Genomic DNA, 72089 nt, shown 5'->3' with positions numbered 1-72089 from the left:
AGATCCTGCTATCTGGCTAAGTTACCAAACTAAGCCTAAAAAACTGGACGAAGTGTCCAAAATATTCGGCTCAAGAGGGCAGGGTCTGGAATGAGCACCACACTAAACCAGTCAGCAGTACCTCTAACGCGAGCTCGGGGCCTGCATGCCAATCCCGTAAGCCTTTCAGGCCAGGGCCCAGAGCAGACCCCATGGAAAATGCGCCACCCCCCAACAAACAACATCCATACAGCCAAGGAACCACAAACCGAAGAAACAACAGTGAAGACAGATAAGTATGGTTCCTACCATCACATAAAGGTGAAGAATTTGTACTAACAGAGGGGAGGGAATCACACCTGGTTGGGAAGCTATCACTCTTGGTGGTTATATTCCAAATAGAATTAATATCTTGCCACCAGTACAGCATGGGGTCTACCCTCCCTCTAATAAACATGAGGGTCTAGCTTCTGGGGAAATATACCAGGGGTCATAAGAAGTCCCATATAGCCTTGGGTACCCTAATAACCACAGATGGTGAATGTCGCACCATCATTGATTAAAACCACATGAAATATTCATCAGGTATACCCACTTATGGAATCTGTAACTGCTACCATGGATTCCTAGGATACTTTATGGTAAACATCGACTTTAAAGATGCATACTATTCAGTACCCCTTCATAAGGCTTTCGGGTATACCACAATTTACCTGGATGGGGTAACCATGGCAAGCATTGCCATTTTTCATTCACTGCACATCTCGCATATGTATGTGACTAGACTTGGCTAATATGAGCTGAAGCTATCCAGAATCAAAACAGCCCTGACACTTTAAGGAACATTACGTCATGGCATGTCTATATATTCACGACAGACTATCCTTGGATGTAGCTATCAGCAGCATTAGCTACTAACTTATTTAGCCTGGGCTCTGTCATATATCCAGATATCTACGTTGACCCCATCCACAACATTGTCTATCTGGAATTCATTAATACTATCAGTTATGGCACATCAACCACCTATCGTCTACGTGATAGAGTATTGGGATCAGTAGCAGCTTTACTAGCTACTGAACATTGTACCTTCCAGTGAGCTAGATACTAGTGTTCAACTATATTCCATACCTAGAATATGGTGGCAAATGGGCTAATGTGGAGTTATCATCACTTAGACACTGGGCATTAACCTAGTTAGTAATTTTGAGTATGTTCTATTGAGTATATTCATCGAACTGGCTGTAAGGCCACAAATGGACCTGACCTCTGGGTTTTTCATAGGAAGAGAACTTAACATTTCTGATGCCTTCCCCACAGTGGAGATTGATTCTGCTGTGGGGGGACGTATGTGTCAAACTCTATACATGTGTTATGTCCATTTTTTCTTGTTTGTTAACCTTTTTCTATGGTATGCAAACATCCAAAGTTGTTTTAAGTGGCCAGTGTCATTATGGAATTCATTTGTAAATGCAATTGTGTAGCAGCCTCAAGCTCTACAGAGAAGGAGGATTGTATTTGTATGCTTTCCACCTTTTTTTCTTGAGTAACATTCTTGTGTGTCCTGATATAGATACTGAGCTTTGCTAGCACTTGGTGCCAATGCGAGTTGACTTTAAACGTGCTATATAATAAAATTACTTACCATTAGTGAAGCATATTGCTCAGTAGTGCACCGTTTTGCATGTTTGTTTATAAATTAACAACATCACAGTGGTGACATATACCAAACCACTTGGGCGGAATAAAATCGATATTATGTGACAATTTATTTAACAATTGGTAACCGTATGTCGTCAAACATGTTTGACCATCAGTAACTTACCTATCAGGTGAGCTAAATACTGTAAACGAACATTTAAACCAAAATATTTGCTGAGATTACAAAGCAATATGGTCACCAGATATCGACTTCCTTACATTCCAATTAAAGCGCCACGTACCAATGTTTGTCGCATGAAACCAAACTCAAGGCAGCGGCTATGGATACATTCCCACGTATTGAGGGGGGGGGGGGGAAATCTAATCTCTATGTTCTCCCCTTCTTCTACCTCATCAATAGGTACTTGGGCCTCTTCAGTCGGGTACTACGCAAAATACAGTGGACTAAACCCACAGTCATGGTTACCAGTGGTCCTCGACATGGCCATTAAAAGACCACTGCTTGGCCTGGATTGCAGAATTGGGAAGACCACTGCTGGGCCTGGATCAGACAGCACTATCAACATGATGACAGCATTCCGTCGCATGTCCACTAGGGAACATACCTGACGAACATCAAGAAGTGGGAAGAAACTGCTCAAACACAGGAACTACACATTCAACTACAACAAAAACCTGTACTGGAGTTCTGGCAGGACTTCACCACAATAAAGGATTCAGCCAGAAGTGCTCTGTCAGCTTACTTAACTCAGGCACCAGGACCACAGGCCATAGGGTACCTCCCGCTGGTGATCAAATTCAGGAGAGGTTAATCCCCCAGACCCAGGTACACCCAAATCTGTGATGTCAGTGTGGACCTGACGTACTTCAGGGGATGGTCACCAGCCAGGTCCCTCAACCTGGAACAGCCCACCCTGAAGGGACATGCTGATGGCCTTGTCTCAGCACAAAGAGTCCAGTTCCTCCATCCACTACGATTGGACAATATGGTCCACTACACCACGTTACATTACTATTAGGGACTGGGCAAACAGAGCAGACCAGGAACATCAGGTCTAGTCATGGAATTCCGGGCATACCCACCTGAACCACGGTTATGTGTCATGACCCACTTATTGAACTACATCGACACAATAAGTAATCCTCGAGGGAGAGAAAAAGCCTTATGGGTCAGCCACAAGAAACATTATGGTCAGGTGATGAGCCAAACTATCTCAAGTGGCTCAAGCAGGTACTGGGAGTCGCTGGATTACATATTAACTTGTATAAATCTTACTCCACCAGGACAGCATCCACATCAGTGACTAAGAGGATGGACGTGCCAATGGACCACATCCTGGCTACAGCGGGGTTGTCTAGGGAGTATACGTTCCAAACTTTTATAACAAACCACTGACAGAACCTGTATCGTTTGCAGAAAAAGAATCTGCAAAAAATATATAATTTAAGCCCGGGGGAGCATTTGGTCTTGTTGTTGTTAATAACACCATTATTGTTTTTACAAACAGATTCATGGTTGATTACGATAACATACTTCCTCCCTCGAAAGACTTCGGCAGCGAGTGAAGTATGAACTGTTACACGGTTTGAAATCACAGAGCTTTAAAATCTTCACGTAGTCACTCACGTGACTCCGAAGTAAAATAGTAAGATTAAACGAGAACTTACCAGTTTGAAGTTTGATCTGTATTTTATGAGGAGTTACGATGAGGGATTACGTGCCCTCCGCTCCCTCCCAATATGGGTCAAACTGATAACTAAGGTCTCCTTTTGTTTACTATGTTTATTTCAATAACTGTGTCTGTCTGTGATTCCACACCGCTGCTTTGAAGTATGTCGCGCATGCGTGCTGAGCGGGCTCTTCACGTAATCCCTCATCGTAACTCCTCATAAAATACAGATCAAACTTCAAACTGGTAAGTTCTCGTTTAATCTTACTATTTGTTGCTGTCATTTTGAAAAATGTGCCAGTCACATTTCATCAGAAGCGCCTTTAAAAGCTGCTTGGTGTATATAAGGCCTTTCCACCACAATATAGCAATGAATTTAAACAAGAATTATACATACATTATAAAAATTAGTAGGGTTAGCTACAAATGCATGATCCCATCAGCACTCAAGCACTGCTGCTTAATGAGCTATACGTTAAGCAACATATTGTTTACAATAAACAACGGAAATCTAGGAAATAATAAAATAACGGATGTCATCTGCTTGCATTCATAAAATAATTCAATTGGTTGATCATGGCTTAATTTGCACAAACCTGAAGTTGCAGGTTAAAGTAAAAATAACCGGCAATGCTTTAACTGTGTAAAATGAACAAAAAAGGAACCTAAACAGCCATGTCAACATTTGCAATTGTCAAAATCAATTGAAAATAGGTTGTGGAAAGGAGACAACCAGACTGAAGAGCAGCTGTGAATGGTCTCTGATCAGTTCATGGCTGCAGACAGACTACGATCAGCTTAACAATCAATATTGTTTTACAAATATCATACCTGCTCTCTTTATATCATCAGTCAGAAAGGCTCAGGAAATGGTCTAAAATTAGATAAATCAACGGGTTGTTCCAGAATTTTTGATGCACCTTTTGAAAGGAAACTGTGGATGGACTGACCGACCATTGCAAAACAAGGCCACATCTGATCAGTTGTCCACGAGTTTCTCAGTATATATTATGGTGTGTAACATAAATCCTATTTGAATAAAAGTGAGCTCAATAAAATAGTGTATCTGTTCTTGCTGATTTCATTGTGGTCTTGTCTTCAATCTCTCCATTTGACACGCCATACCTTGAGCAAGTGGGCCAGATCATGAACAATGACAAGATGGAGTAAAGGAAGGAGACAGAGAGCTTTGTAACATGGTTGTCAGGACAACAAACTTTCCAGCAATGTCAGCAAAACAAAGAAGCTAGTTATCGACTTCAGGAAACATAGCGGAGTACTAGCCCCATTAGCATCGATGGTTCCAAATTGGAAAAGGTTGGGAGCCTCAGATTCCTTGGCTCAAGTATCACTAAAAGTCATTTGGAGCCAAACCACATTGAATCTACAGTCAAAATGAACACACCAACGCCTCTACTTCCTCAGCAGATGTTCATTATGTCTCCAACAACTCTTACCAACCTCCCCAGATGCACCATAAAAAGCATACTGAATTGAATTGAATTGAATTGAATTGAATTGAATCCTTTATTTGTCATTCAGACCTTTCGGCCTGAACGAGATGTCGTTGCCTGCAGCCATACATGTAATAATAAACAACACACAATAAACACAAATTAACATCCACCACAGTGAGTTCACCAAGCACCTCCTCACTGTGATGGTGGCAAAAGTCTTAGGGTTGCTGTCTCTTCCCTCCTCTTCTCCCTCTGCGCTGAGGCGATACCCCACCGGGCGATGGTAAGTCAGTCCCGCGGTTCAAGCTCCGCGGCCCGGGGGTGGGCGAAGCTGCCGCCCTCCAGTCCAGCAGACGCAGTTGTTGCCACGGCAGCTCCGGAAAACAGGCCTCAACCTGTGACCCGCGAGCTCCCGACGATGTCATCCACTGGCCCGCGGCCGAGCCCCGGATTCAGGTCGCCGCCGCCAGAACGCCGCATCAGCCACCGGAACACCGTCTCCACCCCGCACCGGGCCGCCCACATGGGAGCGTCTCCGCCCCGCACCGTGCCGCCCACATGGGAGCGTCTCAGCCCCGCACCGGGCCACCCTCACGGGAGCGTCTCAGCCCCGCACCGGGCCGCCCCCCACGGGAGCGCCTTCCAGCCGGGAGCCGGGCCGTCCTCACGGGAGTACCTTCCAGCCGGGAGCTGGGCTGCCCACACGGGAGCGCCTTCCAGCCGGGAACCGGGCCGCCCACACGGGAACGCCTTCCAGCCCCGCACTCGGGCCGCCCTCACGGGAGCGTGTCAGCCCCGCACCGGGCCGCCCCCACAGGAGCGCCTTCCAGCCCCGCACCGGGCCGCCCCCACGGGAGCGCCTTCCATCCGGGAGCCGGGCCGCCCTCACAGGAGTGTCTCAGCCCTGCGCCGTCCACCCTCACCAGAGCACCGAGTCGTGCCGCTGCCCGAACGCCTCCGCAGCTCGAAACCTCGCGTTGGTAAGTCCTGGCTGGCTCTACCTCCGGATCCTCGAGGTCGGTCGCAGGTTGGAGGCCGCCAGCTCCGCCATTAGGCCTCAGCTCAGACGGGGGAAGAGAAGGGGGATACGACAAGAAAGTCGCATTCCCCCGAAGGGAGAGACAGAAAGCCCTGTTTCACCCCCCCCCCCCCACCCCCCCACACACATAACTCAACCTAATAACCAAAAGTTTAACTGAACAAGACAAAAAAAACAACACAAAAAAGTAAAAACAGACAGACTGCAGGCGAGCCACAGCCGTTTCACAGCGCCGCCACTTCCGGAACTGCCGGCTTGCATCACAGCTTGCTTGGGATACTGTTCGACCCAAGATCTCAAGAAATTGCAGATCTTGATCTGCACTTCATGCTGCTTCGGGAAAGCAGCCAACATAATCGGTCTTTATCATCCCAATCTTTCCCTCTTCTCCCTTATCCCATGGAGTAAAAGATGCAGAATCTTGAAAGTGCACACCGCCAGACTCAGGAACAGCTTTTCCCCCTCTGATATCAGATATCCGAATGGTCTTTTTGTAAGCTAAGGTACAGTTTCGATTCACCAACCAACCTCATTTTCCAGCTCCCTGCCCTCCCAAGTCTCCAACCTTATCGTTCCCCAACCCCACACGGCCCTATTTTATTTTCTCCCCAAAATTCACAAACCTGACTGTCCTGACATTGACCTCCAATTTCAGATAGTTCTTGCTTTCTCCCTCCTTCCCCTCCCCTTCCCAGCTCTCCCACAAGCCTATTTTTTCTGTCTCTTCCTTTCTTTTTACTCTCTGCCACAGAAGGTAGTTGAGGCCAGTTCATTGGCTATATTTAAGAGGGAGTTAGATGTGGCCCTTGTGGCTAAAGGGATCAGATGGAGAGAAAGCAGGTACGGGATACTGAGTTGGATGATCAGCCATGACCATATTGAATGGCGGTGCAGGCTCGAAGGTCGAATGGCCTACTCCTGCACCTATTTTCTCCTGTTTCTATGTCCCTCCCCCCCCCCCCCCTCCAACATCAGTCTGAAGAAGGGTCTCGACTCAAAACATCACCTATTCCTTCTCTCCATAGATGCTGCCTTACCCGCTGAGTTTGTCCAGCATTTTTGTCTAACCTCGTAGATATTGGACTTTGTCTCTGGAACTATTATGCTACCACGCTGTGAACAATATTCTGCACTCATTATCTTTCTCTTTGCTCTACCTATTGTACTTGAATTTGGCTTGATGTATAGTATCTTATTTTGTTGGAATAATGTGCAAAGCAAAGCTTTTCACTGTACATGTGATTATACATGTAATTGGAATAATAGTACTAATAATTATTGTTAATGTTACTACTACTACTACTGCTACTACTCTACTACTGCTACTACTACTACTACTACTAATACTACTAATACTAATCATCATCATCATCATCATCATCATCATCATCATCATCATCATCATCATCATCATCATCATCATCATCATCATCATAATAATAATAATAATAAACTGAAACCTAAACATCAACCTAAAGTGAGAGTTGCAACTTATTTGTCCAAGCTAGTCCACCAGTGCATCAGATCATGGAGAGTTGGAAAGATTCAGTTTGGCTCCACTTTTGTATTAAGATTTATTGAAATTAAACTGCATGCTGCATGAAATAGACATTAGTGGACAGGTTCGCATGGTTGCATTCAAAAGATATGGTGGAGGTGGGGCAACAGAAGCTCTGGTCTCTGGTTGAAAAGGAAGAGGTAGGTGGATGTGACTAATGATGGGGTGGAGAATTGAAGAAGCAGCACCCAGTCCCATTTTGGTTGAAGTTATCATTATAAACTGGGCCATAATTCCAGAGAACCACAGTGTACTGATGGGAGCATATGCCCATGCTCTGATCTAGCAGGAGAAGGCTGAAGATTTGTTTATTTAACCTGGGTAGGCACACATTCTCTTTGCCCCAAAGGAGTTGCAGACAAGACTGGCTCACAACCCTTAGCCATGCTGGTTAGCAGCTCCGACCTCAGATCTAAACGTGCACTTGGATTTGGCTCATTAGCTTCAATTAAGCTTCAATTTCATCCACAATCATTGATTATTTCTGCCTTGATCCCTGTTTAATTTTCTCCGGATATCTAGTAAATATTTGTAATATTCACCATATGTTACATAATTCCAACTTGCTTTTAAAATACATTGCCATATATTATTCAATTATGCTCAGACTATGTGAAAGTTTACCATTCTGTACATAAATTGCAGAATTATATTGTGAGAACTTCTAAAGTATTTTGTCTATTCAACCTTTCACTTTCATGCCAGATTGTAGATTTGATAGTCTTGGCAGACATGGTCATAAGACTTGGAAGTCTTCTGGCTGTTCCTGCGCTCATACAGCATGTTAATTTGTTTTGGTGGCTGCTGTAAGCTTAATGCATTTCCATAGATGGCTTGGCATGCTGGATAGCAAATTAGCCCTGATACCTATTCAATTACTTTTGTGGGACAAGATTCAAAGATACTTTGAATACTATTCATCCTTTGTACATTGAACATTTGAAATTATTATAAGAAACTATTATTATCTGTGAAATTTGTCTTCATTTAGAAACAGTGTGATTCCAGGATATGGGTTCTGCTATTTTATTATGATGGGTTATATCATAAGAGCTAATTTGCAATATTATAGGAAGTGATTCATCAAGACCTCAGAATGTTGCTGGCTTCGTGTACTTTTGATGTAATGAAAGCCTTTTGACCTTGTGATAGATAGTTAATGTGATAAAACATAGTTGTACCCACATTACTTGTACTAAGCCTTTTGCTTAATAGCTGGGTTTTCATGATGCTCTACACGAATAATCCATTGATGTTTGTAGTCTCATTACATTCTTCTTTACATTGTTTTGTTAATAAATTAACCAACAAAGATAAAACTTTGAGACAAACACTCTTTCCAGATGACCAACAATTATTTTAATTCATTTTCTAGGGTGTGGGCAATTGAATTGAATTTACCTGTCATTCAAAAAGAAAATTTGAACGAAATGTCGTTACCATACAGTCGTAACAATAAAAAGCAACCTAAACACACAAATACATAATTTTAACATAAACATCCATCATAGTGACTCTCCTCCAGGCACCTCCTCACTGTGATGGAAGGTAAAAAATGTCTTATCTCTTCCTTGCTTCTTCTCCCGCGGTCAGGCAGTCAAACTGCTACGTCGAGGCGATTGAGGCTCCCGATATTGAACCCCTGGCCGGCCGATGGAAGATCCCGTGGTCGAGCTGTGCTGGGCGATGAAAGGTCCTACGAATGGGCCGAATCAAGCTAACCGCGGCATGGCCAGTGTTTACGCCCGTCCCTAATTTCCCTAGAAACATGCAGGGGAGTCACCAGTCCTTCTAGTGAAAGCACTAACTCAGTGCTGCTGCGTAGTTGATCGAGTGGCAGTGGTACAGCTGATAGAGCCAGAGAACCAGGTTCAATCCCGACCTTGAAGATGAAGGGAAAAAGATTTAATAGGAATCTGAGCGGTAACATTTTCACACAAAGGGTGGTGGGTGTATGGAACAAGCTGCCAGAGGAGATAGTTGAGGCTGGGATTATCCCAACTTTTAAGAAGCATTTAGACAGGTACATGGTTTAGACAGGACAGGTTTGGAGGGATATAGACCAAATGCTGGCAGGTGGGACTAGAGTAGCTGGGACCTGTTGGCCGATGTGGGCAAGTTGGGCCAAAGGGGCTGTTTCCACTGTATCTATGACTCTATGACTCTACGACTCTATGACTCGGGTGCTGTTTGTATGAAGTTTGCACATTCTACTTGTGATCATGTGGCATTTTTTGGGTGCTCTGGTTTCTTCCAACATTGCAAAGACATGCAGGCCTGTTGGTTAATTGGCCTCTGTAAATTTCCCCTTTGGTGTAGAGAGTTGATGAGAAACTGGAATAACATAGAACTAGTATGAACAGATGATCAATAGATGGCGTGGACTTGATGGTTCAAAGAGCCTGTTTCCATATTTTATCTCCAAACTAATGTGAAATATAGGAACTGTTATTTATTCTAGGTTAGGAGGGTATGTATTTAAGATAGTGAGGTTTGCACATGTGATTGTTGCCTGATCTTACTTGATGGTGGAGATCGTGGGTTTGAGAAGTTTCCACCCAAGACAAACATTTACCCCAGGGGAGAAATGTCAAACATATTTTTATGGTCAGAAATGAAAGGTTTAAAGAAGTTGTGTGCAACACATTTTTTACACAGAGAGTGGTGGCTTCCTTGAATGTGTTGTTAGAAATGGTGGTGGAAGTAAATACAATAGTGACATTTAAGAGGCTTTTAGATAGGCACAGGGATATGCAGGGAGTGGAAAGGAATGCGTTACACGCAGGCAGGGGAGATTACTTTAACTTGACATCATATTTGGTACAGACATTGTGGACTGAAGGGCCTGCACCTGTGCTGTATCATTTTATGTTGTCAGAATAGCCAAGGTGTGTAATACCAGGATGTTTTAGAAATAATAATTGGAATGGTACATCAGGTGCCTATCAGTCAAGCTGATTTGTTCAATGTGACATGGTGTGATTGATGCTTATTGGAACTGCATGCATCCAGGGAGATCCATGGGACTTTCATCCCATCTCTGCAACTCAGGTCTTTAGTCCATCTGTTGAGTAAGAATGTGATGAGGTGTGGAGACAAGTGGCCTGGCAAAATAAAATTAGTCTTAAGTAAATATGTTATAGGAAATAGTGTTTCCACCACGTTACAAGCACATTGCATCATTTTGCAGATCATTTGGAGTGGCCCAATTAGGAAACAATTAACCTGGTGCTTTTGTGATCAGGGCACCTGATTAATTTCCCATATTGTTAGGACATGCAAGTGTTGCATCTGTACCGTACTGGAGCAGCGATCTGGAGCTAAGTACTACAGCTGAGATATTGTCTCAATTCTATTTTATGTTTGAATGAATCACATGGAGACTGAAAAAGTACCTGCAAGAAATATAAAAATAGTGCATGACTTTGTTACATTCATAGTGTTGTCAATTCTATACATTAGTAGTATCAGCAAATTAAAACATTCTATGTACAAACCAAGTTAATACACTTTATATACAAACCAGTGTTACCTGTGACATCTTGGGCCAGAAGACCCTTCAAGTGTTTGTGGAACTGTTGTCCAGAACCCAGCCCCTCAATGTCTTGCAATAGCAGGACATTAGATTGCTATCCTTCCCCATAACTGTGACAATCTCTCAGTAGAAACCCTCTGAATTCAGATTACATTGAGGTTTTACACTCTTAAGTACAAAATAGTAAGATTAAACGAGAACTTACCAGTTCGAAGTTTGATCGTTATTTTATGAGAAGTACGTTGAGGGAATACGTGAAGAACCCCACCAGGATGCATGCGTGTCATTCTTCAAAGCAGCGGTGTGAAATCACAGATAACTGTAATGACTAAACATAGTAAGATTAGAGAAAAAATACCAGTTGAGTATATGATCATGGGTGGGAGCGGAGGGCACGTATTCCCTCAATGTACTCCTTATAAAATAACGATCAAACTTCGAACTGGTAAGTTCTCGTTTAATCTTACTATTTTACTTCGGAGTCACGTGAGTGACTACGTGAAGATTTCAAAGCTCTGTGATTTCATGCCGTGGAAACGAGTCCATGCATCACACCTGCCTTAATGACTGTAGGAGGAATTGTGTCAACATATTTTAGACATGAATCCGACATTGAAATCAATGAATTGATTAACACAAAATTATAGCCCCTATTTATGGGGTAAATTAAATTACAGAACTTAAAATTGTTTCTGCAAATGTTCCAGGTTTAATGACTGGTTTATGATAAAATAGTTGGAATGTTTTTCCCCTGACCATCCTGCTGCCTTGAGGATTTGGTCCATTGGTACATCCAACTGCATAGCTGCCGATGTAGCTGCAGCCCTGGTGGAATGAGATTTAAAAATATTAGTATCCATCCCAGCCTGTATTAGAACCTGTTTCAGCCATCTTGAGATGGTCTGGATCATCACTCTTTTGTGTGGTTGCTTATGGCTGACTAAAAGTGCCTTCTCATTGCCTCTGATGATTTTCGTGTTCTTTATGTATAACGACAAATGTCTTACTATACAGAGACGATCATCTGTTGGGCAAGACCTAAATTCTATATTGAGGCCTGCTGATCTCTGTCTGTTTTGCTTTACTAATTCATAAATATGAAACGTAATATTTTCAGATGAAAAAGTCATGTTGTCCAGTCTTAATTTATGTAATGACTGTACCCTTTGTGCCGTGACCAATGTCATTAGCATGACTGTTTTTAATGTCAGTCTATGTATGGACAGAGCTGTTGCTGGAGACCAATTCCTGAGCATCTTCAGGGCAATACTCACATCCCATATATGGGAGTACCTGGTTCTTGGGGGATTGGTATTAAAAATTCCCCTCATAAGTTTTGTTACCAGTGGGTGAGTCCCAACAGAGTGATGCTCTGTTCCTTGCCATAGATAAGTTGATAGGGCACTTCTGGCGCAGTTGATGGCACTATAACTGAGCCCCTCATCATAATGGAGGCCTGCCAGGTATTCTAGAACAGACGGGATGTTCATATCTCTGTAGGTGATGCTATTTTTGTGACAATACACCTCCCACTTCCTGATATAGACCAGATACTGTTTATTGGTGGACTGTCTGTGGCCCACCGAAATCATGTTCACTGTTCGGTCCGTCAGTCCCAGCTGTAGTAGTGGTATTTTTAAACTCTACAAATTAATAAATTCAAATAGTTATGGCATGGGTGGCTATCCCTTGTTACGGGATGAAACAATATGTCTGGTCTATTCGGGATGGTGATACATGGTTCTAATACCATGTTCAGTATCACTGGGAACCATGGTTGAGTAGGCCAATCAGGTACTACCAAAATACCAGACGCAAAGTCATGCTGTATTTTCCTTAATACCCGACTGATGAGGCAGAAAGGAGGGAATGCATAAATAAACAATTCCCCCCCCCCCCCCCCCCCCCCCCTCAAATGCAGCGAAAATGCATCTGTCGCCGCTGCCCCAGGGTTTGGTTCCCACGAAACATAGTTTGATAACTGGTGATTAAGCCTGGATGCGAATAGATCGATATCTGGTGTTCCATATCGTGCTGTAATATCAGCAAATACTTTTTATTCAACATCCATTTGGTGTTTTCATTAAATTTGCGTGACCTGGTGTCTGCCACTAAATTTAGTTTACCTGGTAGGTAAGTAGCTGATATCCAAATATCTCTCTGGATACACCACTGCCAAATTGTATTAGCCAGATTGTCACATGATGCCGATTTGGTTCCACCCATGTGGTTGACATATGCTACCACGGTGGTAGTGTCAATCTGTAGTCTAACATGCTGGTGATATGACCCAGTACAATATGACTTTAGGCCATAGAATGCACCCAACATTTCCAGGTAGTTTATGCCCAGTGTTACAGCTGGAGATGGAATTGGTGGCACCCCAGCCAAGTGCACTGGCATCAGTTTGTAGCACCATAGAAGGGTTGCTGATAATGATTGGATTGAAAACAAAGCCAAATGTTATCTATCCACCATTTTAGTTCCATTATAGCTTTGATTGGTAGCTTCATTGGTCTGTCAAAATGACCAGCATTGATTTTGAGTGCTTGTATTTTTGCTCTCTGTAAATGTTGGTAATGTAAAGGTCCAAATTGTGTGGCTGGAAAAGCAGCCACCATTTTGCCAATTACTTTTGCTACCAATCTGATGGATGGTTACTGATGTCAATGAGGTTATTGCAAGCCTCTATTAAGTCTATAGCCTTTCCCTTTGGCAAAGTCACCGACATGTGAACTGAGTCAATGGTGAACCCCAAATAGTCAATAGTAGTGGAAGGCGTTAATTTAGATTTAACTGGATGGATAATAAACCCCAGTTTTTCAAATAACTGTTTTGTGGCTGTTACAGTTTGTTTGGCCAATTCCAAAGATTTGCCACAATAAGTATGTCATCTAGATATGCCATGACCATGTTTTTTCGTTTCCGTAGAAACGCTAGGGCTGGTTTCAAAATTTTAGTGAACAGCCTGGTGGCTGATGTTAACCCATTTGGCAGCGCTCTATACTGCCATGGCTGTCCCATCCAGTTGAATTTTAAGTAACATCTGTGGTCACCTCGTATAGGCACTGAATAGTAAGCATTTTTTAATCGTGGCTAGCCATGAAGTAACCTTTGGAAATCAATTGTTTAGCAGTAACAAAGGTTTCCATTTTAAAATGAATATATTGTACAAATGTATTCAATTTGGTCAGATCTATGATGATGCGACAACCACCGTCTTTTTTGTTTTTGGTAAAGATATTGGACACGAATTCTAGCGGTTCGTGTTGGGATTTTTCAATTACCCCTTTTGCGTAAAGCCGCTCCAGTTCAGCATGCGCATCTGATTTTTCTTTACCGGAAAGTACGAACATTCGGTTCGGTATATGTTGAACTGGAGGGCTGTACTTGTGTATAAATTCTATTGTATATCCCTGGATACTGCTTAAAATATAAGTATCGGTAGTTAACATACTCCATGCATCCAGAAAGGAGAGTAATCTCCCCCCAACCTCCATGCTCCCTGCAATGTGTAGGGAACCAGACCCACCTACCTCCATAGTTACCAGTGGCAGGTTTACTTCTTTTTGTAAATCCTTCGTTGATGTTGAGGCGTCGGTGTCTGGGTTTGTGGTTTGGTTGATGTTGGAGGTTTGCGTATCTTCCAAGAAGGCCGGTCTGGGCCATGGCCTAAGAAAGACTCATGTTTGGTGTACCGGACCTTCGAGCTTTCACCAGTCGGTCTTGTTCTACTGGTGGGTGCGTAAGGGTGCTATCTATGGCCGTGTGTTGCAAAGCAGTGCCAGTGCATCCTGTTGGTCCTGCGACATGTCCTTCTCATCCACTGTGCGGGTGAAAGCTGTTATCCCCGCTGTTAGGAGTTTCCATATACAATTATTTACTACAGGAACATTCAGGGATATACAGTTACCCGGTGTCAGGTGTCCTCCAGGTTTTGGCCAGTCTGGTCTAGCTGTATGAAGTTGGACACCATGTCCAGTAGATTTTCACGTTCCTGCACCCCCTGCACAATTGATTTCTGTTCTGCAAACCCCTCTTCAGGATCAGCCCAGTATTGACCCCCAGTACTCCCCTCCGACGAGGGAGAAGCACTGTGCAGCCCTACAAGAGGTGCTGCTGTGGGTTTTACATAGAGCCCACAGTGACTCAACTCCATCTCCCGGAGCCTGTCACATTGGAGCAAATGCTCCACACACCGCTCCATCCGGCTCCAGCGCTCACGGTCGCTGGCCGCCCGCGGCTGCTCAAAGTCGGACTCATCTGAGTCCACGACTTTGATGGTTTTTTGTTTTGCCTTACCGCCCGGCCGCTGAGTGGATCTGGCCGGTGCGGAGGCGACATCAGGCACAGCTGATCCCATTATATGTGATTCTAGTGCCGCTGGCCGCTGCTAGCCCACCAGCTTTGTCGCAGCCCTCGTTGGTTTCTTCGACTTTTCCATGCTCCCCACCTGTAATCAGCATGGAAAAACACAAAAAGATCGCAGAGTACTCTTACCTGCAGGTTCTGGTTTAAATTGTCGCTACGGGGGAACGTCGTTCCACCCCGCCTCCTGCCATTTTCGACTTGTCAAAGTCGACGGCCCCATTCTGAATAGTGTCCCGACCAGCCGTGGTGTTCTGACCGGCGCGGGGCCAAAAGTCGGCACAGCTGATCCCACTTACGGGGCTTGTGCCTTCAGCTGCTGCTGGCTCCCGCAACTTCGCAGTCCACCCCAGCCAGCTTTACTCGCAGCACTTGTGGACACTATTTTGTCCAGCTCCCCCCCCCCTGTGTAAAAACAGCGCGGGGACAAAAACTACCGCAGAGTAAATCACTTACCTGCAGGTCGCGGTTTCAAACTTACCGCTGCGGGGGAACGTTCAACCCCGCCTGTCGTTTCGCAAGCGTGAAAGCGATATGACACGCATGCGTCCTGGCGGGGTTCTTCACGTAGTCACTCACGTGACTCCGAAGTAAAATCAATAGTAACTGAGTAATGGAGTTTTGAAAGTTACAACAAAATAAATTACTTTAATATTTTGAGTGTAGACAAATGTTTGTGTTGAATTACATAATTACAATGAGAGAGCTTTGTGGGGAAGGATAGCAATCTAATGTCCTGCTATTGCAAGACATTGAGGGCTGGGTTCTGGACAACAGTTCCACAAACTCTTGAAGGGTCTTCTGGCCCAAGATGTCACAGGTAACACTGGTTTGTACATAACATGTATTAACTCAACTATCTCAACTATCAAGACAACTCAGAATATTTACATGTCTTTCATGAGATAATATAATTGTAAAAGGTGGGATGTGAGTGGAAATGAACCGGGAGGAAGGAAAAGAGGGGAAAAGGAAATGAAGGATGGGGGAGGAGCATATGGTGGGGGATAAAAGAGCAGGATCACAGTCATCCTGCTCCTTTTTCCCAACATGTGTTTCTCTCCCACCTTCTAGTCCTATATTTCCTTTTATTCCTTCCTTCCCCTCCTCCCTGTCTCCTTCCATCGATATCCCTCCCTTTTGGCTTTACATTTCACTCCACCTCTTCTTTCCCCATCTTACACCCATTTGTCTCCATTTCACCTCTAGCCTTTGTCACAACTCCAACCATCTGTCAGTCATCCCACCCCCCTCACCTGTATATATACATCACTTGTGTAGGAAGGAAATGCAGATGCTGGTTTAAACCAAAGTTAGACACAAAAAGCTGGAGTAACTCAGCGGGACAGGCAGAGTTTCTGGAGAGAAGGAATGGCTGACATTTCGGGTCAAGACCCTTCTTCAGACATGGAGTCTGAAGTCTGAGGAAGGGTCTCGACCCAAAACATCAGTCATTCCTTCTCTCCAGAGATGCTATCTTACATCTATCACATGACAGGTTTTGCCTCATCCCGACTCTCTTTTCCAGCTTTCTCTTCCCTACTCCATCAGTCTGAAGGATGGTCCTGACCCGAAATGTTTGCTGTCTATTTCCTCACCTGCTGAGTTCCTCCAGCACTTGATGTTATAACTGAGCTGTACATGCCTGATGCTTGGTTTGATGTAAGCCATTTAACATAACTCCATTGATTACATTTTGCCTGTGTGCACAAGAATTCCTCATGGTAAGTTTATAATCTCTTGTTCTTGAGCAGCCTCCTGCTGCAGGACAGTAGCCAGCTCTCTTCAGACAGTGGTACTTAGTCATGCTGCTGCGTTTTTAATTCCAAGACTAATTACCGCATGATTTGTTTACATTCTCCCTAACAGTCACGTTGCCATTGACATAAGCTGTGCCCTCAGCCATTTCTTGACGTCACTTATAATGAATTAGTAAATTGAACTGAATGAAGACTGGCTTCAATGGTTCAATGGCCCTTAATTGCCACGTGTACCGAGGTACAGTGAAATTTGATTTACCATGCAGTCATACCAAAAAAGCAACAAGATACAAAACTACATAAAGATTAAACATAAACAGCCACCACAGCGGCATGTGAGAATCCCTAGGGCACACAGCATAAGCGGAGACCCACAGCTATCAGTTCAATATCCGGGCCACACACATGCTCTTTCACCATGATGTGACCAGAGTTGTACAACCTGCTGTCACTCTCTCTGCAGTCTCTGTCCGCCCAAACAGTCAGAAAGCTGTCCACACTCACACCAGATTCCAGGGTGTTCTCATGGCATGATGTCCCGGCAAACACCGAGATCGCTGCACTCACGACAATCCCTCCGAGTCCTCACCAGCGCAAGCAGCACATCCATCTTGTTTTTCAATGATCTCACACTCGCCACTGTGATGGAAGGCGAATAACTTTTATCTTCCTTTTCTCCCGCGGTCGGGACGATCGAATCATCCGCAGTCGGGGTGATCAAAGCCAAAGACGACCAGAGTACTTATGTGATTTAGGTTTGAAGAAGATTGCTTCTATATTAACATTTCAAAGGGCTTTCGACCTTCCTGAATCCAGAGATGTGCCTTGAACAAAACAGTTTCACATTTGTCACTTTTCTTTCCATGCTTGTAGTATTCTCCTAAAGGGCCTGTCCCACTGTACGAGCTTATTCAAGAGTTCTCCCGAGTTTCCCCTGATTCGAACTCGGAGAATTACAGTAATAGCCGCTCGTAGGTACTCGGGGCTCTCGTGGACATTTTTCAACATGTTGAAAAATCTTCACAAGTTTTCACGAGCTTACCGCGTTTCCCGAGTACCTGCCGTTAGCGTTACGAGCCGCTAAGAGATGTCCCGAGCTCCGACGTACCCGCTACGTACATTCTATGTGCTTACCACGAGTTTGATTTTATTTTTAACTCGGGAGAGCTCTTGAATTACCTTGTACAGTGGGACAGGCACTCAAGTGTCAGATACAAACAAAATGATCTTGCTTGAGTTCTTTTGTTTGCAAAAGCACACACCTAATGATACTTTGGTGCCTGATCTATAAAATAAACTGTGAATGTTGCACCTTCTGACCATTATCTTTAATTTGATGTAATATTTGCTCACTAGTTCTTCTGTTACCTGGTTCAATAATGTTGATGTTGCAAAGATCTCTGAAGGTGTAGGATTAAAACGTCCCATCAAAATTCACACACGCATCCTCATTGGAGACTTCATCTATGGTATTATTGATCGTTAATGTTTTGTATGCCTCCAAGCTGACCAGTAGGAGTAATATTGCTTTCCACTTTATACATATCACCCCCATGGCTCTGTTCCCTGTCCTCTCACAAGACTTCAATGTTTGATCTCAGAAAGCTCTCCATTCATTCAATGTGCAGACTCAATCATTGCAAACTCTCAAACTTTTCCCGTTCATCAACATATCCATTCCAGCCACCATTTGGTATCTACGCTGTTCTTTGGAGAAAAGAACAGAATTAGAATTGCTTGACTGCTTCCTCAGTAATAATATCCCAAATTCACCAACAATGTAACATCCATGGATTCTTCTCGATATAGGCAAAAAAAAAGAGATTTAAAGCAACTGTCATTTATTGAAGGCAATCAATACACAACAACAAAAGTCAATACAGTCATGTATTGAACAGGCACATGCACAAGCCTGGATAGAGTGGATGTGGAGAGAATGTTTCCACCAGTGCGAAGTCTGGGACCAGAGGTCATAGCCTCATAATTAAAAGGTTTCTTCGGGTAGGAGATGAGGAGGAATTTCTTTTGTCAGAGGGTGGTGAATCAGTGGAATTATTTGCCACAGACGGCTGTGGAGGCCAAGACAATGGATATTTTTAAGGCGGAGATATTAGATTCTTGATTAGTATGGGTGTCAATGGCGGAGTGGACTTGATGGGCCAAATGGCCTAATTCTGCTTCTATCAATTATGAACTTATGAATGTTGTCCATCTGACTATCAACATTGTCAAAGCAATTAAGTCTATTTGTATTCAGCATTCCTGAAATCACAGAACTTTGCCTATTGAAGAACTTGCTTTTAGCTTCATTTTGCTTACATTGACATATATTTTGGTTGCTATTTTTCTGGTACTAAATACACACAGGCATGAAAACATGATAGGTCACTGACTGCTAATTATTCAATGTTGGGAGAATAATAATAGATAATAGACAATAGGTGCAGGAGTAGGCCATTCAGCCCTTCGAGCCAGCACCACCATTCAATGTGATCAAGGCTGATCATCCCCAATCAGTACCCCGTTCCCGCCTTCTCCCCATATCCCCTGACTCCGCTATTTTTAAGAGCCCTATCTAGCTCTCTCTTGAAAGCATCCAGAGCACCTGCTTCCACCGCCCTCTGAAGCAGAGAATTCCACAGACTCACCACTCTCTGTGAGAAAAAGTGTTTCCTCGTCTCCGTTCTAAATGGCTTACTCCTTATTCTTAATCTGTGGCCCCTGGTTCTGGACTCTTCCAACATCAGGAACATGTTTCCTGCCTCTAGCGTGTCCAAACCCTTAACAATCTTATATGTTTCAATGAGATACCCTCTCATCCTTCTAAACTCCAGAGTTTACAAGCCCAGCTGCTCCATTCTCTCAGCATATGACAGTCCCACCATCCCGGGAATTAACCTTGTAAACCTACGCTGCACTCCCTCAATAGCAAGAATGTCCTTCCTCAAATTAGGGGACCAAAACTGCACAGGATACTCCAGGTGTGGTCTCACTAGGGCTCTGTACAACTGCGGAAGATTGATGGAACTCCAGAACAAGTTTCACAAAATGACAGCCCTCAGCAGTTAATGGAAAAATAAATTCTGAGGATGTGAGGACCCACATGCCAAGGTTATGAAGAAGGTAGACAAAAATGCTGGAGAAACTCAGCAGGTGAGGCAGCATCTATGGAGCGAAGGAAATATGCGACGCTTTGCGTCGAGACCCTTCTTTAGATGCTGCCTCACCTGCTGACTTTCTCCAACATTTTAGTCTGCCACCGATTTTCCAACATCTGCAGTTCCTTCTTAAACAAGGTTATGAAGAAGGTGGCTCTGGAGAAACAAGATGCATTGGTTGACATCTTCCAAAATTGCATTGGATTTGGAATAATTTCCACTCTAGCAAATGTAACAACACTATTTAAGGAAGAAGCAAAGGGGATACAACAGGGAAATACAGATCATTTAGCTTTATATCAAGTGTGGGACGATTAAGGTATTTATTGTTAACAGAATGGAAAGAGAGCACATAGATAATAATAATAGGAGTGGTGGAGATTCAATGTGGGTTTCTGAAAATAAAATCATGTTTGACAGATCTATTTTTAAGGTTGTGACCCCAGTAGCACAGATAAATTGAACCAGTGGATGTAGAATATTTGGACTTTCAGGAGATCTTTCATAGGAAGATGAGAAATTAATATAAACAAAATTAAAACAAATGGGATTTGAGGTAATATTTAACTGTCTAGAAACAGAGAGTTGGAATAACCAGGTCATTTTAGTTTGGCAGGCTCTGATTGAAGGTTTCATTGGGGATCAGTGAATCAGACCTCAGTCTATGCACACACGTTATTCATGATATGAATGAGAGGTTCCAGGGCAAAATCTTTACATTTCCCAATAAGGCAAACCTGAATTGCAGCGTTGGGTGTGAGGAGATTGCAGAAATTCTTCAGAAACATACAAATGAATGTGTGAGGACATGTCAGGTGGAATACAATGGTGAAAATGTGATGTCTTCCACTTTAGCAGAGAAAGTAGAAAAGAGACGTACTTTTTATATTGATGAGAGATGGAAAGGAGTTATTGTTCAAAGGGACAAGGGGTGTCCTTGCACCGAATCACTGAATATAGCTGTGTAGCTACAACAAGCTGCTAGGAAGCCAAATAGTATGCTGGGCATCATTGTAAGTGGAGTTGAGTGCACAAGTCAAGCCTTCATGCTGCAATTATATATGCCCCTGTTGAGGATACACTTGGAATATTGTAAAGTAGTCTTGTCTCTCTACCTAATGAAGAATATTCTTGTTGAAGAGGGAATGCAATGGATTAATGATTGTCGCACCAAGTAAGACTGATTCCTGGGAATGATGGATTGTTAGAAACATAGAAACATAGAAAATAGGTGCAGGAGGAGGCCATTCGGCCCATCGCTATTCATTGTGATCATGGCTGATCGTCCCCAATCAATAACCCGTGCCAGCCTTCATAGAAACATAGAAAATAATGTTGTATAAGGAAGAATTAAGCAGCCTTGACCTCCTGAGTCTAGAACAATGAGTGGTGATTTAATTGAAACATACAAAAGTACTTAAAAGACTTAAAGGACAGGATAAATGCCAGAATAATGTTTCTCTGACTGGGCTGTCTACAACTAGGGATCTGCCATTTAGGACAAAGACTATAACTTTCTCCACCAAGGCGTGGCAAATTGTTGATGATTTCTTCAGAAGAGGGCAGTGGAGGCTAAATTATTAAATGTAATGTAAGTCAACTTGACTTGACTTGACTTGACTTGTATTCATGAGTAATCAACCGATTTTGAGAGGTGATGGGTGGGGAGTGGGCCAGAGTGAACTATTCCTGCTACTGTTCCACTATACTACACAACTTTCCATCCATCTTGTGACTTGATAACAAGGACTTAAACAGGGTTTGAGCAAAGGCAAATGACTTCCATTTTCAATGATTCCATCTTGAATAGGGCATAAAGCCTTTGGAAGTCATCTGCCATTACTGCTCCTTTGTATCTGGCTATCAAAGCTGAATTACCTAAAATAATGACAAAAAATAAACAACAAAACTGTATTAATATAAAATGTACATTGTTTCAATACACTATAAGGGACAATTCTAGTCCAGAACTAGTTTGGTATTTCAGTGATGATTATAATTTGTAAACACATATGGCTGTTCCTCCCTGGGTAGTTTGGCTCCACAACAGTAATTAAGTAATGTCATATCATTTAGCTTTGGCATTGGTTAAGGGGAAAATGTTGAGTAGAGCAGCAGGAAAGATATTGTGCTTTTGTTAGTGTGGTCCAGTGGGACCTTTTGCACATAATTAAAAGGGATGTGATATTTAACATCTCATCTGAAAATCAGCACATTCTCAACAAGTACTCTTGCACTGAGAAGCCTGTTTAGATCAAGTGCTCTGGAGAGAGTTAGGAAAGTCAGGACTGAGCTATAAAAGATCCTAACAAATGAGTACATAAAATATTCTTAGGCTCATAATGAGTTAACCTTTTTATCAACATCATGGTATTTGGCATTTAATAGTATTGAAGGAAAGATAATACCAGTGAAGGCCAGGTTCACCAGAAGCATTCATAAGTGCCTCTTGCTGATGTGTGGTATCCATTGACAGTTGCAGACAAGCTGTCCAATATCTTAAACCAGACAATAATGGGAGAATCTGTCACCTTCTCCACCTGGGCAGATTGGCTGCCTGTTCTACAATCCACTCAACTTTCCAAAGATTGATCACAATAAAACTCAACTACAATTACAACGATGAAACCAGTGGAATGGAATAATCAATCTAACATGTGACAAAAATTTCCAGCAAGTCAACAGTTGCTGAAATAGATGGGGGAAGTCAATATTTTTCGATTAAAGTGTATCAGACTGATTGAACTTCTTAGCTTTGGCATAAAATCACTAACTTTTGAATCAGCGGGACCTTTTAACCTTTCATTTTATTCTGTACAAGCTCTGTTCCTCAGTGTTTACAATTTGCAATAGAAGTCGCAAATTCTTTTAATATGGAACAAATTAATCCTTTTAGCATAAAGGCAAAATATAAGCAAATGCTGGAAATGTGAAATGTACAGAAGAAAGCGAGGGACGTTCACAGCAGCTGAGAAGATATGTAACGGAAGCAAATCAGAGTTATCGCTCCACGTCAGTGACTTTATGTCACTACTGAATAAAAGTTACAGGTGTTAAATCGACAACAATCCAAAAGGTTTTTGAGCATCATTATATCAGAGTTAGAGGCTCCAGAGAGGCTTCTGCCCACTGACACTGAAGCTCAATTGAAATACATAAACTAATGCCTCTTCTTTGATGAATATTTTTACAGATTATTAAATTAATATCTCAATTGCAGTTTTTTTCCTGAGATTACGTGGTGAAGTGAACAAATGGAAAATGAATCCATGGAAGAAATGAGCAAATAATTAATTTTCTAATGCTAGTAATGATTTTGTTGGTGCACCATGCAGCCACCTGAACCCATCTTTTGTTCCTTCACTTGTCCCTTTATGAACTATTTTTGCCTTGAACCTATTGTCATTAAATCTCTCTTTAATTTTTATCTTCCTTTCACTTATGTCCTTGTCTCAGCACTTGCTTAAAACTAGTTAAACCTGTGACCTTTTCCAATTTAGCTGACATGTCATAGACAAGAAACATTAACTGTTTCTGACTCTATGCCTGCAAACTAATCAGCTGAATATCTCAGCTTTTTTATGGAGACATCATTCCTACAAAGCTTTAACCAACTAAAGGGAATGGAACAGATGACCTCTTTTTGCCTAATTACTGTTCTAACACACTTTAAAATTCATTATCTAGCAAGATTAAATAATTGATTTTGATGTTGGATCTGGCTCCCATGGGACAGAGACAACCAGTACCGTGTGTTAGGAAACAGTTGAGATCATCTCCAATAATTTAGTTCTCCCAGTTAAAGGGTCATAATTTCATTCCACCTGGCTTTTCTGTCTAATGAGCTAGATTAAAATCACTGCCTGCATCAATTCATTCTGCTCGATTTCTGAACTGCAGAATTTCCAAAGGCAATATTGCCAGAAACATGAAAAAAGGAGTAATTAAACTCACAAAAATAAACAACTATCAAGTTTGTCCTTTGCTCATTTCTTCCTTAGATCCACTTTTAAAATGTTTATTTTACCATGTCATCTGGGGGGGAAAACTACAATCTAGATACTAATTTAAAAAAATCTGCAAACTTACATGTATTTCTCTCTTTCCTGTTTCTGATGAAAGGTCCAGGGCATGAAAAAAATATTGTTTCTCTTTCCACAGAAGCTGCCTGACCTGTTGGGTGTTTACGGCATTTTCTGTTTTTATTCCATAATTTTCAATATTATGTTGAGAGACAATGCATCATTGGACATGGACCTTCTTTTAACTTAAATCCATGCATTCTTAGGGGCTCATTAATTCAACATTGTTTAACATATTTTCACTGCAAGATATTTTTCAAACCATGCAATTTCCTGAGATTATTTTGAGATATGTTTAATTCTGGGTTTCCCGTTGATTGCCCTTGTTACATTGGGAACTGGCTGAGCTGTGTTCTAAGCATTGATGAAAACACAAGAGAGTGCTGATGCTGGAATATGGAGAAAAAAACAATCTGGTGGAGGAGCTTAATGAGTCGAACAGCATCTGTGGGGGGAAGGAATAATCGATGTTTCAGGTTGAAATCCTGCATCAGTTCCTCCATTAGATTGTTGCTCCTGAGCATCGTGGAGAATACTTGTTCAGTGTCATGAGCAGCAGATATGGTGGCACAATTGGGATTTTTGTAAAGGAGAAGAGATTTGAGTTACTTTTTGGATATTGCTGGCTAGAAAGACTGAGGGGATATAAGCTGTATAGGGAACCGCTTTACTTTAGGACTTCTCTTGGTTTCTGTTAAAACAAGTTGATTGGATTCTTCAAATTATTTATCCATTTAAATAAATAGCCCTTGTTGAATACTTTACATGAATTATGTTATTCACCAAATATTAGTTTGATTTTTGCTCATGTGAAATTCAGTTGTGAGAGGAAGGTCATGTGAGTTAAAGTTGATTTTAATTAATCACATTATACAGATGGCATAGTGGCGTATCTGGTAGAGCTGTTGGCTGATAGTGTCGGACACCTGGGTTAGATCCGGACCTCCAGTCTGTGTGGAGGTTACACTGTTACCATATGGGTTTCCTCCAGGTTCTGCCTCCTCCCACATCCCAAATATGTGCGACGATTAGGATAATTGGCCTCTGTAAATTACCCTGGAGTTTATGGAGTGAATGAGAAAGTGGGCTAACAACTGCACAATTGTACATGGGTGACCAATGGTCAGCATAGATGCAGTGGACTGAAGGGCTTGATTACTGCATTTCGAAACTCAAATGCAAGTTTTTCTCTTTTGGTTTCTGGGTCATAAAGGATTGTCAGTATACAATGAAAAATCAGAGCATGAAAGATCCCACACATGTAATGAAATCTGTGCACATTGTGAACAAGTATTACTTACATCCATGTGCCAAGAAGGAGACAATCTATTTTCAATGTCTAAATAGAACTTTGGTAAAGGAACACTATTAATTGGCTTGCAGGAAAGCTGATTAAATCGATTGTGGAATAAGGTTGTAGTACTTGGATTTCTTCAAATGACCTCAGTATTACTTTCTTGGTCTGGAAAAAGACCACCAATGATTGTGTTGGTCATCACAATGCTATGATTTTGAAGATAATCATAAATTTACAGCACAGGATAACGCTCAAATTCTTGGGCGTTAATATTTTGGGTGACCAGTCCTGGGTGTAGGTGTAATCACGAAGAAGGCATATCAGTGTCTCGGCTTCCTGATGAGTTTAAAGAGATTTGGCAAATCATTTAATATCTTCACAAACATTTTCATTTGCATGGTATAATGTATCTTGACTAGTTGCATCATGGCCATGTATGGCAATTGTCAATGCACAACAATGTAACATGCTGCAGAGTGGTGACCTCTGCATGGTTCATCATGGACTATGTCCTCACTGAGATTTGTCACTTTCTTTGAACTCGTATGCAGTTTCATTCATTTCAGACCTGCAGCGACTGATCTCTGCCACATTTCACCATTTGCTGCTTATCACTATTTGGTAGTTCAGTCAACCCCATCCTCAGAGAGAGAAATAAAAACCATGAAGTGCAGATGCAACTCAGCGGATCAGGCAGCACCTCTGGAGAACACGGATGGGTGATGTTTCGGGTCAGGACCCTTCTTCAGACTCAAAGAGAGAAAATTACTTTATTTCAATGAAACATGTAGTCCTGGAGGAACTCAGGGAGGATCGGGAACATTTGCGGAGGGACTGGACACAATATTTTGTGTCAGGACTCTTCCTCAGAGGATCCAACATATCACCTGTCCACTCCCTACAGAGATGCTGCCTCACCTGCTGAGTTCCTCAAGCACTTTGTGTCTCGCTCGAGATTCCAGCATTTGCAGTTCCTTGATTCTCTATTTTCCTTCAGTAACAGGAGAAGGCAGGTCCTTGCGGAGATTCCATGGGCAATCTCGTGAACTTCTAAGTACTCCATAACCTCATCCTTCATAATGGACTCTAAAATCTTACCAACCACCGAAGTCAGACTAACTGGCCTGTAATTCCCACTATTCTGCTTTGCTCCCTTCTTGTGCAGCAGGGTAATATTGCCAATGTTTTAATCATCTGGAGCCACTCCTGACTCTAGTGATTCTTGAAATGTTACTATCAATGCTGCCACAATCTCTAAAGCCACCTCCTTCAGAACCCAAGGGTGCAGTCAATCTGGTCTAGGTGACTTTATTATGTCGATATCACCGGGACCGATGGTTGAGTAGGCCAATCGGGTACTATCAAAATACCAGACGCGGAGTCTACTGTTTATTCCTAAATACCCGACTGATAAGGCAGAAGGAGGGAATGCATAAATTACCCCCCAATGCAGCGAAATGCATCTGTAGCCACTGCCCCAGGTTCTGGTTCCCAAGAACCTAATTCGATAACTGGTGAGAGCATGGATGTGAATAGGTCGTTATCTGGTGTTCCATACCGTGCTATAATTCCAGCAATACATATTTTATCCAACATCCATACAGTGTTTTCATAGACTTAGCGTGACCTGTTGTCTGCCACTAAATTCAGTTTACCTAGTAAGTTGGTAGCTGATATCCTAATATCTTACTGGATACACTATTGCCAAATTGTGTTGGCCAGATAGTCACATGATGTCGATATGTTTCCACCCATATGGTTGACATATGCTACCCCGGTGGTGTAGTCAATTAGTAGTCTAACATACTGGTGATATAACCCAGAACAATATGACTTAAAGCCATGGAATGCATTCAACTTTCCCAGGTATTTATGCCCAGCATATGTAATGATGCCTCCTGTGCATTCCATCTCCCCCACAGCTGGAGACGGAATTGGTAGCATCCCATCCAAGTGCCCATCAGTATGTAGTTCCATAGACGGGTAGCTGTTAATGTTTGGATAGGAACAATGCCTAATGTTATGTTTCTACCATTTTTAGTACCATTGTGGCCTCTGTTGGTAGCTTCTTAGGTCTGTCAGAATGACCCTCATAATTTTTGAGTGCACGCATGTTTGCGCTCAGTAATTTGATAATGTAAAGGTCCGATTTATGTGGCTGGAACACAGCCACTATAATGCCAATTATTCTACTACCAGTCTGATGGATGGTTTAGTTTACTGCAAGCCTCCATTAAGGCTGTAACCTTTTCTTACGGCAAAGTCACTCACATGTGAGCTAAGTTAAGAGTGAAACCGCAGATGATCCATTGTGTTAAATACATCTGTGGTCACCTCTAATGGGTACTGTATAGTAAGCATTTTTTAATACGATGCTTGCCATGTAGTAACCTAGGATCAATACCTTTGCAGTAACAAAGGTTCCCATCTAGTAATGAATATAAAGTACGAAAGTATTCAAATTAGTCAAATCTATGATGACGTGGCAACCACCATCTATTTTATGATAAAGATTTTTGGACACGAATTCCTGTGATTCGTGTTGGATGTCCTCCATTACTCCTGTTTTATTTGGGCACTGTAGTTCAGTATGCGCTTTTGATTATTTCTTTGATTATTCAGTTCGGTACATGCTGAACTGGAGGATTATGTTTTGAATAATTCTATGGTATAACCCTATACTTCTTCCTCCATGGTTACTATTAGTAGTTTTGTTACTTTTTCGGCATCCTCCATGGACGTTGAGGTGCCGGTGTCTGGATCGGTAGTTGGGTCTGCGTTGAGGGTTAGCGCATTCCCCAGGAAGTAGTTTTTAGACGTTGTTTTAATGAGCCCCAGGGTTCATGTCAAGGTCTTTACCTGTTTAGATAAGTTGCCTCCAAATTTTAATATTGGTAGTATGGAGGTTCCAGGTTTGCAGAGGCCTGCAAATTAGGGTCTAAAGCCGGTTGGATGGTACTTCTTCCCAATGCTGTTTACTCATATTGGTAGTTAGCAAAATAAGGCCAGTGCATCCTGGTGATCTAGTGTCATGTCTTTTTTTTTTATTGTGCGGGCGAAACCCGTAATACCCGCTGTTAGGACTTTTGGAACTTTCTTTCGTTTCAAGTCCCTGCCCTGCCATGTTTTCAAATACACTGGTTGATACTGGGAACATTCAGTGTTTTGCAGTTCCCTGATGGTAAGTGTCTTCCAATAGGTTTTCTGCACCCCATGTGCACTAGGGGTATGTTCTGCACCCCTGTTCAGGTTCAGCCCAGAATGGACCCCCTATACTCCCCTCTGATGAGGGAGAACAGTGTGCAGCCCTACAAGAGGTACTGCTGTAGGACTTACTAGCTGCCCCCTGTGACTAGTCTCCATCTCCCGGAGCCTGCCACTTACCTGCTCCAACAGCCGCTCCAGCTGGCTCCGATGCTCTTGGGCACCCAACCGGCTCCAATGCACATGGTCACTGACCGTCGCGGCTGCTCCTGAAGCCGCTACTCCTGAGGCCGCTCCTGCTCCAGTTCCTGCAGCCACTCCACCCGGCTCCAATGCTCACGGGCACTGGCCGTCGCGGCTGCTCCTGAAGCCGCTCCTGCTCCAGCTCCTGCAGTCAGCCCAGGACTGACCCTCGGTGTTCCACTCTGATGAGGGAGAAACACTGTGCAGCCCTACAAGAGGTACTGCTGTGGGGCTTACTACCTGCCCACTGTGGCTAGCCTCCATCTCCTGCCACTTTGGGGTATTTCCTCCAGCAGCCGTTCCAACTGGCTCTTATGCTCTCGGGCATAGGCCACTCCCGGCTGCTGTTGACCCATCCTGCAGCCGCTCCAACCGGCTCCCGTGCTCACGGGCACTGGCCGCTCGCGGCTGTTTTGTTTCTCCTGCAGCCGCTCCAACCGGCTCCCGTGCGCACGGGCACTGGCCGCTCGCGGCTGCTTTGTTTCTCCTGCAGCCGCTCAAACCGACCCCGTGCACACGGGCACTGGTCGCTCGTGGCTGCTTTGTTTCTCCTGCAGCCGCTCCAACCGGCTCTCGTGCGCACGGGCACTGGCTGCTCGCGGCTGCTTTGTTCCTCCTGCAGCCGCTCCAACCGACCCCCATGCACACGGGCACTGGTCGCTCGCGGCTGCTTAGTTCCCCGCTCCCAGCCGCTCAAACCGGCTCCCGTGCGCACGGGCACCGGCCGCTCGCGGCTGCTCCTAAAGCCGCTCAAACCGACCCCCATGCACACGGGCATTGGTCGCTCGCGGCTATTCAGAGTCGGACTCCTCGCAGTCAACGACTCTGTTAGTTGCTTACCTCTCCCGACCGGCCGGGGCCGGTGCGGGAGCGAAGTCGGGAGCGAAGTCGGGCATAGCTGTTCCCATTACGGGAGATTAGCGTGCCTTTGGCTGCTGCTGCCGGCTGCCCGCAACTCCGCGGTTCTCCCCCGCCAGCTTTCCCGCAGCCTTCGTGGATCCGGTCCATGTCTCCACCTAAAAGGTAAGTGGAAGGAACGCAGAGTCTTCTTACCTGCTGTTCCCGACTTTCAAATTCTGGAATGTAGAGTCTCCTTACCTGCTGTTCCCGGCTTTCAAATTTTGCCGCTAAGGGAACGTCGTTCCCCCTGCTGTGACTCGTTGCAATGCGTGTAGCGATATGACACGCATGCGTCCTGGCGGGGTTCTTCACGTAGTCACTCACGTGACTCCGAAGTAAAATCTCTTGCTATCCTCTTTTATATTATTGGCTTGCTTACTTCGTATATATTTCATCTTTTCTTACTATATTGCCTTTTTAGTTACCTTCTGTTGTTCTTTAAAAGCTTCCCAATCCTTTGGCTTCCCACTAACCTTTGCAGTGTTATTTATGCCTTTTCTTTTAGTTTTATACTGTTCTTGACATTTCTTGTCAGTCATGGTCGCCTCTTTCTCCCCCTAGAATAATTCTTCCTTTCCGGAATGAAAGATCCTGCATCTTCCGAATTATTCCCAGAAATTCCTGTAATTGCTGTTCCACCGTCATCCCTGCTCGGGTCCCTTTCCAGTCAACTCCTCCCTCATGCCTCTGTAGTCCCCTTTGTTCAGCTGCAATTCCGACACACCCGATTTCACCTCCTCCCTCACAAATTTCAGCTTAAAGCTTACCATATTGTGGTAGCTACCTCCTAGTGGTTCCTTTACCTTGAGTTCCATTATCAAATCCACTTCATTACACATTCGGAAGTATATGAGTTTGCTTCTTTTGTGGTTAGAACTAGGCTGCATATGTGTGACCTATGAGACTACATGCTGGTAGCTGGGAGAACTCTCAATTAATCATTTTAAAATGCCACATTGTACCCTTTTCCAAGCGAATGCGAATACACAGAGAATGCTAATGATGCTCTGCACATCTCATAAATAAGAATCTTGATCTTTATCGGGTTTTTAAAATCAACTCTGATGATTCATCATTTAACATCATTAAAATATAGCAAAGCAATTCTTGTTTCCCTTCTCTCAATTTTGTAAGTTTAAAGAACATCTGATTCTTATCTAATTATATCTTCAATATAATGAGGTTTTCAGGCTGCAAACTTCTGGCACTGATTTACAGAAATCCACCAGTATTTGGTTGAAAAAAAAATCCTCAATTAAAACCTCTACCCATGAGCAAAACACAAAGTGCTGAGGATGAGACTGTAGTCTGAAGGAGAATCCAGACCTGAAATATCGCCTGTCCATTCCCCCCACAGGTTCTGTTCATCCATGTCTGCGTACCTCTGCGGAGGCTCAGGTTAATGCTATCTGATGGGTTTTTTCTGTTACCTTAAGAGCTGGTGGCAGCTTTCCAGAAACTGAGAGATACCACTCTGTCAGCCTGGCCTCTGGCAAAAGCTGATGACTGCTGAATCTGTGCAGAGAGCTGACTCTCTGGTGACCACTAGTTTAAGCTGGAAAGAATGCAGTGAAGATTTATGAGGATGTTGCCATAGCGTCTGAGCTATATGGCGAGGTTGGGTAGGCTAGGACTTTATTCTTTTGAGTGCAGGTGGATGAGGGGTGATCTTATAGATGTATATAAGATCAGGAGGGGGGTAGATAGGGTAAATGCACAGTCGCTGACCCAGAGTAGGAGAATCGAGACCCAGAGTACACAGGTTTAAGATGAGAGGGGAAAGATTTAATAGGAATCTGAGGGGCAACTTTCTCACACAGAGGGTGAAGGGTATATGGAACGAGCTGCCAGAGGAGGCAGTTGAGGCAGGTACTATAACAACATTCAAAAGTCATTTGGCCAGTTTTACGGATAGGAAAGATTTAGAGGGATATATGCATAACGCAGACAGTTGGGATTGGTATAGATGGGACATCTTGGTCGGCGTAGGCATGTTGGACTGAAGGGCATGTTTCCATGCTGTGACTCCATGACACTTGGACACTGAAAATTCCAGATAGCAGAATGCTTGATAAGGGACAGAATCATCAGTTCACAAGGCATCGTGGACTTTTGTGTAATAACTTTGACAAATGGTCCTTGCATCAATTATTCAGATGTTTCTTCTCAAGAAAATATGATAAATTTGAAGAGATTTATTGAAGCATATGAGACACAGAACGTAGTTGACCATTCCTATCCGCACAAAGAGTAGACTTATGTAGAAATGTTGAAGATGACATCTAGAACCACTGTCCAATGCCCATTGCGATGGAGAGCAATTGTAATGGTAGTCACCTCTTGAAGCATCATGTTGTCCAAAGCACCAAGAGTGAAACAATGGCCAATACACATCACACTCAGTTTATGATGTAAAATTATGTGAGGTCTTGGATCTTCACTGGTATCTAGATAATTTATGAGTAGTTATTAATGATGTAGATGAAGGTGTGGGCTGATCTTAAATGCCCTCTAGAAACATTGAAACATAGAAAATAGGTGCAGGAGTAGGCCATTCGGCCCTTCGAGCCTGCACCGCCATTCAATATGATCATGGCTGATCAGCCAACTCAGTATCCTGTACCTGCCTTCTCTCCATACCCCCTGATCCATTTAGCCACAAGGGCCACATCTAACTCCCTCTTAAATATAGCCAACGGACTGGCCTCAACTACCTTCTGTGGCAGAGAATTCCAGAGATTCAGCACTCTCTGTGTGAAAAATGTTTTCCTCATCTCGGTCCTAAAAGATTTCCCCCTTATCCTTAAACTGTGACCCCTTGTTCTGGACTTCCCCAACATCGGAAACAATCTTCCTGCATCTAGCCTGTCCAACCCCTTAAGAATTTTGTAAGTTTCTATAAGATCCCCCCTCAATCTTCTAAATTCTAGCGAGTACAAACTGAGTCTATCCAGTCTTTCTTCATATGAAAGTCCTGACATCCCAGGAATCAGTCTGGTGAACCTTCTCTGTACTCCCTCTAAGGCAAGAATGTCTTTCCTCAGATTAGGAGACCAAAACTGTACGCAATACTCCAGGTGTGGTCTCACCAAGACCCTGTACAACTGCAGCAGAACCTCCCTGCTCCTATACTCAAACCCTTTTGCTATGAATGCTAACATACCATTCGCCTTCTTCACTACCTGCTGCACCTGCATGCCTACTTTTAATGACTGGTGTACCATGACACCCAGGTCTCGTTGCATCTCCCCCTTTCCTAATCGGCCACCATTCAGATAATAGTCTACTTTCCTGTTTTTGCCACCAAAGTGGATAACCTCACATTTATCCACATTATACTGCATCTGCCATGTATTTGCCCACTCACCCAGCCTATGCAAGTCACCTTGCAGCCTCCTAGCATCCTCCTCACAGCTAACACTGCCCCCCAGCTTCGTGTCATCCGCAAACTTGGAGATGTTGCATTCAATTCCCTCGTCCAAATCATTAATATATATCGTAAATAGCTGGGGTCCCAGCACTGAGCCTTGCGGTACCCCACTAGTCACTGCCTGCCATTGTGAAAAGGACCCGTTTACTCCTACTCTTTGCTTCCTGTCTGCCAGCCAGTTCTCTATCCACATCAATACTGAACCCCCAATACCGTGTGCTTTAAGTTTGTATACTAATCTCTTATGTGGGACCTTGTCGAAAGCCTTCTGAAAGTCCAGATATAACACATCCACTGGTTCTCCCTTATCCACTCTACTAGTTACATCCTCAAAAAATTCTATAAGATTCGTCAGACATGATTTACCTTTCATAAATCCATGCTGACTTTGTCCAATGATTTCACCATTTTCCAAATGTGCTGCTATCCCATCTTTAATAACTGATTCTAGCAGTTTCCCCACTACCAACGTTAGACTAACTGGTCTGTAATTCCCTGTTTTCTCTCTCCCTCCCTTTTTAAAAAGTGGGGTTACATTAGCTACCCTCCAATCCTCAGGAACTACTCCAGAATCTAAAGAGTCTGTGCAATCTACAGCCTGTGCAATCTGCAGTAAAACCCACAAAGTGTTAATCTAACTGTAGGCTAATCCCTATCAAATAGTCGGTCTAGGAGGAGCTTTGTGCAATTAAAACTTTGCAATGGACATCGGCACTGTTGAGATACCTGGGCTGATGATCGCTTCCATGTAACTGCATGGAAGCAATTGTACCATGAAAAGTCTGTCATCCTCAGAACATAGTAAGGGCTAGATATGATGTAATAAGCAGAGGGGCTATAACGAGTGACCGAGTCTTGTTGAACATTGCTCTTCTCCCTTCCCTACATCTTGCAACTTGGAACTCAGTGGTTCTGTGCAGTCCTCTGAATGAAGCCAATGATGAGAGTAGCAGTGGGCAGAAGAGGTCACTTTCCCAGATATTTTTGGTCCCTGTTCCAGATGATTGATTAGGAAAAAATAGAACCTTTCTTGAGATTCGTGTTTAAAGTACATCAGCTATTGCCGATTATGTTTCAGCTGGCATTGACTGGAGCAATTAGTGTAAGTGAATGTCCTTACAATGGAACTCCTCTGTAGAAGAACAGTCATCTTTCAGTGACGGCACTTTCAGTGCTGATTTGACAGCAAGTTTGGCCAAGAAGCCTAAGATTGTTTGACTGCAGCACTTTATTCTATGGAGGCAATGCTTCTTCTGGATGAATGTTCCAAATGACCGCAACTGCGAAGGATCTACTGCAATGGGCAAATAAACGGTATTGTATTGTATTGTATTGTATTGTAATGTGCCCTTGCTCAGAATCTTTTACTGGAACCTTTGTAACCAAGGTATTTGCATTGCAATTCCCACGGTAGGTTGTGCTGTGGTCTTCAAATATCAAGCACTGATTTGGCATTGGTTCTTCATGCTTGACTGTAGTATTGTTGGAAGTCAGTGCTTTATCCTGTTATTCAGCCTTCCAGCAATACGGATACATTTCAACTCCCTCCCAAAGTGAAATAGAATGTATTTGAAGACAGTTTTAACACAAAGGGTGGTGGTTGTATGGAACATGCTGCCAGAGGAGGTAATTTAGACAGGTACATAGGACAGGTTTGGAGGGATATGGACCAAACGCAAGCAGGTGGGACTAGTGTAGCTGGGACATTGTTGGCCGGTGTGGGCAAGTTGGGCCGAAGGGCCTGTTTCCACACTGTATCACTCTATGACTCTATGTTAGTATCTGTCCATGTGTGAGATGATGGTCCAGCTTTGATGTTGTCCTGCTTGGAAAGGGGGAATGTTTAATCTGCAGTTGAATTTCCTGCTGTAGCTGACTAGGCCCATTCTTGACAGGCTGACCCTCCCACAGCTTCTACTTGTGAAGTTGGCTCTGGCCATTGGATTGGGGAGTGTGTTGCTGTGCCATTCTGCAGCATTGGTGCCCGGCCTCCAGGGTCATGAATACTGTCACGTTGTTTCATACTGGCCTGAAGGTCCTTTCTCCACCTCCCCCAGTCCTCAGCAGTTGCTTCCCAATTATCAGTGCCAATGTTAACATTTTTCATTCTCTTTTAATTGTTTCCTTGTAGTGAAGCTTTAGTCTTTTTCTTGGCCTCTGTGCATTGGCGATCTCCCCGTATAGCACATTTTTGAGGATGTATCCATTGTCCATCCTGTGTACATGTCTATGTCAGTGGAGAAGCTTCTGTTTGAGGATCACAGGGCTGCTCGGCATTTTGGTTAGGGAGAGGACAGATTCATTGGTGATTTTGTCCGGTCAAGAAACTCCCAGGATGCGACAAAGACAGAGGAAATGAAAATTATCCAGTTTATCCAGTTTCCATTCTTGATGCAGGTTAGTCATCCAAGCATCAAATCTGAGGAAGGACATTATTGCCATAGAGGGAGTGCAGAGAAGGTTCACCAGACTGATTCCTGGGATGTCAGGACTGTCTTATGAAGAAAGACTGGATAGACTTGGTTTATACTCTCTAGAATTTAGGAGATTGAGAGGGGATCTTATAGAAACTTACAAAATTCTTAAGGGGTTGGACAGGCTAGATGCAGGAAGATTGCTCCCGATGTTGGGGAAGTCCAGGACAAGGGGTCACAGCTTAAGGATAAGGGGGAAATCCTTTAAAACCGAGATGAGAAGAACTTTTTTCACACAGAGAGTGGTGAATCTCTGGAACTCCCTGCCACAGAGGGTAGTCGAGGCCAGTTCATTGGCTATATTTAAGAGGGAGTTAGATGTGGCCCTTGTGGCTAAGGGGATCAGAGGGTATGGAGAGAAGGCAGGTACGGGATACTGAGTTGGATGATCAGCCATGATCATATTGAATGGCGGTGCAGGCTCGAAGGGCCGAATGGCCTACTCCTGCACCTAATTTCTATGTTTCTATGTTTCTATCACTGCCATATAGTAACGTGCTCAAGATGCATGCTTTATAGATAGTTATCTTGGTCTTGTTTGTAAGTTCCCCGATCTTCCATGCCCGCATGGTTCCCGAAGCCGGTTGCTTCTTTTCCTATATTGTGAGTTGATTCCCTCATCCAAAGGGAGGCTATCAGTCACTGTAGTTCCCAGGCAGCTGAATTTGTTATCAGTTTCAAGTGGGGTGGTATTTAGGGCGATTTTAGATGGAGTGGAATACCGTGACATCAGTCTTCTTAACGCTGATTGTTCGTTGGTATTCGTTGCAAACATGAGACAGTTTGTCCATCAGTCCTTCTTCCATTTGGGGCGATGAATGCAGCGACATCAGCGTGCAGGTGTATTCTTCATACAGTATTTGTAGCATCCTTCATACAGTATTTGAAGAATAGTCACTGAAATGACCACTGCAAAATGATGGTTGAAATGTGTTATAATAAAAATAGAAAATATTGGAAATATTCAGAAGGGCAGGCAGCATCTGCAGGGAGGAGAATTGAGTTTGAATTTTACTGAAATATACTTCCTGACCACAGATGCAAAATTGTGCAAGTTCCAAGAAAGGCTGTCTAGGAGCAGATCTGTGTACTTCTGAGAAACATTAATCTTTTGAAATACCTCTGAGCATCTTATGGCTTGTCACATTGAGTGACATTGGTAGTGCCTGATCCTTCTCAGATTCGTACAACTTCCCTTCTGGCCCCTTTCTTGTGGAGCCTCTCCTGCTTTTGGTCCCAAAGGCAAATGCTTGATTTCTCCTATCACAGGCCCGTACGAAGCTTTTCAAAAAGGGGGGTGGCATGACAGGATTACAAAAAACGTAATGTGAAATAATGTGCGCGCTGCGCACATCACGAGCGCAAGCGTGAAGTCCCTCGATGCCAGGGTCCAGGGCCCACTTAAGGGCCCTGGAAGCTCAGGGGTTTTAGATGCTCTTTGATGCATTCTGAGCCTTATTTTGGAGCATTTTTGCACCAAATTTATGACCAATATTTCAGAAATTAACAGGAAACTGAGAGGTAGCTTTTTCACAGGGTGCTGGGTGTATGTAACAAGCTGCCAGAGGAGGTAGTTAAGTCTGGGACTTATCCTAATGTTTAAGAGACATTTGGACACATACATGGATACCACAGAATTAGGTCGATATGGGCCAAACACGTGTGAGTGGGACTAGTTTACATGGGACATGTTGGTCGGTGTGGGCAAGTTGGGCTGATGGGCCTGTTTCCACACTGCATCATTCCATGACTAAAAAGTGAAGAAGAAAAATGCATGTTGATAAGTAGAGCAGATTTGAAAGAGGAGTGAAATGTAAAGGCAGAGAGAGGTTTATGGGTGGAAAGTAACATAGTAAAGGAGGGGGGAGAGTGGGCTTGGGCAGATGGGTGAAGGGAAAATAGTCACAAAGTGCTGGAGTAACTCAGTGGGTCAGGCAGCATCTGCGGAGAATATGAATAGGTGACGTTTCACAGAGTGCTGGAGTAACTCAGTGGGTCAGGCAGCATCTCTGGATAAAAGGTATAGATTATATTTCGGGTCAAGACCGTTCTTCAGTAATATTCAAGATGTGACATGCATAGACATTCCTGAATGTTACCCAAACCATCGTGAGCTACTTTGTTACGGTGCTTGCCCTCTCTTATAACATCTCTGCTGCCTTGGGTGATGCAGGACAGGACACAAGTTTTGGGACACGGTGTGAAGCTGTTGCTGTCTGTCCCAGCCTGGTAAAAACCTAGATGGAGTGGATTTGGAGAGGATGTTTCCACTAGTGGGAGTCTAGGACCAGTGGCCACAGCCTCAGAATTAAAAGACATTCCTTTAAGAAGGAGAAGAGCAGGAATTTCTTAAGTCAGAGGTGAACTGTGGAATTCATTGCCACAGACAGCTGTGGAGGTCAAGTCAATGGACATTTTTCAGGAGGAGATTGATAGATTCTTGATTGATACGCGTGTCAGAGGTAATGGGGAGAAGGCAGGAGAATGGGTTTGAGAGGGATGTTGCCAGGACTAGAGGGCCAGAGCTATAGGGAGAGGATAGAGTGATACAGTGTGGAAACAGGCCCTTCGGCCCAGCATGTCCCATCTGCACTAGTCCCACCTGCCCACGTTTGATCCATATCCCTCCGAACCTGTCCTATCCATGTACCTGTCTAACTATTTCTTAAATGTTGTGATAGTCCCTGCCTCAACTACCTTCTCTGGCAGCTTGTTCCATACACCTACCACCCTTTGTGTGAAAAACATACCCCACAGATTCCTATTAAATTTTTTGCCCTTCACCTTAAACTTATGTCCTCTGCTCCACGATTCACTTACTCTGGGCAAAAGACTCAACCATATCTATTCAAATCATGATTTTATACACCTCTATTAGATCATCCCTCATCCTCCTGTGCTCCATGAAATAGAGTCCCAGCCTGCTCAACCTCTCCCTATAGCTCTGGCCCTCTAGTCCTGGCAACATCCTCGTAAATCTTCACTGTACCTTTTCCAGTTTGTTGACATATTTCCTGTAACATGGTGCCCAGAACTGAATACAATACTCTGAATGCGGCCTCACCAACTTTTTATGCAACTGCAACATGACCTCCCAACTTCTATACTCAGCCTGGCCCTAGCACTCTGTGAAACATCACAGAACAGGGCAAGATTAGCAAGTTTGCTGATGATACAGAAGTGAGTGGTTTTGCAGATAGTGAAGATGGTTGTGAAAGATTGCAGCAGGATCTGGATCAATTAGCCAGGTGGGCAGAGGAATGGTTGATGGTTACATGGTTCCTTTTTTTTCTTTTTTTTTTAAATTATTTTTATTAGAAGTACGGTAAATTACAATAATACACAACACATATATCTTAATATATTTTTTGTACCGCTTCATTTTTTTGAGCTTTAAGAAAAAGATAGAAGTAAGGAAAGTAAAGAAAGTGCGCAAGAGTCGTGAAGTGCAAGAGAGTGTTGGGAAAAGAAAGCCCCTTAGAAAAGAAGTTAGAGAAGGAAGTAAAGTAAGAAAGTAGACCCTAGAAAAGAAAGAAAAGGAAAGTAGGGACAAACATTAAACTCCGCAGAAAGGGGACTACCAACCAAGTCTGTTTTTGTTGTTTTACCTCCCATTGCCAGGTCCTGATACCATTTATTTATTTATTTATTTTTAAAATTACTATTGCACCTCATGCTTGTAATAGGTCCATAAACGTAGACCATGTCTTTTGGAATTGGTCTGCTTTACCTGCTAAGAGGAATCTCATCTCTTCCAGATGTAATGTTTCAAACATATTTGATGTCCACATTTTTATTGTTGGTGTGGGCGCATTTTTCCAGAATTTAAGTATGAGCTTTTTTCCCATTATTAGCCCGTAATTGAATAAATTCTTCTGATACACGTTTAATTCAGGGATACCTTCCGATATTCCAAAAATGATCCATTCTGGTTTTGGTACCAGTTTTATTTTAATTAATTTTGAAAAAATATCAAATATTCCATACCAGAATTTTTGGATTTTTGTACAAAAAACAAAAGAATGCGCTATGGTAGCTTCTTGACACAGACATTTATCACAGATTGGTGAAACATTAGGAAAGATTTTATTTAATTTAGTTTTTGAATAATATAGTCTATGTAATGTTTTGTATGTAATGGTTGTGAAGGTCGTGTCGCAGGTATATCAGGTGGTCAAAAGGTATTTTGGCACTTTGGCCTTCATCAGTCAGAGTATTGAGTATAGAAGTTGAGAGGTCATGTTGCAGTTGTATAAGACTTTGGTGAGACCGCATTTAGAATATTGTGTTCAGTTCTGGGCACCATGTTATAGGAAAGATGTCAAACTGAAAAGAGTACAGAGATCCCCATCCTGGATCAGTCCAATCAGGGTTGTATCATCTGCAAACTTGAAAAGCTTGACAGAGGTGTCTGTGGAGGTGGAGTCATTGGTGTGACGAGAGTAGAGGAGAGGGGAAAGTACGCATCTTGTGGTGCTCCTATGCTGAGCATTTGCGGGTCCCACCTCACATGCTGCTTCCTGTCTGTCAGAAAGCTGGTGATCCACCGACAGAGGGGTTCAGGCACAGTCAACTCAGAAAGTTTGGAGCGTAGTAGCTCTGGCACAATGGTGTTGAACGCAGAGCTAAAATCAATAAAACAAAATCTTCGCATAGGTTCCCTGGCGATCTAGGTGCTGGTGGATGAAGTGCAGGCCCAGATTGACTGCGTTATCCACAGATCTATTGGCCCAATATGCAAAATGCAGATGGTCCAGCAGAGGGATTGTGATATTTTTCAGCTTGGCCAGCACAAGCCTTTCAACGGTCTTCATGACTACAAGCGTGCAACAAGCCTGTAGTCTATAGACCAGTAATCCTTACCTTTTTGGGTACAGGGACAATAGTGGAGACTTTGAAGCAGGCAGGGACTGGTTAAACATGAGTAATTGGGTGTGAAGTGGTGATTGGAGTGGGGTGGGTGAAGAAGGGCCCAGTCTTTGCAGACTGAGGTCAGGCTGTGAGTGGGTGTGGAGTGTTGGTTGGGGTGGGAAAGGGTCCATTCTTTTCATACTGGAGTCTTGCCTTAAGTAGGTGTGAAGTGGTGAATGGGAAGGAGAGGGTGCAGGGTCCATTCTTTGCAGACTGGGGTCTGGCTGTGTTGGTTGGGGAGGGCGGTACCAGAATTACGTTTCTGATTTTCAAGCCTGCAGTAAAACTAATTCAGGTCATTCGTCAGCTGACGATTGTCCAAAGAACGGGGGGGCTTTCCTCTTATAGCTGGTGATTTCTTGCATGCCCTTCCAAACTGAAGAAGTCACTAGCTGAGAACTTGTTCCTCAACGTCTCAGAGTACCTTTTTTTGGCAGCTCTGATTCCTCTTCTCAGCTCTTTATCGATTAGGCTATCTTTTTACTCTTTAACGATTAAGCTATCGGCTTGACGCAGTGTATCAGTGAGGTCCTGCTTTTCAGTACCCTGTTCCTGCTTTTTCCCAATATCCCTTGATTCCTTTAGCCCTAAGAGCTAAATATAACTCTCTCTTGAAACACATGAAATATAGTGAAGGCATTGAGTAAATTCAAGGCAACTATCAATAGACTTTCTGGATATCAAAGGAATCAAGGTTAATCTGTTTGGCACAAGGAAATAGTATTAAGATAAAACAATACAGTTATAGTCATATTGAATGTTAGAACAGGCATGGGACTGAAAGTTATAGCCTAGCTTTGATTTCTTATAGAGTCACAGAAACAAATGATTAGTACAGGTGTCAGAAGTTATGGGGAGATGACAGAAGAATGGGGTTAGGAGGGAGAGGTAGATCAGCCATGATCGAATGGTGGAGTACACTTGATGGCCTAATTCTAGTCCTATTCCTTACGACCTTATGACCTTATGACATGACGCAGAATTATACAGCATGGAAATGGCCCTGGCATTCATCCATGGCGACCAAGATGCTTCATCTAAGCTAATCTCAATTCCCCGCAGTTGGCTCATATTCCTCGAAACCTTTCACATTCATGTATCTGTCCAAATGTCTTTTAAATGTTATTATTGTACCTGCCTCTACTACTTCATCTGGAAGCTCCTTCCACATACTCACCACCCTCTGTGTGAAGAAGTCGCCCCTCAGGTTCCAATCAGGTTCCAGTTGAACCTATGCTCACAGCTTGATTCTCCTGCCCAGGAAAATAGACTGTGCATTCAGCCTATCTATTCTCTTCATGATCTTACACATCTCTATAAGGTCACCTCTCAACCTCCTGTGCTCCAAGGAATAAAGTTCTTGCCTGCTCAACCTCTCCCTGTAGCTCAGGCTCTCAATTCCTGGAAAAACCCTTGTAAATCTTCTTTGGACCCTTTCCAGTTTGAGACATCTTTCCCATAGCAGAGTGATCAAAACTGTACACAGTTTACTAAGCGCAGCTAAGTAATGTTGTTAGGTTTTCCACAAGCCTTATGGTACTTCCATTACATACATTCTGTCACAATCAACAGGATTTGTTGGAGTCCGTTCATGTGTTAACCTCCATGAGAAAACGGCTCCTATCACTCACGGTCCAGCTGACAGAGCAACTTGTGATAGAGTTAAGTTTAGTTTAGTTTAGTTTATTGTCACATGTACAGAGGTACAGTGAAAAGCTTTTATTGCGTGCTATCCCGTCAGCAGAAAGACAGGATAGCACGCAACAAAAGCTTTAGTGCCAGCGAGTGAAGGGACTCACATGACATGCCACTGGCTATGTGAAAATTCCTCATGATCAGTGGCTGCATGCATGTTGAACGAGTAGGAACCTTTGTGATCCACGAGGACCTCCAAATTTTGAAGGCAAGACTGGATAACTGCAGACATCATGTGTAGCGAAGAATTGCAGATGCTGGTTTAAATCAAAGATAGATACAAAATGCTGGAGTAAATCAGCGGGACAGGCTGCATTTCTGGAGAGAAGGAAAGGTGACTTTTTGGGTCGAGACCCCAAAACGTCACCCAATTCCTTCTCTCCAGAGATGCTGCCTGTCCCGCTGACTTACTCCAGCATTTTGTGTCTATCACCACAGACATATGCAGGTTTGAGCTTTCAGGAAGCTTGGCAGATCCATGCGCTTACGAAGCCACATCCTAATTACAGAACGAGAAGTAGAGGTAGATCCTTCTACTGAAGCATGAAGCACCATCAATCTCCCCAAAGTCTTAGAGCACAATACACTGTGAGACACAACAGCAATGCCATCGCTGCTTTCAATGTTCAGTGTGTGGGAACATGACATTGACTTCATCTCAGGGTAGAGCAGTATAGTCCGATGCACATGGCTGGACGTCTGCCGACAGAATGTCACATGTTGCTCTGGGAAATGCTGTTGAGAATCAAAGCTTGGGGAGACATTGTTCCCTGGAAAGATTCAGGTTGGAGACTGATCTGAATTGAATCCATGGGTACAAGGTCCTTGAACATAAATGCTTTCCTGCCTGCACCATGGGGTCCCTAGCCACGGCTATGGTGCTTGCAACATCTGCCTGGAGCTCCAGCTTAAAAATACAGTGTGAGCGGGATACTGTTATTATGCGTAGGAAGGAATTGCTGATGTTGGTTTAAACTGAAGATAGACACAAAAAGTTGGAGTAACTCATTATGTGTCATTTCTAAGTGTCAGTTTTTAAGCTGAGCTCAAATTAAGAGTCTTTGCTGAATGAGCACTTGCAGCGTGTGAAAACTGTCTCAATGGAGCTCAGCAAGCATATGCAAATTTTTCCTTTTGAATGCAAGTGTTCTTTTAAATAATATTGTTCTACTGTGGAGACCTGTTCTTTGTGTGAATGCAAACCGGCACTTATTTCTGGGACCAGAATATTAAATTTGAGGCAGCACCATTCCAATATGATTTTGACCAAGGACTGACATCATTGCCTGCATATCTCTGGCTGAAAATGCATCTGACACACTAATGCACGCCCTGACCAAAGGTGCCTGATTGAATGTATGGAGAGGGTGATAGAGGGTGATCGCATTTCGCACTGGGTCAGGCTCATTTTTCATTGTAATCAATGGCAAAAATCAATTTCATGGAAACTTATTTCTAACCAAATGTTGTTTTTTTTTTAAACATCAGCAAGGCTGAGTGCAGGAATTGCAGTTGCAGCAGCAATAATAACGAAAGCAATAACAACAGCAAAAATATCAACAGTAGCAAACTGTGTTGGAAGGATCTGCAGATGCTGGTTTACACCAAAGATAGACACAAAATGATGGAGTAATTCAGTGGGACAGGCAGCATCTCTGGATCAAAGGAATAGGTGACATTTCGAGTCAAGACCCTTCTTCAGACCCAACACCAAGAAGGGTCTTGACCTGAAATGTCACCCATTCCTTCTTTCCAGAGATGTCGCCTGTCCCGCTGAGTTACTCCAGCATTTTGTGTCTATCTTAGCAGTAGCAAAGTTCCTGTGCTTTAATATTCTAACAGCAATGGCAATAACAGTAACATTGCCAGCAGCAGTGATAACAACAATGTAATTCTGGAGCACGTTTTCTGTGGTAAGATATCACGAGGAGGAAGTTGAAAGCATTTGAACAATAGAGGCATTGATTAACAGAGAGCAGTGTTCTTTATTTTCTAATGACCAGGAAAAATCGAGAGTATCGGCAATCAGGCATTGCCTTCAATGTCCATCTTCTTATTTATGGGCTGTAGGGTAAGGATGTAAACCAAGAATATAAGCACATCATTTTGGCCCTTTATCCAACCTGGAGTAAAGAATATAAGGAATGAAAAGAGAAAATGCTGTGAACACTCAACAGCTCAGGCAGATGATTATTTGAACAATGATACAAGGCACACCCATGAATCTCACTGGCCAAAAACCAACAAAACCCCGTACATTGTTATCATGTTTCTTCTTGGAATTAGTCAATAAACGTTTGCCAGTTAGTTTGAAAGGAAGGACATAAATCTGAAATGTTCATTCATTCTCTCTCCCTCTCCCTCTCCCTCTCCCTCTCCCTCTCCCTCTCCCTCTCCCTCTCCCTCTCCCTCTCCCTCTCCCTCTCCCTCTCCCTCTCCCTCTCCCTCTCCCTCTCCCTCTCCCTCTCCCTCTCCCTCTCCCTCTCCCTCTCCCTCTTTATCTCTTGCTTTAAAATGTGGGTGGCTGGGAACTTCTTATTGGGAGGTTGTGGAGACTAGATTCCTGGTGGTGTTTAAAGTGGAAGTAGATATATTTTTGAATTGAGAGTAGTTGGGAATGGCCACATAAGAGGAGACAAGGCTTACGTGTAGGAAGGAACTGCAGATGCCTGGTTTACACCGAAGGTAGACACAAAATACTGGAGTAACTCAGCGGGACAGGCCAGGCCAGACCAGACAGGCCAGAGATGCTGCCTGACCAGTATTTTGTATCTATCAGACGAGGCGTATGGCAGATCAGCCAACATCATATTGAATGGTGAGACAGGCTTGAGCGGCTGAGTGGCCCTGTTTTCTTTCTTTCAAGTGATGTGATTAAATTCCAGTACAGCCACTGAACTCCATGCTTAAATATGTCATTGCCTTGCACATGATGAACCACAATATTAACCAGCACCTGCAGTTCTTTGTTTCTATATGAATGTATGGGAAATGGTCGCACTTAATTGGAAAACCAACTCTCAATCAAGTTGTATTCTTGTATTGTATTGTATTCAAATTTATTGTCATTGTCTCAGTTAGAGACAACGAAATGAATTTCCCTTACAGGCAGTATCATAAAAATAAAAATAAATAAATAATAATAAATAATAAAACATATTAAAAATAAAATAGAATTTAAAAAAAGCACAAACAGTGAAAGTCCACGACACAACATAACACAGTGGCACCAAGGTGAGGAAGGCACCATAGTCCAGCCAGCCTCCACTCCGTTCTTCCCAGATGTTCACTCGTGGTCGAGGCCTTCCTAGCACCTGCAGTCGCCGCCCTGGGTGGCCCGATGTTCAGGCCCTCACGCCAGGCTGGTGGAACGCCGACGCCGAACCCCGACGGTGAACATCCTCCTCCTCAGCGGCCCGGACCTCCCGATCAGCCGCCTCCCGCAGCCGGAGTCCGCAGCTCCCGTGTCCGCAGCTCCCGAGTCCGCAGCTCCCGAGTCCGCAGCGGCCGGGCAGAGTCGCAGGACCCCGCGCTGTCCATCAGCGCCGCCCGCGTTGGGAGCTCCGCAAACCGCAGCTCCATGATGTCGGTGCCACAGGTCCAGCACTCCGGGCTCCAGACGGCGATCCCCGGTAAGGCATCGCCAGCCCCGCGATGTATCAGCGCTGTCCCGCCGCTGTTGGAGCTCTGGTCGATCCCGGCAGGAAAGGCCCCGCCAATCCAGTAGGTAGGCCGCTGGGTGGGGGGGGGGGGGAGCGAGGACGCGACTCGAATAATAGTCGCGTCTTCACCAGGAAGCGGCTGAAGGACGGTATCCCCCGCACCGTACCCTCTTCCCCCACATAAAAACACAAAAATCCCACAAAAAAACACACTTTTACATAACTAAATAAACAAAAAAACAAAAAGATACCGGGCTGTAGGTGGAGGCTGCTGGCACCAGCGCCACTGGAAGTACAACACCGGTGCATGGGAAAACATATTAATTTGGGATCTGATGCACTAACGTTTGGAGGAACCCAGCCAAGCGAAGAGGCAGGCAATGCATGTTTCATTTTTTTTTTTGTAATATTTTTGTTAGAAGCAAGCACATATCATAATAAAAACATTTCATGTATATCAGTCGTACATTGATAATATTATCAGTTGTGTATTGATTCTGCTTCTAGTTTTTTTTTATACATAGAGAATAAGAAAAAAAAAGGCATGATAATGAAGAATGGAATAATTTACTAATAATACATCATTGGAGAAAGTTCGTAAATTATAAAGTATAACTTTTCATCTAATCCTGAGTTCAAGCTTCAGTTAGGTTCCCGTGCTGAACCTATCTACCCTTTCAAATAGTCAATAAATGGAGACCATATTCTGACAAAAAGTTCTTGTGTGTCCATTAAGACAAGTCAAGTTCTTTCCAAATGTAAGGTCTCTGACATTTCCATAATAGTAAGATTAAACGAGAACTTACCAGTTTGAAGTTTGATCTGTATTTTATGAGGAGGAACGTTGAGGGAATACGTGAAGAACCCGCTTCCAACGCATGCGTGTCATTCTTCAAAGCAGCGGTGTGAGGTCACAGAAACTATAATGACCTAACATAGTAAGATTATCAAAGAGATACCAGTTTTGATATGATCATAGGAGGGTGGGAGCGGAGGGCACGTATTCCCTCAACGTTCCTCCTCATAAAATACAGATCAAACTTCAAACTGGTAAGTTCTCGTTTAATCTTACTATTTTACTTCGGAGTCACGTGAGTGACTACGTGAAGATTTCAAAGCTCTGTGACCTCATGCCGTGGAACGAGTCCATGCTTCACAACTGCCTTGGGTATTGGGAGAGAGTATCATTAGCAATTTTAGACACACTTATACAAAGACTTGTGTGATATAAAGAGAAAATAAATTTATTAATTGAAATCATAGCCCTGTAACCCTTCGGGCAAATTATAATATTGAACGTAAAATGCTTTCTGAAAATGATGATGGCTCCAAAACTGGTTTATTATAAAACCTTTGGAAAGTCCTTTCGGATGACCATCCTGCTATTCTGAGGATTTGGTCCGTGGGTACCTCCAGAATTTTTGCTGCGGATGTTGCTGCAGCCCTGGTGGAATGAGATTTAAAACCATTAGTGTCTATTCCTGCCATCTTTAGAACACATTTGAGCCACCTTGAGATAGTTTGGGTCGTGACCCTTTTGTGCGGTTTCTTGTAAGAAATTAACAAAGCCATTTCCTGACCTCGAATGCTCTTAGTATATTCCATGTATAATTGGATATGTCTTGCTATACACAGACATTCGTCATATGGATATGCCATAAATTCAATCACTTGACCCGATGAACCTGGTCTGTTTGTTTTATTAACTCATGTATGACAAACACCAGTTTCTCTGGTGAGATGATCAAGGAGTCCAGGCTCAGTTTGCTTAATGACTGGACTCGTTGTGCAGTAACTAACGCCATGAGCATAACATTCTTCATGGTCAGTTTCTGCAGTGATAATGCTGTTATGGGCGACCAGCTCCTCAGCATGTTCAAAACGACACCCACATCCCAGATTTTGGAGTACCTGGTTTTAGGTGGATTTGCATTGAATATGCCCCTCATACGTTTTGTTACCAGGGGGTGCGTTCCCACCGTGTGCCGCTCCGTTCCTTGTGATAGGCAATTGGAGAGTGCACTTCTGGCACTATTGATGGCACTGTAGCCCAATCGTTTATCATAATGGAGGTTTGTTAAGAATTCCAATACGGCCGGAATGTTCTTGGCCCTTTGGTCGAGGTTGTTGTCAAAGCAGTATATGCCCCATTTCTTGATGTGTCCGAGGTACTGCTTCCGTGTTGACAGTCTTTGTGCGGATGTGATGAGATTCATCGTCCTGTCTGACAGCCCCATGCCGTGTAGTGGGTCTTTCAGACTCTACAAATCAACAAATCCATAGTCTTATGGCATGGGTGACTGCCCCCCCCCCCCCCCAGTTACTGGATGAATTACTAAATTCGGGCTATGTCCAATAATGGAACATGGTTCTAACACCATCCCCTGTATGACCGAATACCACGGTTGAGTAGGCCAATCGGGTACTATGAGAATCCCAGATGCCGAATATTGTTGAATTTTCCTTTGTACCCTATTGATGAGGCAGAATGGGGGAAAAGCATAAAAAACGCCATTTCCCCCAATGCAGTGAGAAAGCATCTGTAGCTTCTGCCCCAGGGTCTGGTTCCCAGGACACATACCTTGGTAATTGGTGATTCAACCTGGACGCAAAAATATAAATATCTGGTCTACCATATTTTGCTGTAATTTCAGCAAATACATTTTTATTTAACATCCATTCCGTGTTTTCATTAAATTTGCGTGACCTGGTGTCTGCCACTGAATTTAGCTTACCTGGTAGGTATGTTGCCGATATCCAAATGTTTCTTTGGATACACCATTTTGTAATACCATAGACGAGTTGTCAATAATGATGGGGTTGGAGCAATACCTAATGCTATGTTCCCACCACTGTAGTTCAATTATAGCTTCCGTAGGCAGCTCCATAGGTCTATCAAAATGACCTTTGTTAAATTTGAGTGCTCTAATTTTTGCTCTTTGCAAATTTTGATAATGTAATGGCCCAAAATGTGTGGCCGGGAATGTAGCCACAATCTTCCCAATTATCCGGCCTACCCGTCAAATGGAGGGTCTGTTGGTGTTAAGAAGCTCGCTGCAATCCTCCTGTAGGGCTTCGGCTTTATCTATTGGTAAAGTTACTAACATATTGACCGTGCTAATGGTGAATCCTAGATAATCCATATTAGTTTCTGGTATCAATTTACACTTAACTACCGTCTGTGTTCCCCTCTGATGGGTACTGTATAGTATGCATCTTTTAAGTCAATGCTTGCCATATAGAAACCAGCTGATACTAATTCTTTAGCAGTGATAAAGGTATCCATCTTAAAATGAACATATTGAACAAATGTGTTTAGGGTTGAAAGGTCAATGATAATCCTGCAACCCCCATCTTTTTTATATGTTTGATACAAATTTTAATTGTTCATGAGTAGTATGCTCAATCACACCTTTTGTATACAATCGTTGTAGCTCCATGTGGGCTTTAGGTTGTTCGGTTTTTGTAAGGACGAAATGCCTTTCTGGTGTATGTGGTACTGGGGGGTTATTGGGATGAGTAAATTCTATCAGATAACCCTGAATACTGCTTAGAACATACGAGTCTGTAGTGATTTTACACCATTCGTCACTGTAGTATTGCAACCTCCCTCCCACCGTTGTGGGTCCCTTTTTTACAAAAGAACCACACCCACCTACGTCCATGGTTACTGGAGGTTGTATTATTTTCTTTGTTTTTTGAAAAAAGGGGGTTTTGTTTTTATTCGTGTTCGTGGTTGTACTGGAGGTTGAGGCTTCCGCATCTTCCAGGGTGGCCGTCCCTGGCCATACCCTAAAAGAAGGCTGCTGCGGGTTATATTGGGTTCTGGCACTGCCACTGATATAAGCCACACATTTCGGTCTTCCATGTGGCTGGTACCGTGATCCAAAATAAGCCTTTGCGCTGGTTTTGATGAGCCCCAGTGTCTTGGCTTCCCCAAACAAAAGGGTTGGGGTTTTAACGGCTCTTTGTTTGCAAATTGTTGCATATTTAGGATCCAGTGCTGGCTGAATAGCAGCCCTCCGCATGCTATTCAGCTCATATTGTACATTACAGAACAGGGCTAGTGCGTCTTGGTGGCCTTTAGTTTGCTCTGTTTTGTCCAGGGTGCGGATGTAAGCTGTGATCCCTGCCGTAAGCCCCTTTAAGGCTTTCTGGATTTTGAGATCATGGTTCCTGATGTCCCTCCCCATATGCTTCCAAATGCATTGGTTGACACTGGGGATTTGTAATGCATCACAGTTATCAGGTGGCAGATGTCTGGCCAGTGTCTCTGTGAATATTTGTTGTTGGAGTTGATGGCCAGACATGTAATTAATACTGGCTGCCATCCTGGAATCCAAGTCTGCCCCTGTTTGACTTGGTTTGAAGTAATCAGCCCCCATGTCCAGCAGTGTATGTTTTCCTGCAGATTCAGGATCATGGGAAGCTGTGTGATCAGGGTCTGGCCCATCAGGGTCCTGCCCACTCTCCTCCGAAGAGGTCGAGATTTCAGGGGGTCCCTCACGGGGTACCCATATGGGGCTTGCCTGCCCACTGTGGCTAGTCTCCACATTCATGGGACTGCCACTGTGAAGGAGCTCCTCCAGCAGCTCCTTTAGACGGTCTCTACGTTGAGCTGCACTTGCTATTTTTGGCTGCTCCCATTCCTGCAGCCTTTCAGCAGTGTGCTGCTCTTCTCTATATCCCCGCTGTTCCCGTCCCCGGTACTCACGGGTGCTGGTTTGCGGGCTTTCCTCGTCCCGCCGCTGGCCACACCGGTCCTGACTGTCGGTCCACGTCTGTTCCCGGTCAGCTGTTGCTCCTGGCTGCTCCGTATGCAGCCACTCATAGCGGGTTTGTTCCGTCTCCCGCACCCGTTCAGTCCTGGTCCGATATTGATACGGGCTGGTCGCCCGCTGCTGCTCCAAGCCGGGCTCTGCTAGATGGTGCGTTTTCGTTTGAACTTTGCCTCCCGGCCGGTGAGTAAGTTTCGTCGGTGCCAGAATGATTTCTGGCACAGCTGATTCCTCTACCGAGGCATCTAGAGCCGACGGCTGCTGTCTCTGCCGTTCATCCACGTTTACAACGCGTTTCTCGGGCAGCTTTTTAGCAGACCGCTTCCTTTTTACTCTGTCCATTTTGCTGTGAATAAAAATGCAGAGTCCTTACCTGCCTTTTGCTGGTCCTTTTTTTTTTTTCCTTCTCCCGTTACTGGGGGATGTCCTCCACCCTTCTGTTGACTCGTGCAATGCGTGTAGCGATATGTCACGCATGCGTTGGAAGCGGGTTCTTCACGTAGTCACTCACGTGACTCCGAAGTAAAATCCACATTTTAATTGTGGGGGTTATAGGACCTTTCCAAAATTTTAATATTAATACATATAATATTAATTATTAATATTAATGCATGTTTCAATGCCACACCTTTATCTATGTGTTCCTGAGGAATAATATGGGTTACCGACACAGATATAATTCTTCACCATAGATAATCAGCCTGCATCAGTGAAACTTCAAATAGGTTTGCCTGGTTGGAATTCTGCACTTAAACCACCTAGAGGTATCCCTCCTTTAAGTTGGTACATCCTCTTTACTGTAAGTATCCTTCTGTCCTCCCCCACCCCATCCCAATCCCTGTTACACCCAACTATTGGACCACAATTGGATCACAATCCCAAACCAGAACAGCACCAGATTGTAACCTTAATGCTCCACTTCACACCAAACAATGCCCTAATACAATCCACAATCTCGCAATATTTCTCCAGCTGACACTCTGGCCCTTTTTAATAACTTATCCTTCCATTTCTCTGCACTGAGATCTGTACACTCACTTGTCCCTAGACTTAAGAAAAATCTTTCTGGCTGCAATGTTTTCTGCTGTACACAAAAATATTGCTGTGCTGCATCATTACATAAAGCAATTTAATGTGCTGTTTGTATCGGAGAAGAATTTTCACACAAAGTTCTTTCAAAAATTCAAAATAGATTTGATCTTCTGTGTCCCTAAAGGTGCAGGGTGTCAATTGGAACTTTGTGCACCATTCATTGACAACAATATGTTCTTGTGCAGAGTGCACGGCAACACCTACAAAAGAACAGCCCCTGCAGTCCTAAGTCAATTTTAAGGCCTTCCCTCATTTACTCCACCATTGTTTAGCAGGCAACAGGTTGGTCCCAGATCATGAGGTAGATACGATAGTGCCATTTAAAAAGATTTTTGGATAGACACGTGGCTATGCAGGGAATGGAGGAATATGGATTATGTACATACAGATGAGGATTGATCTTGGTAGCATGTACGGCACCGAGATTGTGGGCCGAAGGGCCTGTTCCTGTACTACTCCATGCGCAGTGTTCTCTGCTGGTTGCACTGGCTGTCTCAGCTTGCAGTCGTGTTGAAAAAAGTCTGACAATACATCAGGTAGTGTAATTTGCTAAATCTTTTTCTAACAGCACAAAATGTTCTACGCTATGCCACTCTGTTATAGAAAGACTTGACACTGTAATTAGCTTCCAGAAGGACAATTTAGAAAAGTATTAAATAATTGCTTACCTTTTCATTTAATCTACAAATTGCTTTTAGGGGAAAATGTTTATTAAAGGCTTTAATTGAAAGTATTTTAAGTTCGTCTGATTATACATCCATCACTATTTTTCAATTAAAAAATAATGTGTTCTCACCGGGAAAAAAAATAGAACTATAAAATTGCTGTTATATGCTGGCCAGAATGATAAAATGTCCATACATTCAACATTATGAAGTTTTAAAATTAATAATCATTCTTAAAACTTGTTTTAACTTGGGGCTATTGAAACCAAAACTCTCTTTAAATATTTGATGCACTTCAGCACTTCACTTTTCAGAATGTTCAGGAAACTTATCATTCAGCAGCCTCCCCATGGACATTTTCTGGCAATGAATGATGTCTTCACTTATTCTGAGGCTTGCCTTCTTAAGAATTGATGAAGATTATTAACAGGTTTAGTGGAGACAATGTCTGTAGGCAAATTGTTTATGGGGATTTGGAGGTGAGTGCTGAATTTTTTTATGTGGAGATTCTTTCTATTAAAAATGCATATGTCAAAACTAATGGTTTGTTTTATTCCTTTTCATGTACTTCGACCAGCACATTGGTTTAATTTCCACTTGTGCTTATGTAAGAGTGGAGTCTGATCGCAGTGTAACTTAGCAATGGATGCATGCAAACAATTTCCAAGTAGAGTCATAATCATCGAGTTATTCAGCATGAAGCAGGACTGACCGCACAAATCGATACCAACCAAGGTGTTATATTCAGAGATACTGCCTGTCCCGCTGACTTACTCCAGCATTTTGTGTCTATCTTCATTGTAAACCAGCATCTGCAGTTCCTTCCTACACTGTTATATTTGAAGAAATGCTAAGCTCATAAAACAATGATGAAAATTGAGGACAGGTGATAAATTAGAAAGGTCCCCTGGTGGATTGATTTCAAAATCATTTCCACTTCTAGTTACTAATTGTACATAATCTAAAAATTCAGGGCAGATTATTTATTTTGACTAGCTTTGATTACATTTGATGATTTGATTACATTTGTTTTGGAAATCACCTAATGCTAATCTGAGAGAAAAAAAATCAGAAAGATGGAAAATGGTGAGAAAATGTTCTGTTATAGCCTGCATTTGCAATTTATATCAGGAAATTGTTATATTCTTGTTTATTACATGTTGTGAGATAGGCATCATAAAGTCTAATATTTATTCCCCGAGTATTACGAGTATATTTACACCATTTAATCCTTAACATTATAAATATGCTCTATTATAATTACGTTTGATCAAATCAAAATTAAATTAATTATGATGAAACATATTTAATTAACCCCCGGGTGGCGTTCGATGGCAGGCTCGCCTATAGCCTGTCTGTCCTTTTCGTCTTTTTTTTGTTATTTTTAGTGTGTTTAAAAAGTTTGTGTTATTGTTCTCCGGTTTGTTCTATGTGGGGGGTGGGCGGTGGGAGTCGGGGGAAATGTTTTTCAATCTCTTACCTTGCCGGAGATGCAATTGTTTTCCGGGTCGTATCTCCGGTCGCTCTGCAGCCTAACGTCGTGGAGCTGGAGTCCTTGCTCGGGACTGATTCCTTGCCTGAGTTCGATGCTCCAGCCTGCAGACTTTAAGATCGAGGAGCTCGCAGTCTCGGGAGAGATCGAGTCGAGAAGCTCCAAAACCGCACGACATTCGACTAGCCCCGACCCGAGGTAGATCGTCCGGCGTGGGGGATCTGAGATTCCCCCCTGATGCAGGAGCTTGATCGCCCCGATGAAGAGGTCCACCGCTGGCTACGGGAGTAAGATCATCCCGTCAACGCTGGAGGACAAAGAAGGGAAGAGATTGAACTTTTGTTCGCCTTCCATCACAGTCAGGAATGTGGAGGAGTCACTCTGGTGGAAGTTTATGTTAAAATGTACTTTGTGTGTTCCATTGGTTTTTATTAGTATGACTGTATGGCAAATTAAATTCCTCATATGTTGTAAAACATACTTGGCTGATAAAGTGTGATTATGTTTATTATGATGATTATGATTAAGAATAGAAGGATAATGTCAGCTAGGAAATCTGGGGAAATGTGAAATGACTATCATGTGCATCTCCTCAGGGAGGTAGAATGAATCTCACAAACAGCAATATGGTTTAGTTCCTATTATTTATGGATGTGGAGATCAGTAAGGATGCCAGTGTAGATGACTACTCTAAACCTAATGCACAGGGATACCTTTCTGTAGACATCTGAAGAAGAGTCTCAACCCAAAGCGGCACCCATTTATTCTCTCCAGTGATGCAGCCTGTCCCGTTGAGTTACTCCAGTATTTCATTACACTAACTTCAGTGTAAACCATCATCTGCAGTTTCTTCCTGCACAGGGATATGGCAGGCCAGAATGATTCTAATATTCCATCTAATTCTCCTCAATGAAATCCTAATGATGGTTTCAGAAATATTGCCATTGGACGTTTTCTCTGATCTCAGAAAAATTATTGGTAGACAAAAAAGCAGGAAAAACTCAGCGGGTGAGGCAGCATCTATGGAGCGAAAGAATAGGTGACGTTTCGGGTCGAGACCCTTCTTCAGACTGATGTCGGTGGGGGGAGGGGCACAAAAAAGAAAGGAAGAGGCGGAGACAGTAGGCTGTGGGAGAGCTGGGAAGGGGAGGGGAAGGAAGGAGAAAGCAAGGACTACCTGAAATTGGGGTAGTCAATGTTCATACTAGTGGGGTGTAAACTACCCAAGCAAAATATGAGGTGCTGTTCCTCCAATTTGTGGTGGGACTCACTATGGCCATGGAGGAGACCCAGGACAGAAAGGTCGGATTCAGAATGGGAGGGGGAGTTGAAGTGCTGAGCCACCGGGAGATCAGGTTGGTTATTGCGCACTGAGCGGAGGTGTTGGGCAAAGCAATCGCCAAGCCTACGCTTGGTCTCACCGATGTAGAGCAGTTGACAGCTGGAACAGCGGATGCAATAGATGAGGTTGGAGGAGGTGCAGGTGAACCTCTGCCTCACCTGGAAAGACTGCTTGGGTCCTTGAATGGAGTAGAGGGGAGAGGTAAAGAGGCAAGTGTAGCATTTCCTGTGGTTGCAAGGGAAAGTACCAGGGGAGGGGATGATTTGGGTGGGAAGGGACAAATTGACCATGGAGTTACGGAGTGAACCATCACTGCGGAAAGCAGAAAGGGGAGGAGATGGGAAGATGTGGCCAGTGGTGGGATCCTGTTGGAGGTGGTGAAAATATCGGAGGATTATATATTGTATGCGATCAGAAAAATTATTAATTACTTTGAAAGGAAAGTTGTTCTTGATGCTTCAATTTCCACCACCACAATTAAGGCAGAAATAACATTCACACTTGTAAGTAACATTTTCTAATTGTTTCTGCCATAGTTACTGAGATGGCGATGCAATGAATGGCAACCTAAGAGTCTGGGATATCTGGTGCTTTGTTACATGATGGAAATGTACTTGTGATATGCAGGGAATTAAACAATCATGAATATAGAAATATTAGGGAACTGCTACAAACATCATTTTTCACGTTATATATTGCATTTAACCATTTTACCACGCCAAACTGAACAATGATTTGATTTTCCAGTAGCATCGGAGATCACTCATTCATGTCTTTCCAAAAAGAAGAATGTTCCCAATTGCAATGCAGGAAATCCGTAGTGCTTGTGACTGGAATGTTTTAGAAGGAAAGACCAGGTGTCTGTGATATGGATGCACAGAATCCCTTTAAAGAGTGGAGCCACTGTCCATGACTCGATATTTAATTCATAAACCCTGGTTTCCTGGGTGATGATGGATCTTCTGGAACTGTTCTTTCTTGGAGTGGTTCAGTACAATTGAATGGATTTATTAGAGGGCAAATAATCAAACACATATCTTACATTAATAATCAAACACATATGTGACATTAGATTCATTTTGACATGAATCTAATTAAATAAGGATTGTAAGTCCCCTTCCCTAAAGGAAGCTAGTGAGTCAATATTTCTGCAATAATCATAAGCCCACCTAACCTTTTACTCCACTCACCGACTTATTATTGAGTCTATGTGCATTTTGCGAGTTATTGAACCAAGGATATTTGAACTCTGAATATTTGGCCCTTTAGCCCAGCACAGCTAGATGTGGTGCATTCTGTTTGTATTCCTACTTACTTGAATGTTGTTGGCGCCCATTTAAAAGGTAAGACTTTTGATTATCTTTATTTTATGGTTTAAATGATCACATCTTTATAAATACGTATTATTTTGTTGTTTTAAAATAGCAACTTCTTTAGGCATTCTTTTTTAAATGTCTCTGGATAGCAGACATTTGGAAGAAGTGCAGGGGGCTTCCAAACACAAGCTGATAAAGAGTCATCAAAGTGATCCGGAGTAGGATAGAGTGAGAGATAGAGTGATATATCGTGGAAACAGGCCTTTCAGCCCAACTTGCCCACACCGGCCAACATGTCTCACCTACACTAGTCTCACCTGCAAATATCCCTCCAAAGCTGTCCTATCCATGTACCAGACCTATGGGCCTGTCCCACTTAGGCGAGGTTTTCGGCAACTGCCGGCACCTGTCATAGGACGTTGCAGGTCACCAAAAATGTTCAACATGTTGCAAATCCAGCGGCGACCTGAACAAGGTACGACTCTTTGGGCGACCACTTACGATCATACAGGCTTCACCCCACGACATGTCACCGGGGTATCACCTTTATGGTCGTGAGTAGTCTCCTCAGTTGCCCAAAGAGTCGCAGCGTCTTTCTGATCGCCACTAAAAATATGAGGTCATGCAGCAGAAATTGGACAATACTGAGAGAGAGTGTCAAATCAAGAGAGTTTTATTGTCATGTGTCTCAGATAGGACAATGAAATTCTTGCTTGCTGCAGCACAACAGAGTATTGTAAGCATAAATACAGAACAGTTTAGTGTGTCTATATAACATAAATCATATATATACACATAAATAAACAAATAAAGTGCAATAGGCTGTTATAGTTCAGAGTTTGCTTGAAGTTGTGTTTAATAGCCTGATGGCTGTGGGGAAGAAGCTGTTCCTGAACCTGGATGTACCAGATTTCAGGCTCCTGTACCTTCTACCTGATGGCAGCAGAGAGATGAGTGTGGGGCCAGGATGGTGTGGGTACTTGATGATGTTGGCAGCCTTTTTAAGGCAGCGACTGGGATATATCCTTTCGATGGTGGGGAGGTCAGAGCCAATGATGGACTGGGCAGTGGTCACAACTTCCTACGTTCTTTTCCGCTCCTGGACGCTCAAATTGCCGAAACAAGCCACGATGCAACCAGTCAGCATGCTCTACACTGTGCACCTGTAGAAGTTCGAGAGAATCCTCTTTGCCATACCGACTCTCCGTAATCTTCTCAGGAAGTAGAGGCACTGATGAGCTTTCTTTATAATTACATCAGTGTGCTGAGACCAGGAAGGATCTTCGGAAATGTGCACGCCCAGGAATTTGAAGTTTTTGATCCTTTCCACCATCATCCCATTGATATAAATGGGATTGTGGGTCCCTATCCTACCCCTTCCAAAGTCCACAATCAGTTCCTTGGTTTTGCTGGTGTTGAGAGCCAGGTTATTGTGCTGGCACCATTTGGTCAATCGGTCATCTCACTTCTATACTCTGACTCACCACCATCAGTGATTCGTCCCACAACAGTTGGCGAACTTGATGATGGTGTTCACACTATGTCCGGCTACACAGTCATGAGTATAGAGTGAGTACAGCAGGGGGCTGAGCACGCAGCCTTGAGGTGCTCCAGTGCTGATTGTTATCAAGGATGACACATTTCCACCAATACGGACAGACTGTGGTCTGTGGATGAGGAAGTCGAGGATCCAATTGCAGAGGGATGCGCAGAGACCCAGATCTGAGAGCATGATAGCCAGCTTTTTTTTTTTTTTTTTTTTTTTTTTTAATCAAAAATATTTATTCAAATATTAAAATTGTATTTACAATACAATAAAACAAAACACCACCATAATGCAAGATCAACAATTATGCTAATCAACTGCTAAACAACTATATTACAATCCTTGTCAAGGATACATTCAACCTCCCTCGGTGCCCAGCGGTCGCGGAACTCCCTCAGGGTGCCCGTAGACAGGGCGTATTCCCTTTCCATCCGCACCCGGGCACGGACGTATCCCCGGAAAAGGGGCAGGCAGCCGGCTCGGGTAGAGCCCTCCACCGTCTGGCGCCGTGACTCGCGGATGGCCAGCTTGGCCAGGCCCAGGAGCAACCCAACCAGCACATCTTCAGCCCTACCCTCTCCCCTACGCACAGGGTGTCCAAAGATGAGGATGGTGGGTGAAAAATGCAGCCAGAAGGCAAGGAGCAGCCCCTTTAGATATTCAAACAGTGGCTGCAGCCTCACGCACTCCATGTACACGTGGTACACAGACTCTTCCAGCCCGCAAAAGTGGCAGGCGGCTGGCGAGTCTGTGAACCGCGAGAGAAACAGGTTGCAGGGAACACCTCGGTGCAATACCCTCCACCCCAGGTCCCCAATGTAGAGGGGGAGAATCCCTGCGTAGAGGGACCCCCACCGGGGGCCCCCCTCGCGACCGGAAGGGAACACCGACCGCCACTTGGTGTCCGGACGGTGGGCCAGGGCGAGGAAGTGCAGGGTGTGGAGGCATGATAGCCAGCTTGGAGGGGATGATGGTGTTAAACACCGAGCTGTAGTCAATGAATAACAGCCTGACATATTAGTTTTTATTGCCCAAGTGGTCCAGAGCGGAGTGGAGAGCCAGTGAGATCACATCCACCGTTGATCTCTTGTGGCGGTAAGCGAACTGCAGTGGGCCGAGGTTCTTGTTGAGATAGGAGTTGATATGCGCCATAATCAACCTCTCAAAGCACTCCATCACCACAGACATTAGTGCCACCGGTCGACAGTCGTTGAGGCACGTCACCTTTCTTGGGCACCGGTATTATTGATGCCCTTTAAAAGCAGGTGGGAACCTCAGACCTCAGAAGTGAGAGGTTGAAAATGTCCGTAAAAACCTCCAGCCAGTTGGTCCGCACGGGTTTTTAGAACACGGCCGGGTATACCATCAGGTCCAGGCGCTTTCCCAAAGTTCACCCCCCTGAAGAATCTTCTGACGTCGGCCTCTGTGACTGTGACTCAAATATCATCACGGCGAAAAGGGGCTTGGGAAGGCACATCAGTGTTCTCCCTATCAAAGCGTGCGTAAAACGCATTGAACTCTTCAGGGAGTGATGCTTCGTTGACAATTGAGGAGAGATCATCAAATGTACAAGATGCTAGGAGAATTGAGGAAGGATCTCAGGTAAGTGTGAATAAAATAAATGATCACAACAAACTTGAGAAAAGAAAGTGGGTCAATGTAGAATAGGGTGTTGCTTTCTAGATGGCAAAGCAATTGCATTAATTACAACTGCAAACTATTAATTGTTTTATTTCATTAATTTATCATGACACCTCTCAAAGATGACTGAGCATGTTTCCTTTTTACTCAGTCTTCATGTGGAAGTATTAATTGGCTAGAATTTATGTCTCGAATCACTCACAATTCAACTGGCAAGGATGGCAGATTTTCTATCCGGAATGTCAAATTACACGTAATGCATTTTTATAACATTCCAGCACTTTATTGTATTTTTGTCCATATTTGTCATTAAGATGAATTCAAATCCCCTAGCTGGTATAGTAGAATTGGAATCATTAATCCATTAATCATTAAACAAAGAGTCTTCTTATGTTTCTCGGAACTCACAATTAAGTCACGATGATACACTTGATGTGCTCCTGACTAAAATTACGTGACCTGTGGCAGTATCTCCATTTTTTTCTCCATTGCAGCTCCAATAAAGGGAGAAGAAGATCAGACTTTATTGCCTTCCATCACAGTGAGGAATGTGGGAATCCACTGTGATGGATGTTTATGGTAACTTTTATGTAGTTGTGTATCTTGTTGCTTTTTTTAGTATGGCTGTGTGGTAATCGAGTTTCCCTGTACCTTAATTGGTACACATGACAATAAACAGACCTTTGAAACCTGTGAAGTTTGATCACTCTTGAGGCCTGTGCTGCCTTTGTGTGTTTTTGTCATTCACAGGTAAAAAGAGATTATGGTTATCTTGCCACTTTAAATGAAATGTCCTGAATTAATGTGATCCGGCTAGAAGCAAGGTTTCTGTCATGAATGTAATTGCATGTTTGCTCCTGATGCACCTTGAAGCAGCACAGAAGAATCATATTAGTATTCAATTAATTTTATTATATCAACTATCAACATATCATATCCACCGTTAGGTATTTCATTGCCAATGGTAGCACCCATGGCATAATATGGAAAACCAAATCAATTTCTTGAAAACACCCTTTTGTATTATTTTCATCTCTAGCCTCTGTCACTTCCTCCACCCACCAATCAAACCACCTTCACCTGTATCAACTAATAACTTACCAGGCTTTGTCCCACCCCCACCTCTTTTCCACTTTCTCCTCCTTACTGCAATCGGTCTGGAGAAGGGTACTGATCTGAAACTTCATCTGTCCATTCTCTTAACAGATGCTGCCTGACCCGTTGAGTTACTCCAATATATTATGGTTTTTTTTGTTTTTTTGTTTTTTTAATTTATTTTTATTGGAGGAAAAAAAATATATACATCTGATGTATTGCATTATATTTCTCTCCATTTAGTTTTTTTTATATAATAACAAAATAACCCTTACCCATCCTCCCTAAACACCCCTTGGCAGCTAATGTGTTCACAATACAAACATATCACAAATACAAATGCACATTTTAACAATAATAAAGTAACAAAACAGAATAAAGGCGGCTCCCCAACTACTGTCATGTGCCCTCAGTCAATAGGTAGTTCCTTTAGACCCTCAAAGTATGATAAAAAAAGGTTCCCGTTTCAAATCAAACTTTTTCACAGACCCCCTTAATGTGAATTTAATCTTTTCTAGCCTTAAAAAAACATCACGTCTTCCAGCCAAGCAGCGGCAGATGGAGGAGTGGTAGATTTCCAGACCAGCAAGATTTTCCTACGGGCCAAAAGTGATGTAAATGTAATGATATCAGACTGGGTTGTGTTTAAACCCAAGGTTTTATCTGCTACACCAAATACAGCTACAAGCGGGCAAGGTCTCACTGTCATCCCAAGGACTTCATTGATGGTTTTAAAAACCACTGCCCAGTAGTTACCAAGTTTGGGGCAAGACCAGAATGCATGAGCTAGATTGGCTGAAGAGAAGGAGCACCTGTCACAGCCAGCGTCTGTCCCTGGATATAAGTCAGCAAGCCTGGCTTTGCTTAAATGAACCCTGTGTAAAACTTTGAATTGTATGAGCCCCAATCCAGCACATGATGACGAGGACTGGACTCTTTTCATTGCTTCTGTCCAGCATTCCTCAGACAGATCTATACCAAGGTCATCCTCCCACCTAGCTTTAACTTTGTTCAGGTTTTGATCTCCTAAAGACATCAGTTGAGAATATACTGCAGAGATCAGTCCTTTATTTGCAAAAGTAAAAGTGAGTTTATCCAACACTGTGACAGGCGGGAGATCAGGAAAAGAGTGAATTTTGTTCATGGCAAAGTGACGGACCTGAAGATATTTAAAGAAATGATTATGTGGGAGGCAATGTTTTTTGTGTATGTTATCAAAACTATCAAATATGTTGTTAGTGTATAAATCCTTAATGCACATAAGACCATTCAAACCCCACTGTCGAAAGGTTGAGTCAAGTGTGGAGGGGGGGAATAAATGGTTACTGTGAATGGGACCCAGAACTGAAGCTGATATGAACTTTTAATGGTAACAAAATTTAATTAAAAATGTTGATGGTGGATAGTACGACAGGGTTGGATGTAAATCAAGAGGGTTTCAGTGGCAGGGAGGAATATACTAAAGCTGGGAGAGACGAGGAATAACAAGACTGTGACTCAAGCAGACACCAGTCTGTATCTGGTCGGTGGAGCCAGAATAATATCTTTTGGATGTACATAAAAAAAGCTGGAGAAACTCAGCGGGTGCAGCAGCATCTATGGAGCGAAGGAAATAGGCAAAGTTTCGGGCCGAAACCCATTTTGGATATTGGATGCCCAGTAATCTATATATTACTAAAACTCTGTTCTTGACCGGTTTTGGCGATCTGTGCTGCGATTTCCGAGAGAACGCCGCCACCTATGGCCGTCATTTTTGGCCACCTCGCTCAGAGCCCCCCTCCGCCGTATGTGTGCCGAGGATTTTTCCCGTCGATGAAATATGAAAGAGATATTAATGATTTTACAAAATTCCCCATTCTCTCTGCTGCCCCCGCTGGCGGCAGGGGGGAGGGACTATAAAACCAGGAAGTGGTGTGCCACAATCAGTGTCTGCAACATGGAGGTCTGAGCTCTGAATGACTGAACAAATGTCTACACAGCTGTGAGTAAGTACCCTTAATTTGGTTTGAAAATGAAAATATGGTTATGGTTAGTTTGAAGGAAAAAAGCACTGCCTGTAAATGGTTGTTTGGGGGGTTTGGGTTCTCTCTTCCCCCCCCCCCCTCTCTCTCCCATCTCCTCCCCCCCCCCTCTCCTCTCCCCCCCCCCTCCTCTCCCCCCCCTCTCCTCTCCCCCCCGCCTCTCTCCACCCCTCCTCCTCTCCCCATCTCTCCTCTCTCCCCCCTCTCCTCTCCCCCCTCTCCTCTCCCCCCCTCTCCTCTTCCCCCCTCTCTCCTCTTCCCCCCCTCATCTTCCCCCCCCTCCTCTCGCCCCCCTATCCTCTCTTCCCCCTCTCCTCTTCCCCCTCTCCTCTTCCCCCCTCTCCTCTTCCCCCCTCTCCTCTCCCCCCTCTCCACTCTCCCCTCTCCCCACCCCCCTCTCCTCTCCCCCCTCTCCTTCCCCCTCTCTCCACTTCCCCCGCTCCCCCTCTCCCTTCCCCCCTCTCCTCTTCCCCCCTCTCCTCTCCACCCCCTCTCCTCTTCCGCACCCTCCTCTTCCCCCCTCTCCTCTCCCCCTCTCTTTCCCTCCTCCCCTCCATCCCCTCCCCTCCCCAACCCTCCCTCCCCTCCACCACCCCCTTCCCTCCACCCTCCCCCTCCCTGCGCCCCACCTCCCCCCCCTCTCAGCACCCCCTCTCTCTCCCCCTCACTCTCACCCTCTCTCTCTCCTCCCCTCTCTCTCTGTCTCTGCCCCTTCTCTCTCTGTCCTCACTCTCTACCCCCCCCCCCCCTCTAGATGTGACTGCAAGTTGGGGGCTATGCGTCAGTAGATAGGGTGGTTATGGGGTAAAATGAGCAAATTTATGATATTAATATAATATCAAGGGGGGTAATTAGCATGAGTGCGGGGGGGATAGTTAGTGTGTGTGATGCTGCATGCCGCCTCCCCCCCCCCACAACCGCACGTTGGGGGAACAGACCCAACGGGTCTGCACTTGGTCTAGTATTGATTAAAACTAGGAAGGCCCAGTCCACCTACTTCACAACCTCTTTGGACAGTGCACTTATTGACCCTTGGAACCTTGTTAACCCATATGAAGGAGGTTATAGATTGGTTAACTGAGTTAAAAAATGACTTGGATAGGAAGACCGGCAAATATTGCAACAAGTAAAGAAATCTGGTAAGTACAGTCATCTTCACCGACTGCACTATCCCAGCCATAGTGAGAGGTAGACTACGCCATCTCTCAGTCAGCCTTCATTTGGCTAACTTGAGGCATATAGTTAGCTGCAAACAGGGATGTGAAAGAGCGAGTAATGTGTATTCCTAGATATACAAAGCCTTGAGATATGGGAAAGGGCGGAGATTCCTGTCGGATCTGTAGGGCTAGGTTGATGGGAAAGCATTTGCTTTTTGGGAGGTTCAGTTTATAGCCAGAGAAAGTTCCAAACTGATCTAACAAGGACACAATTGCAGGGCAGCTAGCTGTAGGGTCACTCACATAAAGAAGGAGGTCATCGGCATATAGAGACACATGATGTACCCTGTTTCCTCTCCTAATGCCCTGGAATAATGTGGTTGACCTAAGTGCAATAGAGAGAGGCTCAATTGCAATCACAAAAAGAAGCGGAGACAAAGGGCAGCCTTGACGAATGCCACGTGTTAATGGAAAATAATCAAATCGCAAATAATTTGTCTGTACACATGCTAAGAGTGAATGATATAATAGCTTAACCCAGGCTACAAATGTTTTGTAGCCTGGGTGTCATGGTACACCAGTCATTGAAAGTAGGCATGCAGGCGCAGCAGGCAGTGAAGAAAGCGAATGGTATGTTAGCTTTCATAGCAAAAGGATTTGAGTATAGGAGCAGGGAGGTTCTACTGCAGTTGTACAGGGTCTTGGTGAGACCACACCTGGAGAATTGCGTACAGTTTTGGTCTCCAAATCTGAGGAAGGACATTATTGCCATAGAGGGAGTGCAGAGAAGGTTCACCAGACTGATTCCTGGGATGTCAGGACTGTCTTATGAAGAAAGACTGGATAGACTTGGTTTATACTCTCTAGAATTTAGGAGATTGAGAGGGGATCTTATAGAAACTTACAAAATTCTTAAGGGGTTGGACAGGCTAGATGCAGGAAGATTGCTCCCGATGTTGGGGAAGTCCAGGACAAGGGGTCACAGCTTAAGGATAAGGGGGAAATCCTTTAAAACCGAGATGAGAAGAACTTTTTTCACACAGAGAGTGGTGAATCTCTGGAACTCTCTGCCACAGAGGGTAGTCGAGGCCAGTTCATTGGCTATATTTAAGAGGGAGTTAGATGTGGCCCTTGTGGCTAAGGGGATCAGAGGGTATGGAGAGAAGGCAGGTACGGGATACTGAGTTGGATGATCAGCCATGATCATATTGAATGGCGGTGCAGGCTCGAAGGGCCGAATGGCCTACTCCTGCACCTAATTTCTATGTTTCTATGTTTCTATGTTTTGCCAAATCCAAATCTCTCCAAGACTCTGAACAAATATGGTCACTCCACTTGATCGAATGCCTTCTTCGCGTCCAAAGAGATAACAACCTCTGGGCGCGAAGATGCACTGGGCGAATAGACCACACTGGCCAGTCGGCGGATATTAGAAAAGGAATGACGATTTTTAATGAAACCTGTTTGAACTTCTGAGATTATTTTGGGAAGTTGGCATTCTAAACGGCAAGCCAGCGCCTTAGCCAAAATATTTACATCTACATTCAAAAGTGAGATGGGGCGGTATGATCCACATTGAGTCGGATCCTTGTCTTTTATAAGAATAAGTGAAATAGATGCCTGTGAAAGGGTGGGGCATAATGAACCATTTTCCAAAGATTCTTGAAACATTTCTAAAAGAACTGGTGTGAGCTTATCCTTAAATTTCTTATAAAATTCTAATGAGTAGCCGTCAGGGCCCAGGGTTTTACCACTCTGCATCGCCATAATGGCATTTAAAATCTTCCTGCCCAAGGGCTTGGTCTAGATCTTCTGCCTCTTCTAAATCCAGAGTAGGTATTTCCAAATCGTCTAAGAAATTTTCCATATTCATTGTATCCAAGGGGAATTCTGAGGTGTAAAGTGAAGAATAAAAGGCTGTGAAAGTATTGTTTATTTCTTTTGGATTGCTTGTTATGTCTTGGTGTATGTCTCTTATCTGAGGAATAAGTTGTGACGCGGATTGACGCTTCAGTTGGTGAGCCATAAGCCGACTCGCCTTATCATCGTATTCATAATAAAGACCACGAATCCTGAGAATTAGTTGCTCTGTTTGATTAGTAGATAGAAGATTGAATTTTGTTTGTAAATCAGCACAGGTTTTATATAATTGGACGATGGGTGCTTCAGAATATTGCCTATCCAGGGTCAAGATGGATTGTAACAGGGTTTGTATTTCCTTTTTGCGTTCTTTATTGGCGTATGAAGTATAAGATATGATTTGACCTCTCAAGTAGGCTTTTAACATTTCCCAAAGTAAAGAGCAGGATACGGACTCGGTTTTATTCATCTCAAGCAATGTGTCTATGTTAGCCGATACAAAACTGCAACATTTTTCATTGGAAAGCAAAAGGGGGTTGAGTTTCCAGAGAGGCCATTCTCTAATGTTTAAAGGAAAGTCTAGGTCCAGTATCACAGGCGAGTGATCTGATATTACTATAGCAGTATATTCAATTTTCTTAACCATCGGAATGAAGGGGCTGTCTATAAAAAAATTGTCTATTCTGGAAAAAGAACGGTGAACATGAGAAAAAAAAAAGAGAATTGTCTAGCCGTTGGGTTCAGGAATCTCCAGGGGTCCACAGAACCATTTGTTGCATAAACAGTGAGAAGGTCTTTGCCATACCTGAAGGTGTCCCCTTAGAACTAGACCTATCAAGCAGTGGATCAATAGCACAGTTCAGGTCTCCCGAAAAAATTAGCTGGTGGGTGTTCAGATCGGGTATTAATGACAAAACCTTATTTGCAAAGTGAACATCATCCCAATTAGGGGCATAAACATTCACTAAAACGACAGGTTTTTGAAAAAGACACCCGGAAACTATAATAAACCGGCCATTAGGGTCACTGACTACGTCGGACGGTGTAATCTGTATTCTTTTGTTGATTAATATTGCCACACCCCTGGACATGCTATTAAATCTGGAGTGAAAGATCTGACTAACCCACATTTTACGCAGTCTATTATGATTTTGCAGTCTTAAGTGAGTTTCTTGGAAAAATAGTATATCTGTTTTTAGTTGTTTTAGATGAGAAAAACGTTAGCTCTTTTAACAAGCCCCTTTACATTCCAAGCTATAAACCTCACAGGATAGCCTCCATCAATATCACGATTAGCCATATTTCAAAATGTATGTTTCAAAAATACATACAGGGTCTGCCATCCAAAACCACGCGAAGGCTGCATGTGAGAGCCCACAATGGGGGTAAAAAAAGAGATGAGAAAAAAAAGAAAGTCGAGTGCATTTGTAACAATCAAAGAATAAGCTGCCATTACCCAAAAACCTTTCCCTCATCCCCTTACAATAACAAAAAAAAACATTTAACCCCCAAAAACCTAGATCTTCTTCCCCGACTGAGGACGATCGCAGGCATTAACAAAACAAAAAACTACCAAAGCGTTCCCTAACTAAAATGTTAGATTCAATTGAGGGTGGCTCCCTTCTTTGAAAGTTGTACAGTCGTTTATTCTACTTTTAAGATATATAGGCTAAAGATAACCCTGGACAAGCAAAGCATTACGAGAAAGAAGGAAGTCAAAAATTGTATCCCAGAGAGCAATTATAGACATTTACATTTTCGCTGGGTAAAAGTCCTCGACTCACTACTCAAATTCTGTAGCATTGCAGTTCAGCTCAGTCGAGTTCCACAAATTAAACTGAAGATTTAACAAATCTTACAAAGATTAACAGTTTACCGCGGCAGGAGGTCGTGCCAATGCCGGGTGAATATCCTAAAAGGTCATTGTTCTTCACGGTCGTCACCTCCCCAGCACGAGTAGTAAAACTTTTTGGCAGTCGCTGGTGTATCGAAGTAGTGCTTTTTACCTTCATGGGTATCCTGGAGCCGGGGAGGATACAGGAGGCCAAACAAAACTCCTTTCTCGTAGAACAGGGATTTTATTTCCCTAAAAGTTGCACGTTTTCTCCCCAGCTCTGCACTGAAATCCTCATGAAAAAGTACCCTGTGCCCTCGGAAGGACAGCTCCTGCCTCCGTTTGGTGATGATACAATGTTTATTGTGGAAGTAATGAAAGAGAACCAGGAACACTCTTGGCTTAAATGTAGCAATGTTACAAAATTTTGAGATTAAAAAAATCAAGTCTGTAACTTATCCCATCAAATAAAGCATAAAAAGAAGTTTAATTTGACACCTAATTTACTTTCATATCTCAAGTATTTAAAAAGTTATGGCCATTTTCATACTCGGAAATTAGCATCTTGTTCCCTATTGATTTTCTATGGACATAACAAAAAAGCTGTGATCGTGTGCAGTCAAAAGCCCATAACTTTCTTAAAAATTAAGAGAACTGAATGAAATTTTCAGTTATCGTAGATTGAACCATTCTGAAACAAATATAAAATAATCTTACTTGGATGACCTGAAATTAAAGCATATAATTAGTTAGTTACCCAAGTGTAGCTAATTTCAAACTTCAATTACTAGATCTAAACATCTATCCATTTCTTAATAAATGATTAACATTTTTAAATAGCCTGTGTCCAAATAATATTCATAAATAATTCACAATAAAACATGATTTTTAAATCTCATTTACATTAATTTATAGGAAAATGGAAGGAATTTTGTGTTCAATTGCTGTAAATTAAAGTCCATTTTAAATCAGCTTTCTAGTGGGATCCTGTGAACGCACTGGTTTAGAACGTTCACATTGCGGTAGATTTGTGCCCTCAAATGCCCAGAAAAATACTGCGGGATATAATGGGCCCAAACTTAGCTTCTCGCAATATTAAACTTTGTATAAAGGGATGTTAAGAAGCCCTTTTTAATGTAAAAATAAACAGCATACCTTCTACTGTCTGCTCTATGCAACCCTGACGGCTGTCGGTGGTCGCGGGTTTAGAGATTGATTTTTAAACTACTATAACTCTTATACAAGGCCTTTAAAACTAATAATAGCTTTTGCGACGGGGTCTTCCAGCGATTTTTCGTTAATAATTAACTAGGATGAACATCTTCGATTGGAACAGCCTAGAGAAAATCGCGTTTTAAACCCGCCCCCCTCTAAACGGCGCCAAAATCGCGCACACCCGTAGCGACAGATTTTCAGCGACGCTTCAGGTAGGCTTTGCAACATACCTATTAGATGGCTTGATATTCGGGACGTATGGTGTAGGTCCAATTCGGTGGGCATGCGAAAGCATAAGAGGTCTTGGGAAGAAATCAGCCCCCAGCACTTCTTCAAAAATCTCAGTCATAAATTTAACAGGGTCCGAACCGTCCAGCTTTTCGGAAGTCCCGACCACCCTTAGGTTGGATCTCCGCGACCGGTTCTCGAGGTCATCTAGCTTCATTTTCAGGAGTGCGTTTTCACTCTGTAATGTAGCTATGACAGTTTCGGCGCTCACGGTCGAATGTCACGGGGTGGACATTCAGGCCGTCTTCAACCTTGTGAATGCGTTCATCATGCATTTCGTAACAGGATTTAACTTGCTCCAGACTGGTGTTCACCGGCGGCAAACCACTTCAAGTTCTCTTTTGGCGCCATGCTGGACTAGCAGTCGCAACTTTTAGCTCCGCTCCTGTAAAATCGCGATTTTTCGCGTTAAAATCGGGTCTGGAGGTCGGGACCAATTAAAAAAACTCACCGGAGCAAAGGGGCGTCGCGCTGATGACGTCATCAGTAAGCGCTGTGATTTAAACAGAGGATAAAGGATTTTAAATGAAAAAACCGTCTTCAGTTCAGAGCCCTCTGAGAACAATCTCAAAACTGCTGAAAGCACAGAAAACTGAAGAACAGACCTCTGAAGTGGATTCTGGAATGGCTACAAGAGCCAAGACTGAGATGGCTACTGTAGATGGTTTATGCATGCAACCTATAACGTAGCTACCTCAATACCACTAACCACGCCTACCCATATCAGTATAACTGTGAGATCCTCCCTTTGTTCCTCCCTGTTGGTTCCAGCACGCCTGAAGACTAGATGCAGTCAGTGCTGGGACGTGTGTACCATGTGCTATAATAAAGGACTCAGTAAAGGTTACAGTGTGTTAGACTTCAATTCTTTACATGGTGTCAGCAAGTAAGCCTAGCGCCTCCTGTTTATCGATTTTTATTTCTCCCTTTTGTATCAGTGTTTAATTTCATTTTGTCTTGGCATCTTCATGCCGAAAGCCATCTCCCCTTGTCTTTGACGCTGACATTGCGGAACGATGGGCGACTTTTGTGTTGGACTTCAAACACTTTGTTAACATTGTGCACCGAAATGACCCAGAAGCGGTCAAAGCCTCCCTTCTGTTGAACCTTGCCGGGCCAGACACCATGAAACGGGCTCAAGCTTTCGTCTACACTCCAGAGGTCCTGGATGACAACGACCAGGTCGTCGCGCCGGCGGAATCTGCTAATGACCCGGTATGTCTCTTGCGCAAGTTTGCGGAGATTTGTGACTTGCCCTCCAACCGCATATTGGAGCGGGCTAGATTCTTTACTCGTAAGCAGCAGCCTGATGAGCCTGTTGAGTGTTTTATCGCCGACCTGCGCTACCTTGCTCAGCGGTGCCGTTTCGATACCATGCGTGATCAACTTACCAGGGATATCCTGGTCACCGGCATGCTAGATCAGAAACTACGTGCAGATCTGCTTCAGAAGCCGGACCTCACTCTAACTCAGGCAATGCATGCCTGCCGTATCACTGAAGTGGTTGTCCCGCCTCATGGGCTGAGGGGGTCTGAAAACCGTGCTATAAATCTAACGGGCTTCGCCGTGCCTCGTCGCAGGCAAGACAATCTTCGCCCTCCGCCGCGTCCCGCCCGCACATCCAGGGTCCCGAATACCAAGAAGTGCCCCAACTGCAGTTATGTCCACTCCATGCAGTCCCAGTGCCCGGCATTTGGAAAAGCCTGTAATTTCTGTGGTAAACTGAACCATTTTGCAGCTGTGTGCCGCTCCCGTGGGAACGCTCCCCAACCTTCCAGACAATTCTTAAACAACCTTCAGCAGGTTGATAATGACCTCGATTCTCAGTCTTCTGTCGACACTGCCCCCGACTCTGAGCTCAGCATTTCCATGGGAGACACCAGTGTTTACATTCTCCTCCATAGCCGATCTCGCCTCCCCGATCCTTCGGTGCTCGTTACTGTGAACAACAAGTCTTTCTCTGCGAAGCTAGATACGGGTGCAAAAGTGAATGTTATGTCAACATCACTGTTCAACAAGATAAGGAATAATGAGCTGTTGACTGCTGATCGCTCTGTACTACGTGCCTATGGGGGAGAAGAGCTAACGCCTGTGGGGAGGGCCACCTTCCACTGTGTGCTGCAGAAAGCATCCCGTGACCTGTCGTTCTTCATTCTGGACTGTGACTGCGTTACTCTTTTGAGTAATCAAGCCTGCCAGGACCTTGGCCTGGTGTCTTTCGACCGCACGGTCCACGAAGTGCGGGTGATGCTGAATCCACTCTCCGAGTACCCCGACCTCTTCGATGACAAATTGGGGAAGCTGCCTCTTGTGTACAAGATTGCTACTGACCCCTCTGTCACGCCTGTGATCCGTGCCCCACACAGGGTGTCATTAGCTATGAAGGACAAGGTGGAAGCCATGCTGAACAACATGGTTAAAATGGGGGTGTTGGAAGCCGTCAGCGATCCCACCGAATGGGTCTCCACCATGGTCGCCACCATGAAGAAGGGTAAGAATGAAATACGGGTGTGCATCAACCCCAATGATTTAAATATGGCTATAAAACGTCCCCACTACGCTATGCGGACTGTAGAAGATGTTGCTGCCCAGGTCGGTCAGGCCACAGTGTTTTCGGTCCTCGATGCCAGAAGCTCGTTCTGGCAAATACCTCTGGACAAATG

Source organism: Amblyraja radiata, chromosome 1, assembly GCF_010909765.2.
Source record: "Amblyraja radiata isolate CabotCenter1 chromosome 1, sAmbRad1.1.pri, whole genome shotgun sequence".
NCBI lineage: Eukaryota > Metazoa > Chordata > Chondrichthyes > Rajiformes > Rajidae > Amblyraja > Amblyraja radiata.
The sequence above is the reverse complement of the archived record's forward strand: the minus strand, read 5'-3'. Positions refer to the sequence as shown.